Source organism: Neoarius graeffei, chromosome 11 (assembly GCF_027579695.1).
Source record: "Neoarius graeffei isolate fNeoGra1 chromosome 11, fNeoGra1.pri, whole genome shotgun sequence".
NCBI lineage: Eukaryota > Metazoa > Chordata > Actinopteri > Siluriformes > Ariidae > Neoarius > Neoarius graeffei.
In genome coordinates this window covers 34855391-34927479 of record NC_083579.1, presented here as the reverse complement: position 1 = coordinate 34927479, position 72089 = coordinate 34855391, and the positions used below count along the sequence as shown (strand labels likewise).

The following is a 72089-nucleotide window of genomic DNA, read 5'->3' as shown; positions in this document are numbered from 1 at the left end:
CACAGGTAGGACCATGACAGGAGTATGACTTATGATACATTAACTCACATCTACTGATGATGGGAATTCCAGAAATATGATTTAAGCTGTCTAAGTGTATCTGTCACTAAGTTAAAGTGCTGATGACACGTTTTTGACATCTTTGGCGATGTTTTATAACATAAAAAGTAATTCCCGATGATCCATATATTAATTCACGAAGGTGCCTATTTTACAAGTTATGATGATAAACGCGGCTATTTGGGCAAGTTTGACGGGACTGCAGCACCCAGGAGACGAAGGAGGAGGAGGAGCTATATGACGTCAGCGAAAGAACCTTCCTCCTAACTTACCAGTTTGTTGTTGATGCGACAGGTGTTCAGTTCATCATTATTAGTATTTTTATTAGACATTATTATACATTATTATATATATAGTTAGTATTATGCCTTCGCGTTGTGTTGCTGGCTTTTGCTCCAAAACCCACAAGGATGGGGTAAGTTTATTCAAGTTTCCCAGAGATCCCGAGCTGCATGCGAAGTGGGTGAAGCAAGTCAGGCGCACTCGTGACAAGTGGGAGCCCTCACCAACATCCGTCCCGTGCTCTGAACACTTCAATTTGGATTGTTTTGACACCCTTCCCAGCTTAAAAGAATCTCTTGGGTGTTCAGTTCAGCACAAACATGTTACTACCATCAGCAGTGCCTACACAGTGTTGCCAGATTGGGAGGTTTCCCGCCCAGTTGGGCGGTTTCAAGTGCATTTTGGTGGGTTTTGAACATATTTTGGGCTGGAAAACGTCAGCAGTATCTGTTGCCAGATACTGCTGAAGTTTTCCAGCCCAAAATATGTTCAAAACCCACCAAAATGCACTTGAAACCACCCAACTGGGTGGGAAACCTCCCAATCTGGCAACACTGCCAGTATTCCAGAGGGGTTCTACTAGTAGCTATGCCAGATCCAAAGACAGTCCTCCTGTCAGAACATGTGTTGTGAAATGACATAAGATAAAGGTACGTAGAGCTATAGATTCTCCATGATAATCATAAATGTAATCATAAAGTCAGCGTGATATCAGTCATGTATTTGCTTGTGAAAGCTTGCGGCTTTCATGTAACTGCCGCCTAGCAATGAGAGGCAAAGGGTAAAGAGGGTAGACTATCATAGATTCTATTCGGAAGAGATCAACACAATTCTAGACTCCCAGAAGAGGAAGAGCTAGCACTAGAGAGTTCACCGGCGTTTTCATGCGCCATTTCCATTGAGTAGAACAGCCAGTGAACCGCAGCGTGTTCTTCCGCTGACGTCACAACATGGCCGCGAGCCACGGACCCAGTTTTCTTGCGCTGTGCAATTAAAAGTTGGATATTTGCGTAACAACAGCTTCTTTTCACGTAATTATAACAGAAATCTAACATGTGTGCCATGTTGTATAGTTTATTTAAGAAATTGCATAGAGTCATGTTCGTGTCATCAGCACTTTAAACCCCAATAATCACTGACTCTGAGCTGGGCTTGTGAGTCTGCAATTAATGCCCGTCACAGTTGAATCAAGATAATTTGCACACAGAAAGGTGTAGCATGACTTATGATACATTAAATCACATCTCCTCATCATGAGCTTTTCAAAAATATATGATATATGCTACCAAATTGTATCTCTCCCTAAGTTACACCCAAATAATCACTGACTTTGATGTGTTTGTGAGTCTGCAATGGCGCCCGATACAAGTGAATCAAGAAAATTTGCACACAAAGGTGTAGCATGACTTATGATACATTATATCACATCTCCTCATTTTACGCTTTCCAAAAATATATGATTTAGGTCACCTTAGTGCATCCATCCCAAAAGTACAGCCTAATAAACACTGACTCTGAGCTGTGCTTGACAATTTCCAACAAACACCCAACATAGGTGAATGGAGGTATTTGCCAGATAGAATGCTGGAGTATAATTGATGATACATTAACTCACATCTCATCATGAGTATTCCAGAAATATATGGTTTATGCTACCTAGATGAATGTATCCCTTAGTTACAATAAATATCCGCCACAGTTGAATCAAGATAATTCGCACACAGAAAGGTGTAGCATGACTCATGATGCATTAACTCACATCTACTGATGATGAGCATTCCAGAAATATATGATTTATGCTACCTAAGTGTATCTATCACTAAGTTAAATCCCAATAATCAGTCTGAGCTGGACTCCTGACACAATTGGGTCAAAATAATTTGCACACAGAAAGGTAGAATTTGACTTACAATACATGAAATTACATCTACTCATGTGTTTTCCAAAATAATGATTTAGGCACACTAATTGCAGTCACAATACACATAACACAGTACTAACAAATGCATTAAAGTCAAATTTGTATTGCTCATGTCAACTTTTAATGTGTTTAACTTTACAAACATGAACAATTGAAGTTGAGGTAACATCAATCTTCTGAATGTTTAACTACCCGAGTTTAAAAAAGGAAAGTCACTTATGAAAAATGTAAAAACAATATTCAGTGTGTCTTTACTGACACTAGTGTAAACAAATACATAACTCTGTTCACTCAGTTAACATGTAAACAAAAAGGGCATTCCCTTTATGAAATACAAAGACATCCTTCAATGTGGATTTTGCAGAGGCATATGAAAGTGAACAAAAACTGCCATACCATAAAGTTGGTAATCTTTACACTATTTGCATTGCATTTTCCTTTTGTAGGATGTAATGCGGTTGTAAATGTAGAATTTCCCGTGTTGCCACTCTCGGTTCTTAAAGGAACAGTCCACCGTACTTCCATAACGAAATATGTTCTTTTCTGAATTGAGACAAGCTGATCCGTACCTCTCCGAGCTTTGCGCGACCTCCCAGTCAGTCAGACGCGCTGTTACTCCTGTTTACTCCTGTTAGCAATGTAGCTAGGCTCAGTATGGCCAACGGTATTTTTGGGGGCTGTAGTTAGATGCGACCAAACTCTTCCACGTTTTTCCTGTTTACATAGGTTTATATGACCAGTGACATGAAACAAAGTTCAGTTACACAAATTGAAACGTAGCGATTTTCTATGCTATGGAAAGTCCGCACTATAATGACAGGCGTACTAACACCTTCTGCGCGCTTCGACAGCGCATTGATACCACGAGTGACGGTATCAATGCGCTGTCGAAGCGCGCAGAAGGTGTTAGTACGCCTGTCATTATAGTGCGGACTTTCCATAGCATAGAAAATCGCCACGTTTCAATTTGTGTAACTGAACTTTGTTTCATGTCACTGGTCATATAAACCTATGTAAACAGGAAAAACGTGGAAGAGTTTGGTCGCATCTAACTACAGCCCCAAAAAATACCGTTGGCCACACTGAGCCTAGCTACATTGCTAACAGGAGTAACAGCACGTCTGACTGACTGGGAGGTCGCGCAAAGCTCGGAGAGGTACGGATCAGCTCGTCTCAATTCAGAAAAGAACATATTTCATTATGGAAGTACGGTGGACTGTTCCTTTAAGAGCTTCTGGCTCAGCATTCAAACACTTCATACAGTCGCTCTTTGCTGGTACAATGCAAGATGTGATGAAGCGCTTCATATGCCCTTCCACCGCCTGTACCTCTTTCTGCTGCCAGGGCATTTTCTTCTGGGTAGCTCTGCCTTGATATGCTAAAGAATTGAACAGAAAAGAAAGAGTGAGTGCTGGAAATACTATCTGAAGTTCTCTATCAACAGGTGAACATTGTAAGCTTAAATAGATTTTTTTTTTACTCTGAATAGAACTAAAACTAGAACTAAAATATTGTCAGTCTAACAATAATTTCTACCTTCTTCTGCTCATCCTTAGGGAAAAAGATTAGTATACTACAAGTCATACATCCTCCGGGTGCTCCGGTTTCCCCCACAGTCCAAAGACATGCAGGTTAGGTTAACTGGTGACTCTAAATTGAGCGTAGGTGTGAATGTGAGTGTGAATGGTTGTCTGTGTCTATGTGTCAGCCCTGTGATGACCTGGCGACTTGTCCAGGGTGTACCCCACCTTTCGCCCGTAGTCAGCTGGGATAGGCTCCAGCTTGCCTGCGACCCTGTAGGACAGGATAAAGCGGCTACAGATAATGAGATGAGATGAGACAAGTCATACAAATTGTGTTTTAATTGTTACATTTGATCATAGTGCAGTCCTGTTCATGTCAATATTTTAGATTAATTCATCTTATCATATCATGTAGTATGGTAATATCCTTATATGTAGTGCAGTGGTTTTCAAAGAATAATGATAGTGATTGTGATGTCTAATATGATGGTGATGGCTTTAGCCAGTTTTAGCCTGAGTTTGAGTAACAGCTTCAGAAAGTAAGAACACACATTTATGTAACTGGTGACAAGCATACAAATATGCAATATGGTTAGTAAAAGCATGTAAAGTTTCTTTTTATGAGTCCATCTATTTGCTATTATTATTATTATTATTATATAACATTAAGATATCAATTGTAATCACTGCTAATATACAAAAGAATATATACATTCTTTACCCTTGGATGAAGGCCTCACAGTGCTGGCACTTGAAGTTATCTCATGATCTGACACTGGTTTGCGTCTCTTTGGTGATGTTGACTCATTCCTCTCAATAGGAGGTGAAGCCTCACCTGCTAATGGTTCTATGGGAAAGCAAATTAAAAATTCAACATATTCAGAAATACAGGGTGGCCCAAAAGTTACTATACTGTACTTTCTTTTTTCTATTCCATTTCAAATATCATTTTGGACAGATGTGAGGCCATCAGCATTTAAAAGCTTAGGTTTTGCCATTTTTGTAGACATGCATTCACTGATGTGGTGTCCATGGATGCTGTAAATTGTACTACATATAGGAGCAGTGTGACGGGCCATAAAACATTTTTTTGCAATACTGCTCCAATGTCAATTGGTGAGCCATGGGCAAGGGAATGATCACCTCACTGAGATCACGTTATTATCTCCCTAAAATAAGCAACAGGCTTCTATCACATGACCACTCAGGCCCATCCAGGTTTAAGGACATATTAGGTGAATTGAAGATCACACAGCACTGTGCAGCACTTTTAAAGAATACGCTTCAGCATTATGACATAGGTGCTCTATCCAGGTATTCTAGAGATTAGTGACTCTGCGCAGAGCTGCGCAGTGCTGTGTGATCTTGAATTCGCCACATAGAAACACCTGTGATCATGTGACTCTCCACACCAGTGAACAAGCACAGCAGAGGCAGCACAAAAACTGCAGAGCCTAAGCTTTAAAATGTTGATGGCCTCACATCTGTCTGATTTGATACTTGAAACGAAATAGAAAAACAAAGTTTATAGTGACTTTTGGGATACCCAGTATGCTTATCTTGTTTGCCATATAAACATTATTTGTTGCTGTACTGATTTTAATCTATAATTTGCACGTAGAAGCACATTTAATTAATTTACTTAAGCTGGGTACATCATTAACCGACCACTTTAGTTAAAGTACGGTAGAGATATAATCAAGTTTACCGTTTACATCATTGTGGATTCCATGTAGTTTTTATTGAATCTATAGATTCCTTGCTAAAGATTACAACCTAAATATATTATCATCATTAGTATTAGAAGTAATAATAATAATTATTATTATTCTATGGAAGCAAATGATCCCATTTCTCCACTGAGGTCTGTGGAAAAGGCATTAGTTTGCTATCTAGCAAACCAGAGTGCTTGTTTTTTATGAAATATTTGTAATATCTGGACAGTAACAGTGACGGTACATACCATCAATGGCAGATGAACAAGTTTCCTCGTTTATGCTCCTTTCTTCCTCATCCAGAATGCCCTCTGTGGAAATTAATTAAATCATTGAAAGAATAGAAATGGGTATTAAACATAGACAAATATTATTAAATATCATACCATCTGGATTTATCACAATTTCATCCAAGTTCTTGCCATGAAACTCAGACATTCTTCCCTGTTCGAGAGCCATTAAAACTTTGCTAATCTTGGCAAGTTGAAGGGTCTTCTCAGGGAGTCGATAGAATTCACGATGTATTCTAATGTCATGTCCAAGAAAGTTGGCTAATTGATCCATCTCAGAATCAGTCATGTTAAGCACTGTTGAAAGTGTTGCAGTGTGCTTTCGCAGTCTGGTAGATGTCAGTGACTTAGGACACTTTGCCCCACATGCATTTGCAAAGTCACTGAGGCAGTCTGAGCCTCGAAAATGTGTCAAAACTTCTGGTCTTGCAAAGAAATATTTGTTGTCTTTTAGAACCCCGCAGGCATCCCTCTGTTTGACAAGAAGTTCTAATGCACAAAGCATTTTTTGTGTCAAAAGAAGTGGAACCGGGCGACCACGTTTTCCCCTGATGACAATCCTTGAAAAGTGTCTGCAGAGTTTTTTCTCCACTTCGGAGAGTGCCCAGTCCACATCCTCATGTGGATCTGAAGTGTCTCTTGATAAGAATGCAGATAAGGGCATGTTTGCCACCTCTCCTTCCCTGTGCCTGTTAAAGAGAATGATCTGGGCCAGACAGACCTTTGCCAGTTGTCTCCAGGCTTTTGTAGAAGGACTTTCAGAAAGTGACTTGTGCCATTCATCTTGCATTTGATTGAGATGGTCATGGAGTTTCTGGACATCTTCAGTAAATGGCATGAGAGTGGGCACATTCCATATTGCTTCCCGGATGTTTCTCAATACTGTAGCTGAGACCATCTCATTCCATTTTTCACAATGGACATCTTGAAACTCACTGGCATTCTTCACAAGTTCTTTATTATTTGAGATTAAACCCTGAGCTTTTAAAAGTTTGCTGGTTTTAACTAGGGCATGCCCAAGTTTGTTTGCTAATGTTGGAATCAAGAACTTGTTTGCGGTACTGTCATAACCGCATGTGTACTTAACAGCTTTTACAGTCTCCATATAGTTTTGGGGATTTATGAGATCTTCCATTGTTTTTAAATGGGTGACTCTCTGGGCATTATAAATCAACCTTCCCATTTCGCACATCTTCTCACGCACGTTTTGTTGATTTTTGGCTGATGTTCCACCTTTGTTTAATAAGTGCTGCCCAACATCAGTAATGACTTGATCATTTTTAATTATTTGTGTGACTGGGTCAGGAGTCATGGCACTGATTACTTTCCAAAGTTGTTTACTCACATGTGAAGGCACCGGCCCTGTGTACGTACAAAGGGACTGAACACGATTCTTTCCTGGTTTGGGGGCAACTCCTGCAGGTGCCAATTTACATTTACTCACATGCCGCCAAAGGATCTTTTTTACAAAAAGATTTTGACCGTATACACAGAAGAATTTATCTCCCTTTGCTTCTTTAGGTGGTCGTCTAGATGGCACGAGTTTCCCCTTTCCTAATTTCATTACAGCAGCATTGTGAGCATAGTTTCCTCTGTTGCGGATGTAGTCTAATTGATTTTTTCTTTCCTTGGAACCCTTTGGAAAACTTAGAGCCTTTGCGACATCAGCTTTATCTATATGGGCATGTTCGAGATGCCTTGCCATTTTAGCGAAAGGCTTGAGGCAATATAGGCAATAATGCCTCTTGTCGTAGACTCGTTTTCCATCACTCTTGTGGAATGGGTCAACAATGACCCCTTCATTTATGGTCTGACAAGGTGGTTCTTCTTCTCTGGAAGGCTCTTCTTCAGATGTATGGGGAACATGGGAACAAACATCAGAACTCGTTGATGCATAATTATCCAGTGCATCATCAACTGCATGCCTTTTTCTTTTTCTGTTATGTTTGATGGTGACATCGCTTTCACTGTCACTACTTTCACAGGTAGTGTCTGGTACGTATTCATCTTCACTCCCAGATGGAGAAGTCATATAGATCATCAAAATCTACAGTTTGGATGTCTTTCATCTACAAAATGAAATATATATGTTATTAATTAGAAGCATGTTGAGCTTTAGAATAAATTGTAAATTGACAGAAGTAAAATCAAATAACTGTGAATTACTTTGCAAGCCAGAGAGTTTTGGGATCCTCAATTTTTAAAAGTTCTTTGGCATTTTATGAATTTAAATTATTTAGTGACATTTTATTTTTAAAGTATTTATTTAAATTATTTATCAATATGAATTTATGAATTTTAATTATTACAACATAATGCACTATACACAATTGTGAATGATGATTGTTAATTCCTATGCAAAACACTCTTTTCACAACTTAATAACTTACTATGATACATTTAGTACGTCTCAGTCTTGGTACATATTCAGGCTCTGTAAAAATCTGTAAACACAAGCAATTTTTATCGATATTAGAACATCTTTTTTTGTAATAATAGAGAAATAGGAAAAGAACAACTGTTTATATGAAATGTCTTACTTCTAGTAAGTAAGCAGGACAGCAGGGTATATTTAAGCGTTCACATACTCTTTTGTTAAAGGCCTTAATAAGTTTAAGTTTAGTCTAAACACTAAACAGCTAAGTTCTATATATACATGTACACACATTCTCAAACAGCCACTGCGGGGACATTTCACACACTATTCAAAAGTTCCATATGGGGACACACTATGCTGAATTTTTCACACAGTTTTTCTTTGAAAAGTGTGTGAAATTGTGCTAGATGTGAACATGTTCTATGGGGACGCTGTAATTGTCTAGAAAAATGTGATAATAACCAAAGAAAAAAGTGTGAATGGTGGCCAAAATGTAACCTACATGTTTTCCTAACACTAAGCTTCTATAAATGTCTTACATCAAACACTTTGTTGTGGTAATTCATACTTAGTGGCCATCAAAACACATCAATTATTTTCTCATTTTAGGTGTCTAAAATGGTTAATCAAATACCCAACACATGGATAGACTGTAGGATGGTGTTTGAAGTGATGAATTTGAAAATACCTGGTCAAGGCTACTCTCTGAACTAGTAGCATCATCCATCTGAACTTTGGATAGCAGTAAAGGATGAGAGCCCTCGACCATCACTGAATTTACTGCAACACTAGTTTTCTGTGAACACATATTACATAACCATATTTCAGAATATAACAACAGGAAAAAAATCACAAAAAATAAACTCTAAATTCAAGACTACATGGATACATAATGACTGCAACTTCAGACAAAACTCTGATGTGAAATGCATGCCTACATAGACCTGACTTGACAGATAAATAACAAATTTGTATTAAAGTAGTACTTTCCTAACAGCCAAGTTCTATATATACATATACACACATTCTCAAACAGCCACTGCGGGGACATTTCACACACTATTGGACAGTTCACTATGGGGACGCACTATGCTAAATTTTTCACACAGGTTTTCTTTGAAAAGTGTGTGAAAGTGTGCTAGATGTGAACGTGTTCTATGGGGACGCCATAATTGTCTAGAATAATGTGATAAACAAAGAAAAAAGTGAGTGGTGGCTAAAATGTAACCTATATGTTTTCCTAACACTAAGCTTCTATAAATGTATTACGTTAACCAACGTGTTGTGATAATTCATACTTGGTGACCGTCACAACAGCCTTACTTTCTCATTTAGGTGTCTAAAATAGCTAAACAATAAATACCCAACACATGGACAGACTGTAGGATGGTGTTTGAAGTGATGAATTTGAAAATACCTGTTCAAGGCTACTCTCTGAACTAGTAGCATCATCCATCTGACCTTTAGACAGCAGTAAAGGATGAGAGCCCTCGACCATCACTGAATTTACTGCAACACTAGTTTTCTGTGAACACATATTACATAACCATATTTCAGAATATAACAACAGGAAAAAAAATCACAAAAAATAAACTCTAAATTCAAGACTACATGGATACATAATGACTGCAACTTCAGACAAAACTCTGATGTGAAATGCATGCCGACATAGACCTGACTTGAGAGATAAATAACAAATTTGTATTAAAGTAGTACTTTCCTAACAGCCAAGTTCTATACATACATATACACAGATTCTCAAACAGCCACTGTGGGGACATTTCACACACTATTGGACAGTTCACTATGGGGACGCACTATGCTAAATTTTTCACACAGGTTTTCTTTGAAAAGTGTGTGAAAGTGTGCTAGATGTGATCGTGTTCTATGGGGACACCGTAATTGTCTAGAATAATGTGATAATAACCAAAGAAAAACGTGTGAATGGTAGCCAAAATGTAACCTACATGTTTTCCTAACACTAAGCTTCTATAAATGTATTACATTAAACTGTGTTGTGATAATTCATACTTAGTGACCATCACAACAGCCTTACTTTCTCATTTTAGGTGTCTAAAATAGCTAAACAACAAATACCCAACACATGGACAGACTGTAGGATGGTATTTGAAGTGATGAATTTGAAAATACCTGTTCAAGGCTACTCTGTGAACTAGTAGCATCATCTGTCTGACCTTTGGACAGTAGTAATGGATGGGAGTCCTTGACCGTCATTGAATTTACTGCAACACTAGTTATCTGTGAACGCATATTACACAATGTCATTATTTCAGAATATAACAACAGGAGACATCTTTAATAACCATCACAATAGCCTCATTTTCTCATTTTAGTTGTCTAAAATAGCTAAACAGTAAATAACCAACACATGGACAGACTGTAGGATGGTATGTGAAGTGATGAATTTGAAAATACCTGTTCAAGGCTACTCTGTGAACCAGTAGCATCATCCATCTGACCTTTAGACAGTAGCAAAGGATGGGAGTCCTCGACCATCATTGAGTTTACTGCAACACTAGTTATCTGTGAACGCATATTACATAATGACAATATTTCAGAATATAACTTCAGGAGAAATTCACAATAAATAAACTGCATATGTAACACTAGATGGATATATAATGACTGCAACTTCAGACAAAAATCACGTCATCAATTGCATGGAGACGTAGACAATAGATAATAAACAAAGAAAAAAGTGTTAGTGTTTGCTAAAATGTAACCTATATGCTTTCCTAACACTAAGCTTCTATAAATGTATTACATTAAACACTGTTGTGATAATTCATACTTAACCATGAAAATAGCCATATTTTCTCATTCTGAAATAGCTAAACAACACAGAAATAACACATGGAAGTGTTTTAGGATTGTATCTGTGTTGAATTTGTAAGAAGTGATGAATTTGAAAATACCTGTTCAAGGCTACTCTCTGGACCATTAGCATCATCCATCTGACAGCTGGACACCAGTAAAGGAGAGTCCTCCACCATCATTGTATTTACTTCAACACTGGTTATCTGTGAACACATATTTCATAATGACAGTATTTCAGAATATAACAACAGGAGACAGATGTCTAAAATGTAGCCTAAGTATTCTGCTAACACTAAGCTTCTTCTGTTCATTATATTAAAAAACTTTGCATTTTCATAATTGATTCATAATTGATAAATATCAAAATAGGCTTGTTTCCTCATTTTAATTGTCGAAAAGAGCTAAACATTGTGTTGTTCAGGGAAATCTCTATGATGAGATGTATGATGAACATGTATTAGCCATCAAAAAAATTAGCTATTTCTAATTCGTGATGCCATTACTTTTACAGACCATAATACAAACTAAAATAAAAAGACAGAGATACTGTATAAGTATTTAAATGATGAACCTAAAATTACCTGTTGACAGTTGTTCTGTTGGCCAGTTGCATCATCCAATGGATTCTTTGACAAGACAGAAGGGTGAGAGTTCTTCACTGTCGTGGTCCTTTTTGCAGTTCTGGTGGTCTATAAACACAAGTTATTACAAATTTGAAATATCAAGTGTCTACTTTAGTATTTGCAATTTGAAGTCAATCATGTGATGGTAACCATTTGATTTCTCTGGGTGCCTGATACAAAATATACCTTTTTTTAATTTTTGATGTTGTGTTTGCCCAGTGAAGCCTTTAAATCCACATTTGTATCATTGGCATCCTGCAAACATTATTCATGAATTAGTACTGATTGACTTTTTTGTGTGTTACTTCATTAGTAGCAATATACTGCTATCCAGTCTTGCCTCTAATATTCATCCTGTACAGTATATTCTCAGAAAATGAATGAGTTGAATGAATCAGTGAAAATAAATTACACAACATTGATCATTTGTGGACTTCATGTTTCTGTATAAGTTTATAATTTCACTTGGTTGTAGAAAATGGCATTAAAATTATTGTTAAACTAATAACACTTGGTAATACTAGTAATACTTGATAGTGGGTTTATTTAAGCATGTATTTCATTCTTATACTACATTTTACTTTTATAGTAAAATAGATAAATCAATATTAGTGTAATGTATTTAACCTGCGTAATAGGTGATGTTTACTATGCAACATACCTGTGCTCTCCATGGGCAGTCATCACCCCCATAGTTGTACAGAATTTCTTCCCCTTCATCAATGTCTTTTATGGCAAACAAACACAGATGTGGTTTGCCATCCACATCGATTCTTTTCATCCGACAATTTGGGCTTTGGTGATCGTCATTGACCAGCCAGCCAAATGACTCGTCCTCTGTAGAGGCATCAATACTTAAAAAGACAGGAAAGGGTGATTATTGTACATACACAGCATCACCCCAAAACCACAGCCTCACAAAGACTAGTGTAGAACAGTGGGACATGGAAGAGGAAGAGTATTAGCTGCAACTTCAAATCTTACCACCATGTTTTTCCTCTCCAGTTGAAAGCAAACATAAATGCAGCACACACTGGATTGTAAAGTTTTCTTCTTCTTTGAGCTTCTGCATCGCTTATAATATCTCCCCTATACTTGACAACAAAGTCTCCTTTGCAGATTGGGCCTTTTGCAAATATACCACGTCCTGTAAAACACAATTTCAGCAACTGTATGTTCATTTAGTCTCTTTGCTCTTTTGATCTTTTATCCAGTTTTTCTGGAGATATCATCACTACCACTACGACAGTTAAGATTGGTGCAGATGGCTTAAACTAACCTGTATTTAATCTGACATAGAACATAGGCTAATCTTAGAAAAAAACTTGCCTTAATTTGTAGAAAATAATCTAAGGCCTAAATATTGTATATGGAATCTATTTGTATATGCAGCTAATTTGGCAACTGAAACATAGCCCACTCAGTATAGCTGGCAGACTGCCATAGTACACAAATGTCAGGCAAGCAACTTGTATTGCCAGCAGCTTCAAAGGCATCTTATAATAATTTGTTGATTTGGCTATTGCTATGTTATCAGTGTGGAGCATGCAGGGACAGAGAATAGAGACTATTAACAGATTAACCATATACCACATTACCTTTAGTTGCATTAATGTATTTCACATCTAATTTAGACGCTTTGTCAGTATGTGACACAACATGATGAATGGCATCATTGATGGGGCTGATTCGGCGTGACATTTTCAAACTGCAACAGAATGTAGAATGCATGAATCAAACTGATGACACTAAATCCAGTAACTTTTGGGAGTTTAAATCAGCTATAATAATTTATACTAACTCTTGTTTTCTGTACGTTAAAAAATAATTGTGTACTTTCAATCTAATCTTACAAACACAGCTGCACCACTTACTCTCTCAAAGCAATGAGTTAGGCTAAAGGGCTAGCAGTGTCTTTTTAATGTATGTAGACCCCTTTATACTCAATAACACGTGACTTAGCTAGATGTCAAAAAGTGGCTAATGTCTGCTTGTGAAGTGTTAAATGGGATAGCTTGCTATAACAAACAGAAGACTAAGAAGCTAATAGTTAATAGTGCTAGCAGGCTAGCTAGTTGGATAGTCATAACAGGGTAACTGAACTTAAATTCAAGTTTTTGCATTTTGTTCCTTTTTACGTTGTGTACTCAGTTTGACACCCCACGTGGTGTGATTTACTAAGAATGTTTTCAGCAGCTCGTACCCAGCTAGCTAACCCTCGTTGTAGCACCTACAAGTTTAACTGTCAAAATACATACATAATCACACCCATAATTACAAATTACATGTTTGCCATCAAGTTGCACTTATCATGGATCGGCATGTTTAACACTAAAAACATCCGCTTGCTGTTGTAAATGTTCCTTATGGGGACGGGAAATGGGCGGCACCAGACCATATTTGGAATGTGTGTGTGTGAAAGCAGTGAGTGCATTACCAGCTAGAAACTATAAGGGGGCGCGGCTGTACACACACCTCACACATAAAATGACTGAAAAATGTGCCTTATGGGCCAATGTGAAAAACTTCACAGGTACCCTCAGTATGGCTCCAGCACTCAGGTCAGAGTTTCCACTATGGGGACCTGGACTTTTGTCCCCATGGTGGAACTGGTCCCCTTAATGTGACTGTGTAAACAGATTTTCTTCCCCATAATGTAAGGAATACCAGAACACACACACAATAATAGTGACCTGCGATCATTGTGCATTTTGTTGCAGACATATGAAAACTCTGCATGTACACACACACACACACACACACACACACACTGCAGACACAGGAAATGTACATTTTCACACCTTTGAACATTTGATGAATATATGACATGTGACTGTTTTGTTGGGTGGTGGAATGTCCTAGGTTGCGGAACCACACGTGCGAAGGCCCGTCAAGGCCGCTAGTATTACATTGCATTTAATTTGTATTTTCACACTAAGAGATGTTATTCAGTCCTGTATTGCCTTTTATTTTGCATCAGCCTGAGGCTGAAGACATTTAAACACCCATTATATTTTATTGTTTAGTCTTTTCATTGTATAAGAGATGCCTTTGGAGTTTTGTAGCCAATTGTAACTTGTGTGTTTACATTCATTATGTTATTGTATTTATTTATATAAAAATATGACCAATGGAGAGTGTATGTTCACTGTTTACATTCTGTGACTGAATACACTACAGGCTGTACCAGCAACCTTAGGGGAGACTATATGACACTAATTTGCACTATAAAGTAAAAGAAACATAGCCTGATGCGTTTGGGATTTTTGTTGATTTATCCCATTGTTCCAAACTCGTACCGAACCATGATATCCGAACAGTGGTGTGACCTGACCCATGACTTCTGTGTACCATTCCACCCCAACCAGGATAAAGATACGAGATATGACAGATGAATGTATGCACACAGTAAATGAGTCATGCAGTGCTGTGAAAGTAACCGACCATGTCCACTGCACTCCTGTATTAAAGACGTGATCATTTTTACAAGGTTCATATCTGGCTGCTTGCTTCCACCTGCATAAGAGTAAAAACTGCCTGCCCTCATGACTTATTGTTGGGTCCCACAGAAGCCCAGTCCTGATGCACACTTCTAATACACACCTCTATCTTATATTTTGGAGAGATTTTGTCAAAGGAATGTGATCAAGATGAAATTTTCCTGAACTCACTTTTGAGCTCACTTTGTGTGAACAATGTCTAAGTAGGAGGCAAAGGGTTACTGAATATTTGTTTTACAAAATTGTATTTATTATAAATTATTACTTTCTTGTTGTTGGGGTATTTTTTAAAACTTTTTTCTTATTCTATCACACCAGTTGGCCGTGAATCCAGTAGCCTCCTGACTGAAGAGCAGTTACAGTGTTCTATCTGTCTGGAAGTGTTCACTGATCCCGTCACCACTCCATGTGGACACAGCTTCTGCAAGAGCTGCATTACGCAAAGCTGGGATAAGAGTCAACATTATTATTGTCCATTCTGCAAAGAGAAATTCACCAAGAGACCTGAACTCAAGATTAATATAACACTGAGAGAGGTTGCAGATCACTTCAAGAAGAAACATGCTCTTGACCAACCCGAGGTTCTTTGTGATGCCTGCACTGGTGTGAAACAAAAAGCCATAAAATCCTGTCTGGATTGTGGTGTGACTTTCTGTTCGTTTCATTTAGAGCCTCACATTAATGTTCCGAAATATAAGAAACACAAACTAATCAAAGCAGTGAAGAACCTGGAGAAATACATTTGCCAGAAGCATGAGAAACCTCTGGATCTGTTCTGTAGAGATGATCAGAAGTGTGTGTGTCAGTTCTGCACTGAGGGAGACCACAAGAATCACAATGTTATTCCATTAGAGGAGGAGAGTGGGGAGAGGAAGGTCAGAGACACAAACATCAGTGTTAAATATTCTTATGAAGAATGCAAATGAATTCAAATTTAGAAAATAAACTGTTGTGTATTTTTCATTTCTGTGCACAGAGTCAGCTGGGAAAAACACAGACAGAGCTGCAGCAGATGATCCAGGAGCGACTGAAGAAGATCCAGGAGATTAATCACTCAGTAGAGCTCAGCAAAGTCGGTTCAACATGATGTAGTTCATATCTACTGCAATTCATGTTTCATATTTTGTTTGTAGAAGGTAACAAAGTGGCACTGTTAGCTGATCTTCACTTTTATTTGATTAAAATTAATGTTTTTCCTTCTTTAGAGAAGCACAGAGAAAGACAAATCAGACTGTCTTGATGTCTTCACTGCTCTGATTCGCTCCATTGAGAGGACTCAGGATGAGCTGCTGAAGGTGATGGGGGAGAAGCAGAAAGCAGTGGAGAAGCAGGCTGAAGGACTTATTAAAGAGCTGGAACAGGAAATCAATAAGCTAAAGAGGAAAAACACTGAGCTGGAGCAGCTGTCACACACTGACGATCATCTCCACTTCCTACAGGTCAGTGTTCCTCTCTATCACTCAACCACAATGCAGAACATCACAGAACATCAGCTGAGGGATTTCTCCTCTCTCCTGTTCTACTGTAGATTTACCCGTCACTGTGCATCGCTCCACACACCAAGAACTGGACTGAGATCAGGATTAACACTGAACTGAGTTTGGATGCTCTGAGGACAGCTCTGTCTCAGCTTCAGAAGTCTCTGAATGATAAACTCAATGGAACACTGAATGAGAAACTGAAGGAAACTGGTGAGAAACTGAGAAACAGATGGACTAATTTGTAAGAAACTGTGTGAAAAGTTTTTTTTATTAGTTTCTTGGTTTATCAATCAATGAATAAAGGTAGATTTGTGGTAATGATTTTTGTAAGGTTTTTGTAGCTTTCTAATTCAAAGTTAAGATTAAAATCATTTATTTTAATAAATGTCTGATTGTATTGTGATTAGTCTCCACAGAACTGAAGAGGATTCAGCAGTATGCAGGTACAGTGTAGTTTCTGTTTCCTATATTATTCATGTTCTAATAAGGGTCATTTTTAATTTTTAAAAATTATTTTGAAGTGATTTCCATTATTTCATTCGCATCTTCAGTCCACCTTCCTGTAGTACATTACACCTGTAGTACATTACCTACAGGCACTAATGTACGACACATCATAATCTACATCATGTGGGCACCATAAACAGTGCAGGACTTCCAGACTACACTTCCCATCAGCCACTGCACCCAGTCATATGTCCATGATCACACACACCTGCACTGTGTTCAGCACCATTTGTCATGTTATTGAAGTTCTGCATTTTGTTTGTATTAATGTCAAGCTTCTGCTCTTATGCCATATTTTGTCTTTCCTCAAAGTCATACTTCTTGGTCTCTAAGTGATAGCTTTGTATTTACCTGTTTTATAAAATAACTTCTGTGTTTGCATCCACCTCAACTTGGCTAACATGATATCAGTTTCTATTTTAGGAAGGTTTTTGCTGCATTTTTTAGCAGATATATCTGTCACATACTTATGAAATGTAAAAGCCTTTACACAAACACACATTTCCAAATCTCCCTTAACATTAGGTGTATACAGTACATGCTTCACTTCTTCATTCACTGAATTATTTATGCCTGATACATGTATTTTAATATTCCACAAATCTGCTTCCAAAATTCTAATTATTGTGATATACTGGATTATTCATTTTTATTTTTATTTATCTGCATGCTCATCACATACTGTATGTTTCTCTCAGTGGATGTGACTCTGGATCCTGATACAGCTTATCCTTATCTCATCCTGTCTGCTGATGGAAAACAAGTAACAAATGGAGACACAAAGCAGAATCTCCCAGACACACCAAAAAGATTCACTTATTATGCAATAGTCCTGGGAAATCAGGGTTTCTCCTCAGGGAGATTTTACTATGAGGTGCAGGTCAGCGGGAAGACCAAGTGGGATTTGGGAGTGGTCAGAGAGTTTATTAACAGGAAGGGGAAAATTGAGGGACTGAAACCTCAGAGGATTCTGGACTGTGATTCTGAGGAATGGAAACAGCTATAGAGCTTGTGAAGATTCCAGTATCTACCTCTCGCTGAGAGAGAAACCCCAGAAGGTGGGAGTGTTTGTGGATTATGAGGAGGGTCTGGTCTCATTTTATGATGTTGAAGCCAGGTCTCATATCTACTCTTTCACTGGTCAGTCTTTCACTGAGAAACTCTATCCATACTTCAGTCCTGCTAATAATGATGGAGGTAAAAACTCAGTGTTAGGACTAGGACTGTTTTGGCCTCTAGAGGCCGCTGTTATTTCCTTTTCATGTCGTGTTTATTTTGGCCTCTAGAGGCCGCCACTGTTCCTGTGTTTTGTGTTTGTGTTAATTGCCTAATTATCTTCACCTGTGTCCTTAATTAGTTTGTCTATTTATACCCCTGAGTTCAGTCCTCTTGTCACGGAGTCTTTGTGCTGTTATGTTTATCTCCAGTTTCCTTTGTACTGTGTATTTTGATCTTCCTAGCTTTTGTATTTTTGCACTTTGCTTTTCTTTTGGATTATACTCTTTGGTTTTTTTGTTGTCTTTTGTTTTGCCCTGTATATAGTGTATATAGTTTAAATAAACCTTTTGATTCTTTTTCTACTTCCGCCTCACGCCTCTGCATTTGAGTCATCCCCCTGGTGGCCTAGTGGGGGTTTGCTGGATTATCACACCAATGAACCAGGTTCGAATCCCAGCAAAACCCTAACAGAAAGACTCCGTCATGACCGACTCAGCAGAGGCTGCTTCAACTGTCTACCCGGCCAACCTTCAGGGAATTATGGCAGCTTTGACACGCTTCGGAGCGACCATGGACGCTCATGGACGTACGCTCACCAGCCAACGTGAGGCCCTCGCTCACCACGAGGAACTGCTTCAGCAAATTGGGAAAACCCTGGCACAGCTGACATCTCTGCCTGCATCTCCTGCTCCTGATCCAGTTCCTGCTCCTGATCCAGCTCCCACTCCTGCTCCAGTGCCTCCTGCAATGCTGCCTTCTTCACCTCGCGAACCCAGCCTTCCTGCACCACAGAGGTATGACGGCAAGCACAGTGAGTGCCGAGAGTTCCTTACCCAGTGTCAACTCACCTTTGAGCTTCAGCCTACCACCTACACTACGGATCGCCGCAAGATTGCCTTTGTGATCACCTTATTAGCTGGTAAGGCGCGAGCCTGGGCTACTGCTATCTGGCAAAGACAGGGACCTGAGTGCTTTGATTTCCAGCTGTTTTCTGAAGAGATGCTTCGGGTCTTCGATCAGGCAGACATCAGTACCGACGCAGCCCGAAAGCTCATGTCCATCCGGCAAGGAGGAAGCGTCGCAGATTACGCCATCTCGTTCCGAACACTCGCAGCAGTAAGTGGATGGAACGAGACTGCCCTGGTGTCAGCCTTCCACCATGGTCTGTCTGACCCCATCAAGGACGGTCTGGCCTCTATTGGATGCCCAAGTGACCTCGAAACCCTCATCTCACATGCTATTCGTCTGGACAACAGGATGAGAGAACGCCACCAAGCCTTGAGCCCCCCCAGCCTCCCTACCTCTACCTGGAGACCGTCTACCTCCTTCAGTGACTGTCCAGAACCCATGCAAGTGGGTCGTACTCGCCTCTCCGCATCTGAGAGGGAGCGCAGAAGGAGGGACAAGTGCTGCATCTACTGTGGCAAGCCTGGTCACTTCCGAGCATCATGTCCCGAACTCTTGGGAAAAGGACCGCCCCGTCCAGCCGAGGGAGGGTTGTGACGGGGCCTACCCTCTCTCCCGGACTCCCTGGCCAAGGAATCTACATCCCGGTCTCCATCTCCTGGGGTGAGTCTGTCCACTCTTGTCAAGCTTTGATAGACTCAGGGGCGGCTGGGAACTTTATGGATATTCACTTCGCCCAAAGCATCAATATTCCGACTGCACCTCTTGAAGTCCCACTGTCTGTGTCTGCCCTCGATGGCCAAGCGTTAGGTGATGGAAGAGTCACCCAAGTTACTTCTCCTGTTTTCCTCCAGTCTCAAGGTCACAAGGAAGAAATATCCCTGCACCTGATTCCTTCACCTGAGTTCCCAGTTATTCTAGGCCTTCCTTGGCTTACTCGCCACAACCCTCGCATAGACTGGGTAACAAGCCAGGTTGTGGAATGGGGCCCTGCATGCCATGCCTCTTGTCTGCTCTCTAGCTCTCCTGTGTCTCCTGCCGAGCCCCCTGATCTCACCGAGTTATCTCAAGTTCCCACAGAGTACTGGGATCTCAAGGAGGTATTCAGCAAGAGCAGGGCCGCCGTTCTTCCTCCGCACCGGGCCTACGACTGTGCCATCGACTTGCTCCCTGGGACTACCCCTCCTCGTGGCAGACTGTTTTCACTCTCTCAGCCAGAACGCAAGGCCATGGAGGAATACCTCAAAGATGCCCTGGTCTCTGGGTTTATTCGACCCTCCACTTCACCTGCTGGAGCCGGCTTCTTCTTTGTCGGCAAGAAGGATGGGGGGCTCCGACCATGTATTGATTACAGGGGCCTGAATAAGATCACTGTGCGCAACCGATATCCCCTTCCGCTGATGTCCACAGCTTTCGACCTGCTCCAAGGCGCCACCGTCTTCACCAAGTTGGACCTACGGAACGCATACCACCTCATCCGTATCCGACAGGGAGACGAGTGGAAGACTGCCTTTAACACCCCGTCTGGGCACTACGAATACCAGGTGATGCCCTTCGGACTCACCAACGCACCAGCTGTTTTTCAGGCCCTAATCAACGACGTCTTAAGGGACATGATTAACCTATACGTTTTTGTCTACCTCGACGACATCCTTATCTTTTCCAAGACCGTGCAGGAGCACCGCCACCATGTCCGCCAGGTTCTCCAGAGGCTGCTACAGAACAATCTGTTCGCCAAGGCCCAGAAATGCGAATTTCATGTTCCCGAGGTCTCCTTTCTGGGATTTATTGTACGGACAGGCCAACTCCAAATGGACCCTGCCAAGACCCTGGCCGTCCGGGATTGGCCTACTCCCAAGTCCGTTAAGGAGGTTCAGCGGTTCTTAGGATTCGCTAACTTCTACCGCAAGTTCATCAGGAACTTCAGTTCTGTGGCAGCACCCATGTCTGACCTCACCAAAGGGACAGGTGGATCTTATGGCTGGTCTCCTCAGGCAGAAAAGGCGTTCAAAGACCTCAAGGACCGCTTCTGCACGGCACCCATTCTGGTTCTCCCGGACACCTCCCAACCATTCATCGTGGAGGTGGACGCCTCGGACAGTGGTGTCGGCGCGGTGCTCTCTCAACGTTCGGAAGGAAAGCTGCACCCCTGCGCTTACTTCTCCCACCGCCTGAGTCCTGCTGAGTCCCGGTACGATGTGGGGGATCGAGAACTGCTAGCGGTCAAACTGGCCCTTGAGGAGTGGAGGCACTGGCTGGAGGGAGCACAACATCCATTCCTGGTTTGGACTGACCACAAGAACCTGGAGTACCTCCAGCAAGCCAAGAGACTGAACCCTCGACAGGCTAGGTGGGCCCTGTTTTTCAGTCGGTTTGACTTCACCCTCTCATACCGCCCCGGCTCCAAGAACACCAAACCTGACGCACTGTCCAGACTGTTCTCTGCCACTAACAGGGAGAATGAAGTCGGGCCTATTATCCCTGTGTCCCGGATTGTGGCCCCTGTCCGCTGGGGTATTGAGGAGGCTGTCCGACGAGCCCAACGCCAGGACCCCGGTCCTGGGACGGGGCCACCAGGCCTCTTGTACGTCCCACATCAAGCCCGGGCCAAGGTTCTCCAGTGGGGTCACTCTTCCCCTCTCACCGCCCACCCGGGAGCTCGGAGGACCCTGGACTTCCTGAAAAGACGCTTCTGGTGGCCTAACATGGAGAAGGAAGTAAGGTCATTTGTCCTGTCCTGTGAGGTTTGCACCAGAACCAAGAACCCATGACAGCGTCCCCAGGGTCTCCTGCATCCTCTGACCATTCCCCGGCGTCCCTGGTCCCACGTGGCAGTCGACTTTATCACGGGTCTCCCTGAGTCACAAGGTAACACGGTCATTTTGGTCTTAGTTGACAGATTCTCCAAGGCCTGCCGCTTCATACCACTGTGCAAACTCCCCTCTGCTCTTGAAACTGCGAAACTTTTGTTTAATCATGTCTTCCGAGTCTTTGGTCTTCCACAGGACATCGTCTCAGACCGAGGGCCCCAGTTCTCCTCCCGAGTGTGGCACGGGTTCTGCAAGGTCATCGGAGCCACTGCCAGCCTCTCCTCTGGGTTTCACCCACAGTCCAATGGTCAGACGGAGAGGCTCAACCAGGACCTGGAAACCACCCTGCGAGGCCTGGCTATGGATAACCCGACATCGTGGAGCACCTGGCTGCCATGGGCGGAGTACGCCCACAACACCCTGCAGTCATCGGCCACCAAGCTGTCGCCATTCCAGTGCCAATTCGGGTTCCAGCCACCTCTGTTCCCGGACCAGGAGGAGGACGCGGGGGTGCCCTCGGTCAACCAATATGTGAGACGGTGTCGCAAGACCTGGAGCAAGGTCAGGAAGACCCTCATACAGACCTCCAGAACCAACCAGACTCAGGCCAACCGCCATAGAAGACCTGCACACGCTTTCCGCCCTGGGCAGCGTGTTTGGCTGTCCACTAAGGACCTTCCACTGCGGGTGGAGAACCGCAAGCTTGCTCCTCGCTACATTGGCCCCTTCAAGGTGGTGCGCAGGGTGAACCCTGTCTCCTACCGGCTCCAGTTGCCCCGGACTCTGAGGATCAACCCCACTTTCCATGTTTCCCTGTTACGGCCCGTACTGACATCTACGTATGCCCCTGCCCCTAGGAACCCCCCACCCCCCCGCATCTTCCAGGGGCAGACTGTGTTCACTGTGAATCGCCTGCTTGACTCCCGCCGGGTCCGCGGCGGGTTGCAATATCTGGTGGACTGGGAGGGCTATGGTCCTGAGGAGCGCTGCTGGGTTCCTGCTCGGGATGTCCTTGATAAAGAACTATGTCGGGACTTCCATTCGGCCCATCCGGATCGCCCTGGGAACGTCAGGAGACGCTCCTAGAGGGGGGGGTCCTGTTAGGACTAGGACTGTTTTGGCCTCTAGAGGCCGCTGTTATTTCCTTTTCATGTCGTGTTTATTTTGGCCTCTAGAGGCCGCCACTGTTCCTGTGTTTTGTGTTTGTGTTAATTGCCTAATTATCTTCACCTGTGTCCTTAATTAGTTTGTCTATTTATACCCCTGAGTTCAGTCCTCTTGTCACGGAGTCTTTGTGCTGTTATGTTTATCTCCAGTTTCCTTTGTACTGTGTATTTTGATCTTCCTAGCTTTTGTATTTTTGCACTTTGCTTTTCTTTTGGATTATACTCTTTGGTTTTTTTGTTGTCTTTTGTTTTGCCCTGTATATAGTGTATATAGTTTAAATAAACCTTTTGATTCTTTTTCTACTTCCGCCTCACGCCTCTGCATTTGAGTCATCCCCCTGGTGGCCTAGTGGGGGTTTGCTGGATTATCACACCAATGAACCAGGTTCGAATCCCAGCAAAACCCTAACACTCAGCACCACTGATCATTTCTCCTGTCATAAAAACTGAATAAATTCTCACTTCATCAATTCAGTCATGTATGAACTGGCCAGAATGAAAGACAGTGAGTCTCCTTTGTCACTTTTTAATTAAGGTTATGCAAATGTTTTTCTTAAGCCAAACTGAACTAAACATTTCTGTTTTATTAATGCTGACCTTCACACTCACATGCTGATGAAGGCCAATCACCAACAAAGTGCAAACTGCAGACAAAGTCCAGAAAGGGGAAAGCTCATAGAGAGCTAAAAGAATAAAATGAGCTGAAGTACAGATAATTCTTTGCAAGTAATTCAATGTTTGGTTTAAAATCTGATTAGCAAGACTAAGCTCAGTGATCAGATTAGTTTCTACCCCAATTTGGATAAAAGCTGCCTGCTAAATAAATAAATGTACAACATTTTCATGTTCGGGGTGTGTGAGAGAGAGAGAGAGAGAGAGAGAGATTTGTACCAAAATTCAGTGCCTTCCTTTTCAACTGGTGCTTTGTTGTAAGTGGCCTCACCTGCAATAAACAGTATCTGAACCTTAAAAGGCTGAAACTATCATATTTTGGGATTTTTTCCTTCAATGCCAAAACACATTTTAACTGTATTCATATGACATGGGTGTCCAATCATATCCATACATGGCCAGTGTAGCTGCAGGTTTTCATCCAACCAAGCAGGAGCTACATCTGATGTTCGATTGATTCAGTTGGAATGAGATGTGGTTTTTCCTCAATTGAACTGAAAATCTGCAGCGATGCAGATCCTTTACAGATAAGACTGGACTGTTCTGTAGAGTTGCTTTTTTAAAATTGTTGCTTTTTTCTTTAAAGTGGATCTTCCAAAGGTTTCCAGAAAAACAAGTGATGTCAATCATCTTCATACTTTCCTGCCAATCAGGTCACAAGTTGGGGAGCAAGTAAGAAAATCAGTGTTCAAATTGCTGGTGAAATAATGAGTCTTGCTACTGCGTGAATATGAGGAGATTTATGACATGCTGAACTGAAAATAATTCCAACATTGCTGTAACGAAAATTACAAACGTGTAGTTTTGGGGCATTCACTGGTACCGGGTGTAACGTTCTACTTTATCTGTTGCATCTGCATTTCAACTGCATTACTGATAATAAGAACTCTAATCTGGACCCAAACTCTAGGCTATTTCATTGGCCAATATTCGCTCAGACTGAAGGGAAAGAAAGCCAAGTGTGAAAGCAGACTTAATGTCATTTTACCAAACAATAGATTCTGTGTTTTTTATAATCCCAACCCTGACCAAAACCACTTGAACACACACCACATCGTAATCACCACATCTAAACTCATACAAATAAACTTCCAAGGAGGATTTGAAGGCAGCATAACTATGGCAACATCCATTCAGACTTCACCTCAGAATTTGTTTTTACAAATATTAAGAGGGGATTAATTGTTTTGTGAAGTCCTTTATAAAGTCAAATATTACCCCTTTTCCACCAAATCAGTTCCAGGGTTGGTTCGGGGCCAGTGCTAGTGCTGGTTCACAACTCGTTCAACTTGCGAACCAGCTGAGAACCAGTTTGCTTTTCCATAGCTCGGGGTGCTAAGGGGAGCCACATCATTACGTCACTGTATACGTCAGTTACGTCGCTGCGTTTGCGTAAACCTTGGCGTGAACATTGAAGCAACAACAACACGGAGAAGAAGCAACAACAATAATGGATGACTGCTGATTTAGGGGTCATCCATAATTTTCATCATTATCATGAGTCTACAAAGAGTAGACTTTTTGAGCAACCCCCCCCAAAGTGTACATTAGCGGACAAAAAATGATGATGGATCTACGAGGAATTCAAAATAAAACCATGTCTTGTATTACTTTTTATTAAAATCGGATGACAGGACAATACAAAGATTCACAAGAGAAGAAAAGAAGACACAAGACGGGTCCAGAAGTTTTCATAGAAAGCAGGTGATTCATTTTTTAAAATTAGGGGCTGTCTTTTTAAGGGGAGCTGTTGCCTTTTGGCTCCTCATGAACAATAGGAAATCCATTGTTCATGAGGAGCCCAAAGGAAACAGCTCCCCTTAAAAGAGAGTCACGGTTTTTGCCTCCAGATTAAATGTTGAAAATAAAGAATAAAACATATTTTGGAGCTGGGGCTGGTCGTGCAGGACTTTCATTCTGAAATGGAAGAAAAGAAGACTGACTGTATAAAATTCAACTGACTGCTGACGCAAGTACAAAATACCCATATGATATCCTACGTACCATTTTACGAGAGAAATAATCCCGAATTGTAAAAGTCGACTTGATTTTTTCCATCCGGACGATCGCTTGCCAGCACAGCTCAGCTTGCTTTGAAACATTCGTTTTTGATTCTTTCCAAGCAGCCTGCCCTGCCCTAACTGCCTCCTGCCGCTTCTCAGATGAATGCAGGAAACAATAAACATTTAAAAACTGCTCGTACTCGTTTGAAGGAGTCTTGTGAATAGCGGTATTTCTGCTATTCACAAATTTGTAAATGCGGTCAAAATCTGGGTCAGCCATTGTTGTTGTATTGAAGAAAGAAAGCGTGTAGAGCTAGCTGACAACACCGACGTGGCGCGAAATTTTTAACATGGCGGCCGCCGATTCGCACATTGACGGATCATCATTTTTTCATTTTTAAAAAGTGTACGCCTGGTCATTAACACCCCCCCGCATACGGTTTGTACGCTCGTGATAATGATGAAAATTATGGATGACCCCTTACTGCATCCATGATATCTCGTTGCTTATTTAAAAATGGCGCCCTCTAGCGGTCTTGCTATTGTTGTTGGTCTTAACAACTCCGCCCCCCCGCTGACATAAGCAGTTCTTTCCTCTAGCCCAGCAAAGAGCTGGTGCTACCCTGGAACCGGTTTTTCTGGCCCAGAGCCAGTTCTTTATCAGTGGAAACAGAAAACCTGGTTCCAAACTAAGCACTGGCCCCGAACCAGCCCTGGAACTGATTTAGTGGAAAAGGGGTATTAGTTTAGTTTATAATCAACTCGGATATTTTGTCATTTTGTCAAATAATTTTGTTGACTGCAAGTTAAAATCATTTACTTTAAAGTGCAAATCCAACACTTATTTCCTATTTACTGGACCAGTTTCCATTTTTATGAGAAACTTTCATATCTAAAGTAAAATAATTATAATCATAAATCAATATCACAACCCATTTTGCCAAGCCAAAATTTTCTCGAAAGATATAAATCCTTGAGCTGTGACATGATGCTGGTGTTTTCAAAAAGTGAAGTTGTGTCAGTAGTTGATATACAGTCTCTCCACAAACATTGGCACCCCTTGTAAAGATTTGTAAAAAGGGTGAGAAAAAAATCCACCTTTTGGTGAAGTTGGTTCATCATTGAGAAAAGAAGAAAAACCCAACCTTTAATTGAAATGAATTTATTCAGAGGAAAAACAAATCCCTCATCAAGCAATAATTATGTTCAAGAAAAACACGTGCCACTATTATTGGCACCTCCAAACACAATGTAACTGAAGCATGTTTCCCTTTAAATTGTAAATTTTTGAGTTGATTGGAGTGTGTAGGAACTTTCAGGCTGTAATCCATGGCTTCCTGATTAACTGGGGTACAAATATGAGGTGACACAGAGGCCAAATTCCCTTAGCCATCCATCAACATGGGTAAAATAAGAGAACACACAAACCAAATGAGGGAGAAGTGTGCTGACCTTCATACGTCAGGGAATGATTATTAAAAAAAAAAAGCTACTCACCTGAAAATGTTCATTTCTACTGTTAGGGCAATAATTAAAAAAAAAAAGGAGTCATCTATATCCCCACCCTATATACCAGCTATATACCAAGTTTCGAGATATTGTCACATTTTTCAAGTTCTGCTGCAGGAAACCAACCCTACCCCTTTACACTGACCTCAGCAGCCCATGGCATAAACCCACCGGACCTTTGGCCCAAGTGAGATAAAAATTACAATTTCTCAAAAGACACATATACGTTACTTCATCAACACATATACCAACTTTCAAGACCATACCACTCATAGATTTCAAGTTCTGCTCTGGAAGCAAAACCTACCCCTAAGACTAACCTGAGAGACTAAGTCTGAAATTGTTTCCATGAAAACAAGAAAATTTTAAATTTCTCAAATTTTTCAGTATCAAAAGGCATATCTACATCATCACCTTGTTAACATGGACACCAAGTTTCAAATCCGTATCATGAAAACTTTTGGATATATGCTCCATAAACAAACATTGCTCTTTGAAACTAAGTCAAAATCTATTTTTTTATGTAAAAATTTGAAAAATACTTTTTTTCAAAGATCCAAAATAGCAAAAGGCACCAGGACACATGTTGCTTGATATGTATACAAATTTTCATGAAGATATCTTCAGTAGTTTTAAAGAGATGGCCCAGAAACAAAAATGTGACCAGACGAACAGCCGGACGGATGACCAGACAGATGGACAGACGGTCAGATGGAACCCGTTTCTATATCTCCCGCCAAACTTCGTTTGGGTGGGGGATAAAAAGTGTACACCAACAGGAACTGTTACAAATTTGCCTGGAAGATGAACCAACTTTATTTTGCCCCCATGTACAGTGAGGAGGATGGGGAGAGAGGCAAAAATCCCCAAGGATCACTGCTGGTGAATTACAAGAAAAAGTAAAATCTTGGGGTTTCCACATGTCCAAAACCACCATCAGATGCCACCTTCGTGCCAACAGACTAAGGTATGCCAGAAAAAAAGCCTTTTCTGTCAGTTACCCACAAAGAATTAACTGACAAAGAATCTCCTAGACACCCCAAAAAGATTCAGTAAATATCTGATAATCCTTGGAAGTCAGGGTTTCTCCTCAGGGAGACTTTACGATGAGGTGCAGGTCAGCAGGAAGACCATGTGGGATTTAGGAGTGGTCAGAGAGTCTGTTAACGGGAAGGAAAAGATTGAGACATGTAACCCTCAGAATGGATTCTGGATCATGGCTCAGAGGGATGGGAATGAGTGTACTGCTTGTAATGATCCCTGTATCTCCCTCTCCCTGAGAGAAAAAACTATGAAGGTGGGGTGTTTGTGGATTATGAGGGGGTCTGGTCTCCTTTCACTGGTCAGTCTTTTACTGAGAATTTCTTTCCATACTTCAGTCCTACTGTTAATGATAGAGGTAAAAACTCAGCACCACGGATCATCTTTTGTGTGTTAAATTAACAGCTGGGGCGGCACAGTGGTGTAGTGGTTAGCACTGTCGCCTCACAGCAAGAAGGTCCGGGTTTGAGCCCCGTGGCCGGCGAGGGCCTTTCTGTGTGGAGTTTGCATGTTCTCCCCATGTCCGCGTGGGTTTCCTCTGGGTGCTCCGGTTTCCCCCACAGTCCAAAGACATGCAGGTTAGGTTAACTGGTGACTCTAAATTGACCGTAGGTGTGAATGTGAGTGTGAATGGTTGTCTGTGTCTATGTGTCAGCCCTGTGATGACCTGGCGACTTGTCCAGGGTGTACCCCGCCTTTCGCCCGTAGTCAGCTGGGATAGGCTCCAGCTTGCCTGCGACCCTGTAGAAGGATAAAGCAGCTAGAGATAATGAGATGAGATGAGAAATTAACAGCTCACAAAATCAGTTCCAGAGTTGTTCAAGATATATTTTTCACTAAAAAAAAAAAAATCACAGAGGAATGATCATAGGCGCCAACTTCATGTCAACATTGGGGGGTCAGAATTATGTTCTTGCACCGTGACGTCATGACGTCGGCAGTGTATGTAGTTGAATATCAAAGACTCAGTTGTAAGTCATTTTCATTCATTACTATTCACCGTTGCAAGTGGGAAGCGCCCATTTTAACGATAACTTATGATGCATTAAAAAAATCTCACGACTTTAAACATTGTATGAATCACAATTTATTCAATAAACAAATTTAGTTTAATGCAATTTTCTTTGAGATGAATTCAGCAGACAACTGACAAGAATAGTGCAAAAAAAAAAGTGCACCATACTCCATAAAAAGGCTTAAGCGCGTTAAACTCATATATCCGCATGTAAGGGCACCTCGTGGCCAACCATTCTTGGGTAGAAAAACTGATAAGTACATGAATGTAGTTTCTGTTAAGAGTTAATGGATATGACAAAGTTAATTTTAATCTTACTTACAAACTTTAACAACACATCTCTTTCATGATCACCTTCATTGCTGGTGGCTGCCGGCCTATTGGTTCAGATAATCCACTTGTCCATTTTGCTTCATTTCTATGTTCACTGTTCAGTGAAAACGGTTGCGGGAGGCCACACAGAACTTTTCGCCTCAGTAGTGCTGCCTTGGTTGCTACGCAACGAACCATTTTATTTATGTTTTTTTTTTTTTTTTGCCTGGGCCGCGTAGGCCTAGTGCTATGCAGTGTAAATTTTGCAGAGTGCAACCTGTCAATCACTCACTGCCAACCATTGGAATATTGCAAGCGGAAAAGGGGGCGGGTCATGTCCGATCATAACATTTTAGGTGACGTTTCTATAGATTACTTATTTTGCATTCAAAGCTAGGCTATTATTTGTTTAGTTGGTTTCAATTGTCAATTAACATGAATTCATCTGTACTGTTTACTACTTTTTCACGTTTCATTATTGGGGTGTTTTTGCCCTCCCAACTTTATCTTTGGGGGGTCAAAAAGGTCCGTGCCCCCCCCCCCCGCAGATGGCGCCAGTGAATGTTCTCTTACTTCTGTCATCCATTTTACATTTTTCAGTATAATGCAGCGTTTGTCTGGTTTAACTGTGTAATTGTGGTGTGTTTTATTTACACATTCATATTACATTCTCATTCATTTAAAAGTTTTTCAAAAAATGTGCATGTGACTTTCAAATGGTTTTATATTGTATAAATTTAAGGTATTTTCTGATTTCCTGTTGATTCTTGTCATCATTTAAATCTTGAATAAAAATCTTTTACAAAGTTTATAAAGCCCCTGCTGCTGTATATTGCATAATTTAATTGTACTCACATGATTTTGCTAGTGGGCACTTCTCAGAGTATTTAGGAAGATTTTAAAAGAAATACAGATAGATAAACAAGAGAATTAGAGAGAAGCAGCAGGGGCGTGGTCGAGCTTCAGCAGTGGACGAAGAGGAGGCAGGTAGAACAAGCAGGTAACATGTGATGAGTCTCACCTGTCAGATTACCAGCAATTTATTCGTGTGTCTCTTCTGATTTTTCAGGAGAAACCGGTAACCAGAGATATGCATGCCTAGGGTGCATAGAGAAAAAGAGTAAAACGAAAATGGAGAATAAAACACACCTTGAGTTGTTGCAAGCCTGTCTCTCATTTCCTCAAGCTGCTAAAGTGTTACAAATGGCAGTGTAGCAGTAATAATAATATGTCAACAAATTTCCAGATCTGTCTAAATGATTTACTTGTAAAGTGAAACCAAATACACAAACAGGTTAATGTGATCTCTGTAGTGCAGGTTCTCAAACCTCTTGAAGTGTGAATTTCCCTCTGGAATTAATAAAGTGATCTATCTGTCGAGCCAAGAACCCTTTTAACTGTAAAATAAATTTCATAGACACCATCAAACCATAATCCTACCACTCAAATATTAGGCTTTTTTTTAAAGATTTGGATTAATGTCAACCAGACTAAAGATGATAAGAACTTCATGATGCATACGTATGTCTTTGACAGTTGTGGATTGTGATGACCAGAACAGTAAACTCCTGTAGTCTTAGGAAAACTGTACACACACATTTTCCTGAGTATGATATGAGAGTTTTGTGTGTTGAAATGAGTAACCGCCTCATGGTGCTTCAGTGAAAATGAAACCAAACCAGTATGAAAGCTCACAGGAGCAGGAAAACGTCTTTGGAAAACAAATGCTGAATTTAATGCCCACATAGAGAATAGAAATAAAGAGTAATGAATGAATGAATGAATGAATGAATGAATGAGTTTTGAGAAAGAGAAGAGTAAAGGTATGTGCTGTGTTTAATAGTTTTTTGTAGTTCAGTCGTTGTCCCAGGATTTTGTTTTGTTGATTTATTAAACTGAACTGAGTAAAGAGTTCCAGATAAAATTGTATTTCTGCACCCAGTGAAATATGAGCATATATTATTCAGTTCATGTATAACAGTGGTGATAAATATTAAAAATGAGAGAGCACATGCACAGTAAACAAATTTGATAGCTAAGATAAAGGAAATGTTTCATTGTGCTGTTATGTGTGTTTTAATAATGTTACTGGGCAAAGTGCAAACATTCATACTAACAGCAGGAAGTAAGAAACTATAAAGTACAGTCACTGACTGAGATCTGTGAGAATGCTCAGTGAAAGTCTGTGCTTTTTACTGTACAGGGTGAAAAAGGAGAAGGGAAAAGGACATCACTGATTCTTTATCATCACAACTAAGGCCAGGCAGAAGGAACAGCATGGATAAATCTCATGAATGTAAGTTACACAGTTTATACTTGAACAGATGAGTATTTCAGGATATATCAGTTTCTAAATCAGTGATAACTTCAGAACCCTAATGTGAATCCCACATTAAAGACTGACATTAATTTCAAAATTAATGTAAAATAGATTCCAGATTATTAAATTAAATGTTTTTCAGAAATATGTTTAAGAAGAAACCACTGTGCTCTGATGTGATGGTGTTTTTTTTTTTTAACTCGAGTTTTTTTTTTTTTTAATTATCTCAATCATGCCTGATCCTGTAGGAATTCTCTGACAGAAAGTTTGGCCAAACCTAATCTCTCTTGCACTTATTTTTCTTTGTACATGCCCGTGATATTCCCTCCTGAACTTTGCTGGTTCTATTAATAAGTAATTTAACCCATAGGGACTCTGACCAGGATAAAAACATTAGATAATAAAGATGAAAGTATGCACACAGTAAATGAGTCACACAGTGCTGTGCAAGCTACCGACCATGTCCACTGCACTCCTATATTAAAGACATGATCATTTTTATGAGGTTCTTATCTGGACTGCCTGTTTCCACCTGCATAAGTGTAAAAATTACCTATTGTTGTGCCCCACAGAAGCCCAGTCCTGATGCATACTTCTAATACACACCTCTGTCTTATATTTTGGAGAGATTTTGTCAAAGGAATGTGATCAAGATGAAATTTTTCTTAACCCACTTTTGCGCTCCACACTTTGGGTGAACAATGTCTAAAGTAGGAGGCAAAGGGTTACTGAATATTTGTTTTACAAAATGGTAAAAACTATTACTTTGTTTTTGTTGGGGTATTTTTTTAAAAACATTTTTTAATTCTTACTTTATCCACCAGTTGGTTGTGAATCCAGTAGCCTCCTGACTGACGAGCAGTTACAGTGTTCTATCTGTCTGGAAGTGTTCACTGATCCCGTCACCACTCCATGTGGACACAGCTTCTGCAACAGCTGCATTACACAAAGCTGGAATAAGAGTCAACATTATTATTGTCCATTTTGCAAAGAGAAATTCACCAAGAGACCTGAACTCAAGATTAATATAACACTGAGAGAGGTTGCAGATCACTTCAAGAAGAAACATGCTCTTGACCATTCCGAGGTTCTTTGTGATGCCTGCACTGGTGTGAAACAAAAAGCCATAAAATCCTGTCTGGATTGTGGTGTGACTTTCTGTTCATCTCATTTAGAGCATCATATTAATATTCCAAAATATAAGAAACACAAACTAATCAAAGCAGTGAAGAACCTGGAGAAATACATTTGCCAGAAGCATGAGAAACCTCTGGAGCTGTTCTGTAGAGATGATCAGAAGTGTGTGTGCCAGTTCTGCACTGAGACAGACCACAAGAATCACAATGTTATTCCATTAGAGGAGAGTGAACAGAGGAAGGTCAGAGACACAAACATCAGTGTTAAATGTTAAATTATAAAGAATACAACTGAATTCAAATTTAGAAAATAAACTGTTGTGTATTTTTTTTTTCTGTACACAGAGTCAGCTGGGAAAAACACAGACAGAGCTGCAGCAGATGATCCAGGAGCGACTGAAGAAGATCCAGGAGATTAATCACTCAGTAGAGCTCAGCAAAGTGGGTTCAACATGATGTAGTTTATATCTACTGCACTTCATGTTTCATATTTTGCTTGTAGAATGTAACAAAGCAGCACTGTTAGCTGATCTTCACTGTTATTTGATGAAAATGAGATGTTTTTTCTTCTTTAGAGAAGCACAGAGAAAGACAAATCAGACTGTGTTGATGTCTTCACTGCTCTGATTCGCTCCATTGAGAGGACTCAGGATGAACTGCTGAAGGTGATGGGGGAGAAGCAGAAAGCAGTGGAGAAGCAGGCTGAAGGACTCATTAAAGAGCTGGAACAGGAAATCAATAAGCTAAAGAGGAGGAACACTGAGCTGGAGCAGCTCTCTCACACTGACGATCATCTCCAATTCCTACAGGTCAGTGTTTCTATCACTCAACCACAATGCAGAACATCACAGAACATCAGCTGAGGGATTTCTCCTCTCTCCTGTTCTACTGTAGATTTACCCGTCACTGTGCATCGCTCCTCACACCAAGAACTGGACTGAGATCAGGATTAACACTGAACTGAGTTTGGATGCCCTGAGGACAGCCCTGTCTCAGCTTCAGCAGTCTCTGAATGATAAACTCATTGGAACACTGAATGAGAAACTGAAGGAAACTGGTGAGAAACTGAGAAACAGATGAACTAATTTCAGAATTTCTAAATTCAGAAACTGTGTGAAAAGTTTTTTATTAGTTTCTTGGTTTATCAATCAATGAATAAAGGCAGGTGGCACGGTGGTGTAGTGGTTAGCACTGTCACCTCACTGCAAGAACGTCCGAGTTTGAGCCCCGTGGCCGGCGAGGGCCTTTCTGTGCGGAGTTTGCATGTTCTCCCCGTGTCCGCGTGGGTTTCCTCCGGGTGCTCCGGTTTCCCCCACAGTCCAAAGACATGCAGGTTAGGTTAACTGGTGACTCTAAATTGACCGTAGGTGTGAATGTGAGTGTGAATGGTTGTCTGTGTCTATGTGTCAGCCCTGTGATGACCTGGCGACTTGTCCAGGGTGTACCCCGCCTTTCGCCCGTAGTCAGCTGGGATAGGCTCCAGCTTGCCTGCGACCCTGCAGAACAGGATAAAGTGGCTAGAGATGATGAGATGAGATGAATAAAGGCAGATTTGTGGTAATGATTTTTGTAAGGTTTTTTTTTTGCTTTCTAATTCAACGTTAAGATTAAAATCATATTTATTTTAATAAATGTTCTATTCTATTGTGATTAGTCTCCACAGAACTGAAGAGGATTCAGCATTATGCAGGTACAGTGTAGTTTCTGTTTCCTATATTATTCATGTTCTAATAAGGGTCATTTTTAATTTTTAAACATGATTTTGAAGTAAGGCGGCACGGTGGTGTAGTAGTTAGCGCTGTCGCCTCACAGCAAGAAGGTCCGTGTTCAAGGGCCTTTCTGTGCGGAGTTTGCATGTTCTCCCCGTGTCCGCGTGGGTTTCCTCCGGGTGCTCCAGTTTCCCCCACAGTCCAAAGACATGCAGGTTAGGTTAACTGGTGACTCTAAATTGACCGTAGGTGTGAATGGTTGTCTGTGTCTATGTGTCAGCCCTGTGATGACCTGGCGACTTGTCCAGGGTGTACCCCGCCTTTTGCCCGTAGTCAGCTGGAATAGGCTCCAGCTTGCCTGCGACCCTGTAGAACAGGATAACGCGGCTACAGATAATGAGATGAGATTTTGAAGTGATTTCCATTATTTCAGTCGCATCTTCAGTCCACCTTCCTGTAGTACATTACACCTGTAGTACATTACCTACAGGCACTAATGTACTACCCATCATAATCTACATCATGTGAGCAACATTAACAGTGCAGGACTTCCAGACTACACTTCCCATCAGCCACTGCACCAAGTCATATGTCCATGATCACACACACCTGCACTGTGTTCAGCACCATTAGTCATGTTATTGAAGTTCTGCATTTTGTTTGTATTAATGTCAAGCTTATAGGTGTATAGAGTACATGCTTCACTTCATTCACTGAATTATTTATACCTGACACATATATTTTAATATTCCACAAATCTGCTTCCAAAATTATAATTATTGTGATATACTGGATTATTCATTTTTATTTTTCTGCATGCTCATCACATACTGTATGTTTCTCTCAGTGGATGTGACTCTGGATCCTGATACAGCTTCTCCTTATCTCATCCTGTCTGCTGATGGAAAACAAGTAACAAATGGAGACACAAAGCAGAATCTCCCAGACACACCAAAAAGATTCACTTATTATGCAATGGTCCTGGGAAATCAGGGTTTCTCCTCAGGGAGATTTTACTATGAGGTGCAGGTCAGCGGGAAGACCAAGTGGGATTTGGGAGTGGTCAGAGAGTTTGTTAACAGGAAGGGGAAAATTGAGGGACTTAAACCCCAGGAAGGATTCTGGACCATGGTTCTGAGGAATGGAAACAGCTATAGAGCTTGTGAAGATTCCAGTATCTACCTCTCGCTGAGAGAGAAACCCCAGAAGGTGGGAGTGTTTGTGGATTATGAGGAGGGTCTGGTCTCATTTTATGATGTTGAAGCCAGGTCTCTTATCTACTCTTTCACTGGTCAGTCTTTCACTGAGAAACTCTATCCATACTTCTGTCCTTGTCTTAATGATGGCGGTAAAAACTCAGCACCACTGATCATTTCTCCTGTCATAAAAACTGAATAAATTCTCACTTCATCAATTCAGTCATGTATGAACTGGCCAGAATGAAAGACAGTGAGTCTCCTTTGTCACTTTTTAATTAAGGTTATGTAAATATTTTTCTTAAGTCAAACTAATCTAAACATTTCTGTTTTATTAATGCTGACCTTCTTCACACTCACATGTTGATGAAGGCCAATCACCTGCAAAGTGCAAACTGCAGACAAAGTCCATAAATGAGAAAGCTCATAGAGAGCTAAAAAAAATAAAATGAGCTGAAGTACAGATAATTCTTTGCTAGTAATTTGGTTTAAAATCTGATTAGCAAGACAAAGTCCAATGCTCAGAATAGTTTCTATCCCATTTTGGTTAAAAACTGCCTGCTAAATAAATAAATGTAGAATATTTTCATGTTCGCTGTATGTGTGTGTGTGTGTGTGTGTGTGTGTGTGTGTGTGTGATTTGTACCAAAATTGAGTGCCTTCCTTTTCAACTGGTGCTTTGCTGTAAGTGGCCTCATCCACCCTGAACAGTATCTGAACTCTAAAAGGCTGCAGCTATCACATTTTGTGATTTTTTTTCCTTAAATGCCAAAACACATTTTACCTGTATTCATATGACATGGGTGTCCAATCATATCCATACATGGCCAGTGTAGCTGCAGGTTTTCATCCAACAAAGCATGAGCCACATCTGATGTTCGATTGATTCAGTTGGAATGAGATGTGGTTTTTCCTCAATTGAACTGAAAATCTGCAGCGATGCAGATCCTTGACAGTTAAGACTGGACACCTCTGTTCTATAGAGTTGCTTTTTTAAAATTGCTGCTTTTTTTCATTGAAGTGAATCTTCCAAAGGTTTCCAGAAAAGCAAGTGATGTCAAGCATCTTTATACTTTCCTGCCAATCAGGTCACAAGTTGGGGGGCAAATAAGAAAATCAAACATGGTGTTCAAATTGCCAGTGAAAAAAATGATTCTTGCTTTTGAGTGAATGAGATTTACGACATGCTGAACTGAAAATAATTCCAACATTGCTGTAACAAAAATTACCATGTGTAGTTTTGGGGCATTCACTGGTACCAAGTGTAACGTTCCACTTTATCTGTTGCATCTGCATTTCAACTGCATTACTGATAATAAGAAATCTAATCTGGACACCAAACTCTAGGCTAATTCATTGGCCAATACTTGTTCGGACTGAGGGGAAAGAAAGCCAAGTGTGAAAGCAGACTTGATGTCATTTTACCAAGCACTAGATTCTGTGTTGTTTATAATCCGAACCCTGACCAAAACCACTTGAACACACACCACATCATAATCACCACATCTCTTAATTACTTCTTATGGTCCCCGTCAATATTTTGACAATGTGGGGCCGTCGCAGCCCTTTCTCCTGCACCTTCTTTCCTCTACCCTGCTGTTCAGTTTCTCCTCGCAGAGATGTTTCCCATCTTGAACTTTAACACACCAGTTTGAGCGGTTCAGCGCAGCTTGGTACCATGATTTGATGTCGATACCAAAGATTTTCAGGTCTTCTTTAACACAATCCTTCCACCATTTATGGGGTCTGCCCCTAGAGCACTTACTATACGTAAGCTCTCCAAACAGTAGCTGTTTGGGGATTCTGGTGTCATCCATCCTAGTGATATGACCAAGCCAGCGGAGTCTGTTGTTGTGGAGAATGGTTTCTATGGAAGTTGATTTTGCCCACTCTAGGACCACTTGATTTGTCACATGTTGCCACCATTTGACATACAAGATCTGTCTAAGAGATCTCAGGTGGAAAACTTCAAGGCAGCGAATGTGGTGAGCTAGAGTTGGCCATGTTTCTGACCTATAGAGGAGAGAAGGTAAAACTGTCTACTCCTCCAGAGATCCTTTCCCCCAATCACCACATCTAAACTCATACAAATAAACTTCCAAGGAGGATTTGAAGGCAGCATAACTATGGCAACATTCCTTCAGACTTCATCTCAGAATTTGTTTTTTTTTTTTTACAAATATTGAGACAGGATTAATTGTTTTGTGAAGTCCTTTATACAGTCAAATATGTTTAGTTTATAATCAATTCAGCTATTTTACTGTCATTTTGCCAAATAATTTTGTTGACTGCAAGTTAAAATCTCATCTCATTATCTCTAGCCGCTTTATCTTGTTCGACAGGGTTGCAGGCAAGCTGGAGCCTATCCCAGCTGACTACAGGCAAAAGGCAGGGTACACCCTGGACAAGTCGCCAGGTCATCACAGGGCTGACACATAGACACAGACAACCATTCACACTCACATTTACAGTCAATTTAGAGTCACCAGTTAACCTAACCTGCATGTCCTATTGAAGCTGCAAAGCTAAATAAAAGAGTTTTTGTGAACTCAGTTCTGGCCTGCCGTCCTTCTGTGCTTCACCTACACGAACTGTCACAGTGGTGCCGAAACCTGGGGATGAGCACAGAAGAGAACACCCCCATGGAGTCCTCCCCCTTCGCAGACCTGATCCACGCCCTCACCACGGCCCAACAGAGCCAGCACCAGGCGCTGCTCACCCTCCGAAAGGAGCAAGAACAACGGTTTGAGGCCCTAGTGCTGGTGCAACAGGAAGATCGTCGGGCGTTCCGGCACCTCCTCACGTCGGCGGGGTCCACCATCTCCACCGCCGCGGGCCCTTCCCCCCTCACCCTCATGAAGATGGGCCTGCAGGATGACCCCGAGGCCTTCCTCACGCTCTTTGAGCAGGTAGCAGAGACCCTGGGGTGGCCGGTGGAACAGCGCACGGTGCGCCTCCTCCCCCTGCTAACGGGAGAGGCGCAGCTGGCCGCGCTACAGTTCCCCGCCGACCACCGGCTGGCCTATGCGGACCTTCACCGGGCCGTCCTCCAGTGGGTGGGGTGCACCCCTGAGCAACAACGTCAGCGCTTCCGCGCTTTGCGCTTGGAGGAAATCGGCTGGCCATTCGCGTTTGGCCAGCAACTCCGGGACGCCTGCTGGCAGTGGTTGAGGGCCGACAACCGCGACGCAGAGGGACTCATCGACCAGATGGTACTGGAGCAGTTAATTGCATGTTTACCAGCAGGAACCGCAGAGTGGGTCCAGTGCCACCGGCCAGCGTCGCTGGATCAGGCAATCGAGCTGGCGGAGGACCATTTGGCGGCTGTCCCGACGGCAGGACAGCAGACAACCTCTTCTCTTCTCTCCTCTCTCTCTCTCCCCCCTCCTCCTGTGTCTCCTCCTCACCCCATCCCCCCACCGCGGAGGCGGGGGCCAGCGCCACCCCAGCTGGCCCGCCACACCCGCGGTGCCCTCCCGTTTCTCCCTTCTGTGTCTGTCTCTCCCCCCCAGGTGAGTGAGCCCCAGAGCACTAGTGCAGAGAGGAAGCCCGGGCCGGTTTGCTGGCGCTGCGGGGAGCCGGGCCACCTCCAACAGCAGTGCTCGGTCAGGGAGGTGGGCATGGTGGTTCGGATCCCCAACGCGCCAGGAGCTGCCCTCGATCGGGCCGGAGCATATCGCATACCGGTGAGTATCTAAGGGGATACATATCAGGCATTGGTGGATTCTGGCTGTAATCAGACCTCAATCCACCAAAGCCTGGTGCAAGACAAGGCATTGGGGGGAGCACAATTGGTGAAGGTGTTGTGTGTGCACGGGGATGTTCACAACTACCCTCTAGTGTCGGTCCACATTCTTTTTCGAGGGGAAAAATTTATAGTGAAGGCGGCGGTTAATCCTCGCCTTACCCACTCGATAATTTTGGGGACTGATTGGCCGGGATTTCGGGATTTAATGACACACTTAGAGAAGAGTGGGTCCTGCCATAGTTTAACAGGGGGAGGTCCCGGTGTCGCATTGGCGGGAGCAGCTGTCACAGAGCCGTCTACGTCAGCTCCGCATCAGAGTGAGGAGTCGCCGGCTCCGCCTCTCTCTCTCGGGGAATCCCTTGTGGATTTCCCGTTAGAGCAGTCGCGAGACGAGACTCTGCGGCATGCGTTTGACTAAGTGAGAGTAATCGATGGTCAAACGCTCCAGCCCAACGCCACCCCGTCCTACCCCTACTTCGCAATTATGAAGGATAGATTATACCAAGTGACGCAGGACACTCAAACTAAAGAGCGAGTCATGCAGCTTTTGATTCCGAAGAGCCGCCGGGAATTGGTATCGGTGGCTCACTTTAATCCCAAGGCTGGACACTTAAGGCAGGATAAAACACTAGCCCGACTAATGGCCCGGTTCTATTGGCCAGGGATTCGCGGCAATGTCCGTAGGTGGTGTACAGCATGCCGCGAATGCCAGTTAGTAAATCCAGCAGCCATTCCAAAAGCGCCTTTGCGCCCTCCACTGTTAATCAAGACCCCGTTCGAAAGAATTGGGATTGATCTTGTCAGGCCATTAGATCGGTCAACACGAGGGTACCGCTTTATATTAGTTCTGGTGGACCATGCAACGCGATACCCGGAAGCAGTGCCTCTTCGCAATATCTCAGCATGCAGTATTGCGGAGGCACTCTTCCGCGTTATCTCCCGAGTTGGAATCCCGAAAGAGATTCTGACTGACCAAAGTACCTTGTTTATGTCACGTACACTGAACGAACTGTATGGGTTGTTGGGTATTAAGCCGATCCGCACCAGCGTGTATCACCCACAAACGGACGGTTTAGTTGAACGGTTCAATCGCACCCTCAAGAATATAATTAAAAAATTCATAAGTGAGGACGCATGTAATTGGGATAAATGGCTCAAGCCCTTGCTATTTGCAGTGCGAGAGGTCCCCCAAGCCTCCATGGGGTTCTCCCCGTTTGAATAGTTATAAGGGCGTAAGCCGCGTGGCATTCTAGATGTGCTGTGGGAAAATTGGGAGGAGGGACCTTCACCAAGTAAAAACGAAATCCAATACGTTATTGACCTGCGCGCAAAACTCCACACACTCATGCACCTAACTCAGGAGAATTTGCGGCAGGCCCAAGAACGACAAACCTGCCTGTACGACAAGGGTAGGCGCCTAAGGGAGTTCGCACCAGGAGATAAAGTACTCGTACTGTTGCCCACATCAAGCTCCAAATTGGTCGCCAAGTGGCAAGGACCCTTTGAGGTCACACGACGAGTTGGGGACGTTGACTATGAGGTGAGGCGAACGGATAGGGGTGGGGCGTTACAGATTTACCACCTCAACTTGCTCAAACTCTGGAACTAGGAGGTCCCCGTGGCGTTGGTGTTGGTGGTTCTGGAGAAAGCGGAGCTGGGGCCAGAGGTTCAAAAGGGAACATTGGCATCACGTACCTCTCCGGTCCCCTGTGGAGACCACCACAACTCACGGAGGTTGCCCAGTTGCAGACCGAGTTTTTGGACGTGTTCTCGCCCCTGCCTAGCCGCACCAACCTCATAGAGCACCACATTGAGACGCCCCTGGGGGTGGTAGTGCGTAGCCGCCCTTACAGGTTACCCGAGCACAAGAAAAAAGTGGTTCGGGAAGAACTCGAGGCCATGCTCGAAATGGGCATCGTCGAGGAGTCCCACAGTGACTGGAGCAGCCCGGTGGTCTTGGTACCCAAGGCCAACGGGTCGGTCCGGTTCTATGTAGACTATAGATAGTTTTCACTGAAGTCACGGCATTCAGGGAACGCCCCCCCAGCCGCCATCTTGGTGGGCAAACAAAACGGACCATCGCCACTACTGGCTACGTTATCTCGGATGAATTTATGAAGTTATATAGTCAGTTTTCTAAAATAAAAATCAATGTCGGCAAAATCAAGCAAACAGAAGTATATACAGTGGTGCTTGAAAGTTTGTGAACCCTTTAGAATTTTCTATATTTCTGCATGAATATGACCTAAAACATCATCAGATTTTCACACAAGTCCTAAAAGTAGATAAAGAAAACCCAGTTAAACAAATGAGACAAAAATATTATACTTGGTCATTTATTTATTGAGGACAATGATCCAATATTACATATCTGTGAGTGGCAAAAGTATGTGAACCTCGAGGATTAGCAGTTAATTTGAAGGTGAAATTAGAGTCAGGTGTTTTCAATCAATGGGATGACAATCAGGTGTGAGTGGGCACCCTGTTTTATTTAAAGAACAGAGATCTATCAAAGTCTGATCTTCACAACACATGTTTGTGGAAGTGTATCATGGCACAAAGAAAGGAGATTTCTGAGGACCTCAGAAAAAGCGTTGTTGATGGTCATCAGGCTGGAAAAGGTTACAAAACCAACTCTAAAGAGTTTGGACTCCACCAATCCACAGTCAGACAGATTGTGCACAAATGGAAGAAATTCAAGACCATTGTTACACTTCCCAGGAGTGGTTGACCAACAAAGATCACTCCAAGAGTAAGGCGTGTAATAGTCGGCGAGGTCACAAAGGACCCCAGGGTAACTTCTAAGCAACTGAAGGCCTCTCTCACATTGGCTAATGTTAATGTTCATGAGTCCACCATCAGGAGAACACTGAACAACAATGGTGTGCATGGCAGGGTTGCAAGGAGAAAGCCACTGCTCTCCAAAAAGAACATTGCTGCTCATCTGCAGTTTGCTAAAGATCACATGGACAAGCCAGAAGGCTATTGGAAAAATGTTTTGTGGACAGATGAGACCAAAATAAAACTTTTTGGTTTAAATGAGAAGCGTTATGTTTGGAGAAAGGAAAACACTGCATTCCAACATAAGAACCTTATCCCACCTGTGAAACATGGTCGTGGTAGTATCTTGGTTTGGGCCTGTTTTGCTGCATCTGGGCCAGGACGGCTTGCCATCATCGATGGAACAATGAATTGTGAATTATACCAGTGAATTCTAAAGGAAAATGTCAGGACATCTGTCCATGAACTGAATCTCAAGAGAAGGTGAGTCATGCAGCAAGACAACGACCCTAAGCACACAAGTGGTTCTACCAAAGAATGGTTAAAGAAGAATAAAGTTAATGTTTTGGAATGGCCAAGTCAAAGTCCTGACCTTAATCCAATGGAAATGTTGTGGAAGGACCTGAAGCGAGCAGTTCATGTGAGGAAACCCACCAACATCCCAGAGCTGAAGCTGTTCTGTACGGAGGAATGGGCTAAAATTCCTCCAAGCCGGTATGCAGGACTGATCAACAGTTACCGCAAACATTTAGTTGCAGTTATTGCTGCACAAAGGGGGTCACACCAGATACTGGAAGTAAAGGTTCACATACTTTTGCCACTCACAGATATGTAATATTGGATCATTTTCCTCAATAAATAAATGACCAAGTATAATATTTTTTCTCATTTGTTTAACTGGGTTCTCTTTATCTACTTTTAGGACTTGTGTGAAAATCTGATGATGTTTTAGGTCATATTTATGCAGAAATATAGAAAATTCTAAAGGGTTCACAAACTTTCAAGCACCACTGTAGATACACATCTCACGACAACGGTATGCAGCCAAACTGGCCTTGATTGGGGGAATTGACCCCTATGAAGTGGACAAAGATGCATTTTCAAGTGACTATGCAGGCCTGCCAAAGCCTGAAACTGCCAAAGCCTGCTCCAAAGCCTGAAACTGACTTCATCAAACTTTAAAGGCTGTCTGATATATACAACTTTATATATTCACAGCGCGCCTTTTGGCGGATGCCGCCTGAATCGCGCAGATCCGATTTTTTTTTTAGGGGGGGTGTTGGAGTGTCTGATTATAATTTCAAAGTAAATTCTGTATTAAAATTATTAAATAAGCAAATCTGTTACAGTCCATGAAACAGGAAGTATAAGGATGAGAAAAAAACAGTTTAAATCGCAAAGCTGCGCACATTTGCGCAGTCCTGCACACCGCTCGGGCTGTGCAAATGTGCGCAGCTTTCCGATTTAAACTGTGTTTTTCTCATCCTTATACTTCCTGTTTCATGGACTGTAACGGATTTGCTTATTTAGTAATTTTAATACAGAATTTACTTTGAAATTATAATCAGACACTCCAACGCCCCCCCCCAAAAAAAAAAATCGGATCTGCGCGATTCAGGCGGCATCCGCCAAAAGGCGCACTGTTTGCATCCCAAACACAAATCAAATCATACAGAATAGACCTAAAATGTTTTTCAAAAATGACCCTTGCGTAAGTGAAGTAACAAGTTTCAAATAGAAATGTGACAAACGAGCGATATGAAGTGTACATTACAATGTAAACGTACACTCAGCGGTTCCAGTTAGGCATTCTCCAGAGATTGTTCACATGATGTTTTGGTTTCCAAAAACAAACTTAAACACAATTGATTGTTTATTTAAACAACTTACCACTTATAAAATGATCGGAGCAGACTTTGCTGTGTTTGGAAGGCTGATAATCCTTGTGGTTGATTCTCGCAAGCCATAGATTTATCCTTTGTATGCTGAGTTTCTTTGTTTGCTCACCTTCGTGCTCCCGTACAGTGGGAATTCCATAAAAGCTCCGCTTGACTTCATCATCTGACCTATTACGACAGCCGTGAATACAAGTGTGCACCATTGCTAGCTTTAAATAGTAGTAATGTAACTATAAATGTAAATAATATATAAATGAATGTAACTTGCACGCTACAATGTGTGCTCAGTGACCCGTACGGTAAGCTTGGCCCCAAAGATGGCCGCCACCAGGGAATCCCCAACTCTGTGACGTCATGTGAAAACTATCTATAGAAAAGTCAACGCAGTGTCTAAATTTGACGCGTACCCAATGCCTCGTATTGATGAGTTGCTCAATCGGCTAGGCACGGCTCGTTTTTACTCGACACTGGATTTAACAAAGGGTTATTGGCAGATCCCCTTGACTCCATTATCCCGAGAAAAAACAGCTTTTTCCACACTGTTCAGCTTACACCAATTTGTCACACTTCCTTTTGGGCTGTTTGGGGCGCCCGCTACGTTTCAGCGGCTGATGGATAGGGTCCTCCGCCCCCACGCCACCTATGCGGCCGCCTACCTCAACGACATTATTATCTATAGTAATGACTGGCCGAGGCACCTTGAACATCTAAGGGCTGTCCTTAGGTCACTGAGGCGAGCAGGTCTCACAGCCAACCCGAAGAAGTGTGTGATTGGGCGGGTGGAAGTACAGTATCTGGGCTTCCACTTGGGCAACAGGCAGGTGCGTCCCCAAATTAACAAGACAGCAGCAATTGCGGACTGCCCGAGGCCCAAGACCAAAAAGGGGGTGAGACAGTTCCTGGGGCTGGCTGGCTATTATCGTAGGTTTATACCTAATTATTCGGACGTCACCAGCCTGCTGACTGATCTGACTAAAAAGGGGGCACCAGATCTGGTCCAGTGGACGGAGCAATGCCAGCGGGCTTTTTCTAAGGTAAAGGCTGCACTGTGTGGGGGGCCACTTTTACACTCCCCTGACTTTTCTCTCCCCTTTATGTTACAGACGGATGCGTCAGACAGAGGGCTGGGGGCTGTTTTGTCCCAGGAGGTGGATGGGGAGGATCGCCCAGTACTGTATATCAGTCGCAAGCTGTCGGTGCGTGAGGGGCGCTACAGCACCATAGAGAAAGAGTGCCTGGCGATCAAGTAGGCGGTCCACGCCCTCCATTACTACCTGCTGGGATGCCCTTTCACCCTCTGTTCGGACCACGTGCCCCTCCAGTGGCTCCACCGTATGAAGGATGCCAACGCGCGGATCACCCGTTGGTATCTGGCACTCCAACCCTTTAACTTCAAGGTGATCCACAGGCCGGGGGCGCAGATGGTCGTGGCAGACTTCCTCTCTTCTGTATGTGGCAGCGGGGGCGTGGTCAAGCATCAGTCTGTAACCGGAGGGCAGAGTCAGGGAAGGTAAGTGGCAGAATCACTGCATCCCTTCTAATTTTTCTAATTTTTTATCCATCCCTTCTAATTTTTCCTCCCTTTCAGTCTCATATTCCTGTCTCACTTTTTCCAATGCAATCTGTTTCCTTGTCACACTAATTGCAACAAAAACAATCCCTTGTACTGCTCAAAGGTAAGCCCTGCAGTTAGATTAGATTAGATTAAATTATATTAGATTAGATTAGATTAGATTAGATAAAACTTTATTGATCCCTTTGGGAGGGTTCCCTCAGGGAAATTAAGATTCCAGCAGCATCATTACAGATAAACAGAAAAAAAGAAATAGAGAAAAAACTTATAGATAAATTAAAATAAATTAAGTATTTACATATACAAATATAAAAAGAATAAGATATGGGGAAGAGAGGAAGGGGGGAGAGAGATGAGGAAAAAAGGGAAGGGGCAGCAGGAGAGATATTGCACTTTATATTGCACATTGTCTGGTATTGCTTATTGTTAGGCATGGCTACTGCTCCTTCCCGTCCTCTGTCCTCCTGTTACCCCTCCTCCCCCCCAGAGAGGAGTTGTACAGTCTGATGGCATGAGGGACAAAGGAGTTTTTGAGTCTGTTCGTCCTGCACTTGGGAAGGAGCATTCTGTCACTGAACAGGCTCCTTTGGTTGCTGATGATGGTGTGCAGAGGGTGACTGGCATTGTCCATGATGTTCAATAGTTTGTCCATAGACCTCTTCTCTGCCACCGTCACCAGAGAGTCCAGCTTCATGCTGACCACAGAGCCGGCCCACCTGATCAGTTTGTCCAGCCTGGATGTGTCCTTCTTGGATGTGCTGCCCCCCCAGCACACCACGGTGTAAAACAGGACACTGGCAACCACAGACTGATAAAACATCCATAGGAGTTTCCTGCAGATGTTAAAGGACTGCAGCCTCCTAAGAAAGTATAAGCCTGCTTTGTCCCTTCCTGCGCAAGTGAAAGTAAGGTTGAAATGGTTACAGGAGCCCCGACTGGACCAGTCTTCAAACCAGAACCAGGTTGGACTAAATTAGGATGAACTGGAGGGCGGCACGGTGGTGTAGTGGTTAGCGCTGTCGCCTCACAGCAAGAAGGTCCTGGGTTCGAGCCCCGGGGCCGGCGAGGGCCTTTCTGTGCAGAGTTTGCATGTTCTCCCCGTGTCCGCGTGGGTTTCCTCCGGGTGCTCCGGTTTCCCCCACAGTCCAAAGACATGCAGGTTAGGTTAACTGGTGACTCGAAATTGACCGTAGGTGTGAATGTGAGTGTGAATGGTTGTCTGTGTCTATGTGTCAGCCCTGTGATGACCTGGCGACTTGTCCAGGGTGTACCCCGCCTTTCGCCCGTAGTCAGCTGGGATAGGCTCCAGCTTGCCTGCGACCCTGTAGAAGGATAAAGCGGCTAGAGATGATGAGATGAGATGAGATGAGATGAGGATGAACTGGAGTTGGCTGACCAGAATTAGGCTCCTTAGCCAGTACTATTTTGAGCACCAACCCTGTTCCTAAAATAGCTTTAATATCAACTTTCTGAGAGCAGCAACCAACATCCATGGCAGAGTACTGTAGTGTTTTCAGTAGCTGCTCTTTAGTGGATTTATCTAACAACTCCCATGAGGGAGCATCAACAAAACCTGAAATTGAAGCTATAACTGAAACTATCAGTACAAAACCTACAAAAACACCAAGCCTATTATACACATCCACATAAAAATAACACATCAAAGATAGGAAGTACAGCACAAACCACCCCAAACACACACACTTGGCCAAACCAGCTCCAAAGGGTCTTCCCACTAGCTACCCAAAGCAACAACTCATCCCTATTATTCACACAGCTGGTTCTTAAGTACTGTAAGGCAGTAGGTTTGAGAAGCGACCTGCACACAGACAACTTCAAATTCCCACTGACATGTACCTGAGACAACTAACACTAACCACATTACCACAATACACACCACTAAAGCCTAACAGGGAAAACACAACACTGAGAAATTGGGGTGAGAACACTTCCCTTCTCTTCAAGCCATAACTCGATCAGCAAGAGAACAAACTGTGACTCAATTTCAGCTGCAAAACCTAGCACATCTCTGACAAACCAAAATACTTCTCACAAAACAATCCAGCCAGACCAAATAAATTAATCAGCATGTAGCTAAACACACCAAGCAAACAATTAACCCAGATGAGATGAGCCCCCATTTTGTCACAACCTGGCTCATAAAATAATAACAAAGACAGGAGACACACCATTTTACAGCATTAAATAAAAGTAACTTATTAAACAACTAAAATTTAACCAAAGAAACAGCATAATAAAATGGATATCCCAAAGGCCACAGTCTCCTGGACAAAAAAAAAGACCATCAGGGAAGAGCCAGCACACAAGCAATGCAAGGAGACCTATCTCTAAGACATGCAGGTTTTTATAGCCAGCCAAACAGGGGAAACCAATTCCCAGACTGAAAGGGAGGGTCTAAGTCTAGAATAGACCAAAGGAAAAACACTCCCAAAAAGAAACAGAGAGAGAGAGGGACAACGATGATTAGGAAATAACCAAGGCATAAGATCCACTACCAAAAACAGGAAAACAAGACAGGCTGGCAGAAAGGGGGAGGGGTTGTCACAGTTAAAAATAAGTACAGTAATAGTCTTCTTGTGCATAAGTGAAAGTGTAACCAGACCAGTCTGAAAGCTCACATGAGCAGGAAAGCAGGAAAAGAGTAAAAATAAATAAATAAATAAATAAATAAAAAGACTTTTGACAAAGAGAAGGGTAAAGGTATGTACTTATTCAAATATTTTTTGTAATTCAGAAGTTGTGTCAGGATTTTGTTTTGTTGATTTATTAAATTGAAGTGAGTAGAGTGTCAGATAAAATTGTGTTTCTGTACCCAATGAAATATGAGCATATATTATTCAATTAATGTATGGTATAACAGTGGTGATAAATATAAAAAATGAGAGAGAGCGAAACATGCACAAGAAACAAATCTGACAGAGAAGACGAAGGAAATATTTAATTATGCTCTTATGTGTGTTTCAAAATGTTACTGGGTGAAGTGCAAACCTTCCTATTAACACCAAGGTCAAGGTCTTTTGTCATTTCAACCATGTAAAGTTGGTACAGTACACAGTTAAAACGAAACTACGTTTCTCCAGGCCCATAGTGCTACATTAAACATCACAGGACTACAAGTCAACATATAACAACATAAAGTGCAATTGTCCAATTAATGGACCTATGACAGACTATATTCCAACTAAAAGGCTTAAAGGTAGACATTCATCACCATGGATAACTAGTGATATTCTTCACGCCATCAAGAAAAAGGAAACAATTCGTCGTAAGATGAACTTTTCTCCAACTGAAGTCCTCATGGAAAAGTTCAAGAAACTACGTGCAGTGGTCAAGAAAATGGTAAGGGAGAGCCGAGAAGCGTACTTCAACTCTCTGGTCACAGACCTCAAGGCTAATACAAAAAGGTTTTGGTCTGTCTTCAAGATCAACAGTAAAGCGGCTAGTGTACCGAAGCGTGTCGTTAGGGGATGCAACCAAGAAACAGCTAGAGATTCTTCCAGTGTTCAAACTGCCTCTACACCATCTGAAGTAGTGGAACTGTTCAAATGAAATGCTTCCATTTTTAGTCATCAAACGCTGGAAGATCTTTCTTCCACCCAAGCTTCATCTCAAGGTTTAGATCTGACAGATGTATGTCTGTCCGTGAGTGAAGTATCTGATATTCTTAAGTCACTGGATGTTAACAAAGCCGGTGGCCCTGATGGAATCACCTCTCGCCTGCTAAAAGGGGTAGCTGAAGAGATCGCTCCGTCACTCACCCAACTATTTAACCTGTTGCTTAGCTCTGGCACCCTCCCTGATGACTGGAAGCTGGCTAACATCATACCCATCCATAAAAAGGGCAACAAAATCCAGATTGAAAACTATCGACCGATTTCCCTCTTACCGATAGTTTCAAAGATTCTAGAGCGAAGTACTGTCATCAATATACATGATCACTTACTGGAGTTAATCAATGATGCAAAACATGGCTTCCTACCAGGGAAGTCTTGTACTACACAACTCATCGAAGTGCTCGAGCACATTGGAGTTCTCCTGGATGCTGGGAAGCAGATTGATGCTGTTTATTTGGACATGACCAAGCTTTTGATAAAGCGAACCAAGCTGCTCTGATTAGGAAGATATGCAGTTTTAACATATCGGGAAACCTCCTTAAATGGCTGGAGTCGTATCTCGCCAACCAAAGACAAAGGGTAACTGTCCTTGGGGTAACATCTTCTGAGAAAACTGTTACATCTGGAGTTCCTCAGGGCTCGATTCTCGGACCTATCCTCTTTTTGCTGTACGTAAATGACTTGCCTGACATCGTAAGCAATTCCAAGTCCACCGCATTTGCTGATGACACCATGATCTTCAGATGTATAGACTCCATCTCAGACAATGCTGCCCTTCAAAAAGATCTAAATAGCTGCGAAATTTGATCTATAACTTCTGGCCTTCTCTTTAACCCAGACAAGTGTAAAAGTCAATGGATAACGAGAAAAATCAATCCTGTAGAAACAGCTTATCAACTGAACGGTAAGACCTTAGAAGATACATCAGTTGAAAAATATCTTGGTGTCTGGATTAGCTGCAATTTGACATGGACCAAACATGTGATAGACCATTGTGCTAAAGCCAATAAACTACTCGGCTTTGCACGATGCTGCGCAAGTCAATTACAGAGCTATAGTATACGCCGGACCATCTACTTAACTATAGTACGACCTGCTATTGGCTGGTGTGGTGTCCTCAGTTAATCGACCTGATACAGAGAATTGAACGCATTCTACCCACAGTTAATGTATCTACGAGAGTAACAAGATCAAGGAACTCTGGATTAAGAAACTATCAATCTCGTAAATGCTGAAATCTGACTTTTCAACGATCCTTCTTCATAAGAACAATCAGAACATGGAATGTCCTTCCTGTTAATCTGAAACAGCCTAATTTAATCTTAAATCAGTTTAAGAGCCTGCTGTATGAATATTACAATTCTGCCCTACTGATTAACTATGATGTGGACAATCCTTGTACTTGGAAAACTATTTGTTTAAAGTGCAATACCAGCCATAGTTTGGCAACTGCAGTCAGCTGCTGCAATTAATTGTGTGGAATGTTTAATATACTTTTGTATTTTTTTCAGGTCCATAGTAATCGGTGAAGCTGTTGTGGGCACCGGCTTATATTTTAATAGGCGAAGATAATAAATAAAAAAATAAAAATAAATAAAAATAAGTGCAACAAGTGTAACACTGCAGACAGTAAATAACACAATAGACAAATAATAAATGGACAATAAATGACACAAACAACATAAGGTGCAGAGTTGAGTGTGCATATTGAGGTAGTATAAGAAAGGGAATAAATAAATGTCAACCTTGTGTGTGTAAGTAAGAAACTATACTAGGAAGGAAGAAACTATAAAGTACAGTCACTGACTGAGATCTGTGAGAATGCTCAGTGAAAGTCTGTGCTTTTTACTGTACAGGGTAAAAAGGAGAAAGGAAAAGGACATCACTGATTCTTTATTATCACAACTAAGGCAAGGCAGAAGGGACAGCATGGATAAATCTCATGAACGTAAGTTACACACTTTATACTTGAACAGATGAGTACAGTATTTCACTCAGTGGCGGCTGGTAGTCGTTCAAACAGGGGAGGCTGGTCGGTTACGATATTTCCAGATTTTAAAAGAAAAAACACATCAATTTTGCCCATACTCTTGCCTCTGATCTGGCTGATTGTTGGCAGGGTCACAAACTGTGAAATAACAGGTTCGTTTGGCCCATTAGCCTACTGTCCAATATACATGATGGTGGTGTTGGGGGGGTATATTTTAACATTTTATATTTTAAAATTGTGGCATGTTGTTTAAAAATTGATCATTATTGAAAGCAGCTCTTTGTCAGGAACCTCAGCAGTAACAGCAGAGTGTTCTGGAATAGGCACAAGCACTGACCTTGGGGAGCCAAACATAGAGCTGGGTGCCACACATTTCATTCAATGACACTTTCCCTATATTTTACTTATTTTGACTGAGAAATGTTTTATTGACAATTTTGATAACCCTTCACTTTTAATCCAGGTCTGTAGTGTGAAATGTTCTCGGCTGTGTTTTTGTTTAAAAATGTTTTCCAAATTGTAGCTGTGTTTAATTCATATCCAGAAAAATATATATTCCAATATAATATACTCAGCATAAACATTTTAAATAGATTCTATATTTTTGGTCCATCCATGACATATTACTAAAGTAGCCTATTTACTGTTGTTGATGTGGGTCACTTGCTGTTAGCCAATTCACTTTCTCGTACCAGGAGAGCTGAAAGGAACGAGTATTATTCCCTACCTTTTTCACCAATTCAATTTGAGGCGTTAGTCTACCCTGCTCTTTAATTTTAATTTTTTCCTCGAAAGGAAGACTGGCAAATGGCTTCGCCAAAATTAAATCAACAATGCTTGGCCTCCGTGCGCAGCTTTCTTGCTAGCTGACTAGCCCCCTCAAGTTCAAGTTCAGTCACTCAAATAAACAAAATTTCTGGAACTAAGATAGCAAACTTGACAACACTATATTTACACTTTATTTACAATGAAAATATATACAAACTAAAAAAGCTGGTAGAAACTGTATGTAATGAATGAAATCGAAATGTAAGCTGATCTCTTACAATACACCACAGCACTTGCGAATCCGCAAGGGACTGAACTGAAATTCACCGCTCCCTGTCTATATTTGAAACGAGCTGTCAATCAAAGAAAATATCCGGCCGCTTTCACCAATCACCAGTCTCCTCACGGAAAGCTTTGTCATGTCCCTCCCACTGTGAGGCTGGGAGTCCGTGGGGCGGGCGTTTTCGCAGTATTTGTCCAATAACCGTCTTGCATTTTGATATTGAAAAGCGCAGAGCTCCCAAATGCCATTGAAGTGCACTGAGGCTGGGAGTCCGTGAGACTCCGTGGGCGGGCGTTTTCGCAGTATTTGTCCAATAACCATCTTGCATTTTGATATTGAAAGTGCATAGCTCCCAAATGCCATTGAAGTCCACTGAGGCTGGGCTGCATCACGCTGTCACGAGGGGGAAAAACTCACGCACACATTAGGCGAACTGGGGAAAGTTATAACGGAATGATTTCGCACTGTAGTTGGGTTGAGCACATATATTTCTATGATTCTGGATCTGAAATAGCAATGTTATAAGGTCGGCTATAACATAATGTTCGTCATTTTTAGAGGAGGCTGAGCCTCCCTCGTTGTCTTAGAGCAATCGCCCGTGATTTCACTATACAGTATATCAGTTTCGAAATGAGTGATGACTTCAGACCCCTACCGGTAATGTGAATTTCACTTTAAAGCATTCATTTTATGCTTGTTAATGCAGATTTCCAATTATTAAATTAAATGATTCTCCGAAACATGTTTAAGAAGAAAACACTGTGCTCTGATGTGATGGTCTCTTGTACTAGAGGTTGTGGGGGTTTGCTTGTATAACAAAATAGTCTAAATTATTCCTTTCTTGTTATTGTTTTTTAAGTTTCCCTTTTCTATCCATTATCAATCCACCAGTTGGTCATGAATCCAGTAGCCTCCTGACTGAAGAGCAGTTACAGTGTTCTATCTGTCTGGAAGTGCTTACTGATCCCGTCACCACTCCATGTGGACACAGCTTCTGCAACAACTGCATTACACAAAGCTGGAATAAGAGTCAACATTATTGTTGTCCATTGTGCAAAGAGAAATGTACCAAGAGACCTGAACTCAAGATTAATATAACACTGAGAGAGGTTGCAGATCACTTCAAGAAGAAACATGCTCTTGACCAATCTGAGGTTCTTTGTGACATCTGCACTGGTGTGAAACAAAAAGCCATAAAATCCTGTCTGGATTGTGGCGTGAATTTCTGTTCATCTCATTTAGAGCCTCATAATTATGTTCCAAAATATAAGAAACACAAACTAATCAAAGCAGTGAAGAACCTGGAGAAATACATTTGCGAGAAGCATGAGAAACCTCTGGAGCTGTTCTGTAGAGATGATCAGAAGTGCGTGTGTCAGTTCTGCACTGAGACAGACCACAAGAATCACAATGTTATTCCATTAGAGGAGGAGAGTGGGGAGAGGAAGGTCAGAGACACAAACATCAGTATTAAATATTCTTATGAAGATTGCAAAGGAATTCAAATTTAGAAAATAAACTGTTGTGTATTTTTCATTTCTGTGCACAGAGTCAGCTGGGAAAAAAACAGACAGAGCTGCAGCAGATGATCCAGAAGCGACTGAAGAAGATCCAGGAGATTAATCACTCAGTAGAGCTCAGCAAAGTGGGTTCAACATGATGTAGTTCATATCTACTGCAATTCAGGTTTCATATTTTGTTTGTAAAATGTAAGAAAGTGGCGCTGTTTGCTGATCTTCACTGTTATTTGATGAAAATGAGATGTTTTTCATTCTTTAGAGAAGCACAGAGAAAGACAAATCAGACTGTGTTGACGTCTTCACTGCTCTGATTCGCTCCATTGAGAGGACTCAGGATGAGCTGCTGAAGGTGATGGGGGAGAAGCAGAAAGCAGTGGAGAAGCAGGCTGAAGGACTCATTAAAGAGCTGGAACAGGAAATTGATGAGCTTAAGAGGAGAAACACTGAGCTGGAGCAGCTCTCACACACTGACAATCATCACCTCCTACAGGTCAGTGTTTCTCTCTCAATCACTCAACCACAATGCAGAACATCACAGAACATCAGCTGAGGGATTTCTCCTCTCTCCTGTTCTACTGTAGATTTACCCGTCACTGTGCATCGCTCCTCACACCAAGAACTGGACTGAGATCAGGATTAACACTGAACTGAGTTTGGATGCCCTGAGGACAGCTCTGTCTCAGCTTCAGAAGTCTCTGAATGATAAACTCAATGGAACACTGAATGATAAACTGAAGGAAACTGGTGAGAAACTGAGAAACAGATGAACTAATTTGTCAGAAACTGTGTGAAAAGTTTTTTATTAGTTTCTTGGTTTATCAATCAATGAATAAAGGTAGATTTGTGGTAATGATTTTTGTAAGGTTTTTGTAGCTTTCTGATTCAAAGTTAAGATTAAAATCATATTTATTTTAATAAATGTCTGATTGTATTGTGATAAGTCTCCACAGAACTGAAGAGGATTCAGCAGTATGCAGGTACAGTGCAGTTTCTGTTTCCTATATTATTTATGTATGAATAAGGGTTATTTTTAATTTTTAAAAGTTATTTTGAAGTGATTTCCATTATTTCATTCGCATCTTCAGTCCACCTTCCTGTAGTACATTACACCTGTAGTACATTACCTACAGGCACTAATGTACGACACATCATAATCTACATCATGTGGGCACCATAAACAGCACAGGACTTCCGGACTACACTTCCCATCAGCCACTGCACCCAGTCATATGTCCATGATCACACACACCTGTACTATGTTAAGCATATTAGTCATGTTATTTAAGTTCTGCATTTTGTTTGTATTAATGTCAAGCTTCTGCTGTTTTGCCATATTTTGTCTTTCCTCAAAGTCATGCTTCTTGGTCTCTAAGTAATAGTTTTGTGTTTATCTGTTGAATAAAATAACTTCTGCATTTGCATCCACCTCAACTTAGCTAACACAATATCAGTTTCTATTTTAGGAAGGCTTTGCTGCATTTTTTTTAGCAGATATATCTGTCACATACTTTTGAAATGTAAAAGCCTTTACACAAACACGCATTTCCAAATCTCCCTTAACATTAGGTGTATACAGTACATGCTTCACTTCTTCATTCACTGAATTATTTATACCTGATACATATATTTTAATATTCCACAAATCTGCTTATGATATTATAATTATTGTGATATACTGCATTATTTGTTTTTATTTATCTGCATGCTCATCACATACTGTATGTTTCTCTCAGTGGATGTGACTCTGGATCCTGATACAGCTTCTCCTTATCTCATCCAGTCTGCTGATGGAAAACAAGTAACAAATGGAGACACAAAGCAGAATCTCCCAGACACACCAAAAAGATTCACTTATCATGGAATAATCTTGGGAAATCAGGGTTTCTCCTCAGGGAGATTTTACTATGAGGTGCAGGTCAGTGGGAAGACTGAGTGGGATTTAGGAGTGGTCAGAGAGTCTGTTAACAGGAAGGGAAAGATTGAGGTTGTTAACCCTCAGGAAGGATTCTGGGCCATGGTTCTGAGGAAGGGGAATAAGTATATGGCTCGTGATGATCCCTGTATCTCCCTCTCACTGAGAGAGAAACCCCAGAAGGTGGGAGTGTTTGTGGATTATGAGGAGGGTCTGGTCTCCTTTTATGCTGTTGAAACCAGGTCTCATATCTACTCTTTCACTGGTCAGTCTTTCACTGAGAAACTCTATCCATACTTCAGTCCTTGTCTTAATGATGGAGGTAAAAACTCAGCACCACTGATCATTTCTCCTGTCATAAAAACTGAATAAATTCTCACTTCATCAATTCAGTAATGTATGAACTGGCCAGAATGAAAGACAGTGAGTCTCCTTTGTCACTTTTTAATCCAGGCTGTGTAAATGTTTTTCTTAAGCCAAACTCAACTAAACATTTCTGTTTGGTTAATGCTGACCTTCTTCACACTCACATTTTGATGAATACCAATCACCTGCAAAGTGCAAATTGCAGACAAAGTCCATAAAGGGGAAAGCTCATAAATGTGAGTTTATTCTAAAAGAATAAAATGAGCTGAAGTACAGATAATTCTTTGCGAGTAATTCAATGTTTGGTTTAAAATCTGATTAACAAGACCAAGCTCAGTGCTCAGATTAGTTTCTATCACAATTTGGATAATAATTGCCTGCTAAATAAATAAAATGTGCAATATTTTCATGTTTGCATTGTGTGTGTGTGTGTGTGTGTGTGTGTGTGTGTGTGTGAGAGAGAGAGAGAGAGAGAGATTTGTACCAAAATTCAGTGCCTTCTTTTTCAACTGGTGCTTTGTTGTAAGTGGCCTCACCTGCCCTAAACAGTACCAATGTGTGTAGTTTTGGGGCATTCACTGGTACCAGGTGTAACGTTCCACTTTATCTGTTTCATCTGCATTTCAACTGCATTACTGATAATAAGAAATCTAATTTGGACACCAAACTCTAGGCTAATTCATTGGCCAATACTCGCTCAGACTGAGAGGAAAGAAAGCCAAGTGTGAAAGCAGACTTAATGTCATTTTACCAAACACTAGATTCTGTGTTGTTTATAATCCCAACCCTGACCAAAACCACTTGAACACACCATATCGTAATCACCACATCTAAACTCATACAAATAAACTTCCAAGGAGGATTTGAAGGCAGCATAACTATGGCAACATTCCTTCATACTTCACACATCACATCACATTATCTCTAGCCGCTTTATCCTTCTACAGGGTCGCAGGCAAGCTGGAGCCTATCCCAGCTGACTACGGGCGAAAGGCGGGGTACACCCTGGACAAGTCGCCAGGTCATCACAGGGCTGACACATACAACCATTCACGTTCACACCTACGGTCAATTTAGAGTCACCAGTTAACCTAACCTGCATGTCTTTGGACTGTGGGGGAAACCGGAGCACCCGGAGGAAACCCACGCGGACACGGGGAGAACATGCAAACTCCACACAGAAAGGCCCTCGCCGGCCCCGGGGCTCGAACCCAGGACCTTCTTGCTGTGAGGCGACAGCGCTAACCACTACACCACCGTGCCGCCCTCCTTCATACTTCATCTCAGAATTTTTTTAAATTTATTTTAAGACAGGATTAATTGTTTTGTGAAGTCCTTTATACAGTCAAATATGTTTAGTTTATAATCAACTCAGCTACTTTATTGTCTCATCTCATCTCATTATCTCTAGCCGCTTTATCCTTCTACAGGGTCGCAGGCAAGCTGGAGCCTATCCCAGCTGACTACGGGCGAAAGGCGGGGTACACCCTGGACAAGTCGCCAGGTCATCACAGGGCTGACACATACAACCATTCACGTTCACACCTACGGTCAATTTAGAGTCACCAGTTAACCTAACCTGCATGTCTTTGGACTGTGGGGGAAACCGGAGCACCCGGAGGAAACCCACGCGGACACGGGGAGAACATGCAAACTCCACACAGAAAGGCCCTCGCCGGCCCCAGGGCTCGAACCCAGGACCTTCTTGCTGTGAGGCGACAGTGCTAACCACTACACCACCGTGCCGCCCACGGCATAATAACTATATATATAATAATGTATAATAATGTCTAATAAAAATACTAATAATGATAAACTGAACACCTGTCACATCAACAAGAAACTGGTAAGTTAGGAGGAAGGTTCTTTCGCTGACGTCATATAGCTCCTCCTCCTCCTTCATCTCCTGGGTGCTGCAGCCCTGTCAAATTTGCCCAAATAGCCGTGTTTTTTATCATAACTTGTAAAATAGGCGCCTTCGTGAATTAATATATGGATCATCAGGAATTACTTTTTATGTTATAAAACATCGCCAAAGATGTCAAAAATGTGTCATCAGCACTTTAAAATCATGTAGTTTAAAGTGTGAATCCAGCATGTGTTTGCTATTTATTGGACCAGCTTCCATTTTTATGAGAACATTTCATATCTAAAGTAAAATATTTGTAATCATAATCAATATCACAACCCACTCTGCCAAGTCAAAATTTTTCCGAGATATAAATTCTTGAGCTGTGACATGATGCTGGGATTTTCAGAAACTGAAGGTTGTGTCAGCAGTTGATATACAGTGCCTACACAAATATTGGCACCCCTTGTAAAGATTATTTAAAAAGGTTAGAAAAAAATCTACCTGATCTCCAGGGCTAAACTCACCTTTCTGCTCTACGATCATAACTTTTTTTTTTTTTCATTTTGGCCCTAGCGGTTGCTAACTTGTTTTGTGCCCACTCACCTGCTGTGTAAAGCATTGCCTAAAACCACTTAGATAGTCTAAACGGTTTACAAGTGATTCAGCCTCCTTCCAATCCGTTTGCAAAACTGCCAGTGGACTTCTCACAGTGTGGCCAAAATAGATCAGTTGGGTTAAACCCCATGCTCTCTTGTAGTACCTCTCTGGCAGACAGCGTAAGCTACAGCAAACCTTCTTCCTAGTCCTGGTCCAACTCTGTACAATAAGCACACAAAGATTTTAGAGTCTGATGAAATCTCTCCAAGACACCCTGAATTTGTGCATGGTATGCAGACGCACGATTATGTCTAATCTGTACCTCTTTTAAAACCTGTGAAAACATGCAACACATGAAGTTAGGAGCCTTAGGAACCATGACTGACGGGAGGCCAAAAATGGGGGGAGGGGTGTCAGCGCTCTCACCCCTGATTTGGTACTTACAGTACAGAGTGGATAAGCTGCAGGATACCTTGTGCTTTGAGTCATAACAGTTAATAAATGCTGGCAGACATAGGCCCTGTCCACACGGCAACGGATTCAGGTGAATCCGATACAATTGTTTATCGTTTAGGCTTGGCGTCCACACGGCACTGGCATTTTGGGTGCCCCAAAACGCAATCTTTTGAGAACAGGTTCCAGAGTGGAAAGATCTGGCAACGTTGCCGTTGCGAAGCCGTCTGGATTTTTAAATAACATCTCGTTGCCGTTGTCGTATGGATGTAGCTACATCCACACGACAACGGCAACGAGATGTTTTTTAAAAAAATATCGCGTCCAAATGGGCAACGATCAGTAAAATATGTGGTCCATATGGCAACGCAACGATTGCTGAAAACGATGCAATACACATGCCACACCTCTAGGGGCGCTGTAAGACGGTCCCTTCGGAGACACCAGAACAATAGAAGAAGTAAGGACGCATGCGCATAAACTATTATGCGCGAGACTTCATATTAGCCACAAAGTCAGGAAAATCTGTTCGTAAAATTACGTTATAATGACCAAATACAATGAAAAGTATTTTTCCAGTCTCACCTGTGAAAGGTAATCCCATGTGATCTCGTTTGGACGGTAAACCTGTTGGTACAGTTAAACGCAGCACATGAATGAGGCATCTTTATTCTCCGCTTTGACCTATCCAATATGGCGGCGAGGATGACGTATGATTCTACGCGTAAGGCAGCGTCTTTAATGGTCTGGAATAAATTGAATGCTACACGTTGATGGATTAATTTGTTCTTCTACGCCCTTTTTGAGGAATGTATTGTAGGACTTAAACCAACATCTGAAGAGGTGAGATCGCTCCTTTTTTTCCCTATTTTTGCTGGCGGGATTGACTCTGCCCTAAGGGCTATTTTCTCTCTCTCTCTCACTCTGCACCATTACACAATAAATATTCACAGTGAAAATATTTTGTAAGCGCCTTTCATGAACCAAGTTATAGGACTTGTTGACAACTCGCATCGAGTTCGTTACACTTCTACCCAGCGTGAAGCACTGACAGTCATGTGGTTGTGACGTCATCATAAACAAATCCGTTCTACTCATCCAGACGACTTCGCAACGGCAACATTGCCAGATCTTTCCACTCTGGAACCCGTTCTCAAAAAGATTGCGTTTTGGGCACCCAAAACGCCGGTGCCGTGTGGACGCCAGGCCTAAACGATAAGCAATTGTATCGGAGTCACCTGAATCCGTTGCCATGTGGACAGGGCCTTAGAGTGAGGTAAAATGCCCAGACAATCTATTATCAAAAGGTCAAAAGGTTTACTGACGGCTGGGAGTGGCACCAGAGGAGCAGGCTTAATGGACTCTTTTGGCTTTCCTGCAAGTTGACCAGTATAACATGTTCTAATATAGGAAGCAGTAGTGAACTATTAGAGCTGGGACTTCAGCTCAGCCAAAACTTAGCCAAACACACCAAAAAAGCAACAGGGCAAAGGATTTTGCAAGGGATTAGCGGCAGGCTGCCAGGTCGCTCCATTGTGTGTAGTTGTTGATGTTGATTTTAAAAGTAACTCAGTAAATAACATTGAGAAATGCATACTTAAGTCAGAGTGAAAAATACTGGGGCGAGTGTGTGTAACCGACTATAACCAGTCAGTTACTCTAATAATAATTAAAAGTCTCTGTGTGGCTAATAGATGATGCAGAGGAGGCAAAGAGTTAATCTGTCAGCATTTATTCTGGAAAACACTGAATGACAGGGCTATCAACACATGGAGACGGGAAAGAATTCTGGCATCCCCCTTTCTAGACATAAAAAAATTATTATTTTTTTAATTACATACTATAGGCTGGCTATATTACATTGTGTGAGATAAAACAGGTGATAATAGTCGCACACTTAATACTGATTGTAGGTGACAATGTACAGTAAATGAAATAAACCATACAGTAATGAATAAGATATTTGACAGATCTTAAGAGTTTACTTAACATAGTCAGGCAAACATACCTGGAAAACAATGAATGACAGGCCTATCAACACACGGACATAGGGGAAAGCATTCTGGCATCCCAACAACATAATACACCAGTTAGCGCCCAGCTAAATAGCTACTCCGATAAACACTTTACTTTTCACATGGAATTTTACGATGCTAATTTACATATATGATCCGATACAAACAACAGATGTGTTAAAATATTCTTACATCAAAATATAAAAATAATATCTTGAGAAAAATATTTTAAAAATACTATATTAATGAATATTGTCTATGCAGGACTCACAAAGCCATCTTCCCCCTTTCCAGACATCCCAAGTACAATAATGTCCACAGGTGTGTTACATTAATTAACACCCCATCAGAAACAATAGTGGAACCATTAACAGAAAACAACAAATTAACATATTTACAGTGGAGGGATTTGGGAAAGTTCACAAAAAGCCTTTATTCATATGAAATTATGACATTGCTACATGTGCATGGAAGAAGAGTCTGGAGACAAAAATCTGTTTCTCAGTTTCACAGGCCATTAGCCTGTGGTACCTGCTGTCGATAGCACCGACTCACAGTTAAGCTAGCACTGGCCATCCAGAAGGCAGAGGGCAATACATTTTGGCCCCGCCTACTATAAATCAAAATCTGATTGGTTAATTCATCTGTCACTTCCTACATAAATATATACTGCCATGGCCTTCTGTCCTGGCAATGAAGTCCTAACCAATGAGTGAGTCAGCTCTAAACTCTTCTCAGCCTAGAAACAAACAAACAAAAATCTCATCTCATTATCTCTAGCCGCTTTATCCTTCTACAGGGTCGCAGGCAAGCTGGAGCCTATCCCAGCTGACTACGGGCAAAAGGCAGGGTACACCCTGGACAAGTTGCCAGGTCATCACAGGGCTGACACGTAGACACAGACAACCATTCACACTCACGGTCAATTTAGAGCCACCAGTTAACCTAACCTGCATGTCTTTGGACTGTGGGGGAAACCGGAGCACCCGGAGGAAACCCATGCGGACACGGGGAGAACATGCAAACTCCACACAGAAAGGCCCTCGCCGGCCCCGGGGCTCGAACCCAGGACCTTCTTGCTGTGAGGCGACAGCGCTAACCACTACACCACCGTGCCACCCTCAAACAAAAATCTCATTCAAGTTTAATGTTTTCAGGACAGTAACCCTTTCATTTCTGAAGCAAATTTGATAGAAAATGAGGCCAAATTAAAATTAGAAGGGAATAATTATAATAAAATTATGAAAACAATTAAAGAATGAAAGAAATGAAATATAACATTTGAAATGCTGATATGTTTGGGCCTTCTCTGAACACCTACAGTAGAAGGCCCTGATGGTTCTGCTCTGATAGGCAGCAACATCATGAGGCTTAAGACAAGGCTTAAGAGGCTGGTTTGGCTTTTTGGCTGAGGCCAGAAGAAATTCTGCAATATGCATTCATACATTTCCCACACTCCAAGATGACCAGCTCTATCATGAGACAACTTCAAGACCATCACAGAACTTAGCTGGAACTACCACCTGAATAATTGTGTCAAACACAGAACTGCCACCATAGGACATCCATCTCCTCAACAGATCCCCCTGAAGAAAATAACCCTGACCAGCACTTTTCACATCATCTTCTGGACAGACAAGATTAAACAGCTCCAACAAAGATGGGTCAGCATATTGCTCCTCCACCAACTCACAGTGGGAGACAGATAAATGGAAACCTGACAAAGGAACCATAACCTTCATGTCTGGTCCTTGAGTCTGCTCTGGCACCACTGAAAGCAACTTTGCCTCAGCACAACCCTGGGCATGCATCACATACACTGGAGACACATACACTGGAGATTGAGCTGCACACTCATCCAACCTCGACAAGAGTGGTGGGACAGTGGCTACAGAAGATGTCAACATCTCGGGCCATACTTTACTATCAGCAAGGTCATTACCTAGGATTAAAGAAATACCTACAACAGGCAATGGGGGAAGTGCACCTATGGCTACCTGACTGTGACAGTTCGTAAGGGTGGGTGGAGCACAGAAGGACGGCAGGCCAGAACTGAGTTCACAAAGCTCTTTTTTATTGTAACACTTTTCAGCGTACACTCTCCCAGACACTCAGACACACACACACACACACATTAGTCGTCTGGTTGGGGAGAGAGCTCCCTCTGCTCTCTCTCTCTCTCCTTAAATAGGGCGCGGTCACTGGGGAAGACACACAAACACATTAATTAACATCAGGTGCAGTGATTCTACCACTTACCTTCCCTGACTCCGCCCTCCGGTCACAGACCGATGCTTGACCACGCCCCCGCTGCCACATACCCCCACCGCCCAACTCAGGCCAGGCGGCCGTCCGGCCTGCAGCCGACTCCCCCCCCCCTTGACGGGAGAGGAAGTCCACCACAACCATATGCGCCCCCGGCCTGTGGATCACCTTGAAGTTAAAGGGTTGAAGTGCCAGATACCAACGGGTGATCTGCGCGTTGGCATCCTTCATGCGGTGGAGCCACTGGAGGGGCATGTGGTCCGAACAGAGGGTGAAAGGGCGTCCCAGCAGGTAGTAACGGAGGGTGAGGACCGCCCACTTGATCGCCAGGCACTCTTTCTCAATGGTGGTGTAGTGCCCCTCACGCACCGACAGCTTCCTACTGATATACAGTACTGGGTGATCCTCCCTCTCCACCTCCTGGGACAAAACGGCCCCCAGCCCTCTGTCTGACGCATCCGTCTGTAACAAAAAGGGGAGAGAAAAGTCAGGGGAGTGCAAGAGTGGCCCCCCACACAGTGCAGCCTTTACCTCAGAAAAAGCCCGCTGGCATTGCTCCGTCCACTGGACCAGATCTGGTGCCCCCTTTTTAGTCAGATCAGTCAGCGGTATGGTGACGTCTGAATAATTAGGTATAAACCTACAATAATAGCCAGCCAGCCCCAGGAACTGTCTCACCCCCTTTTTGGTCTTGGGCCTCAGGCAGGCCGCAATGGCTGCTGTCTTGTTAATTTGGGGACACACCTGCCCATTGCCCAAGTGGAAGCCCAGATACCGTACTTCCACCCGCCCAATCGCACACTTCTTTGGGTTGGCTGTGAGACCCGCTCGCCTCAGCGACCTAAGGACGGTCCTCAGACGTTGGAGGTGCCTCAGCCAGTCATTACTATAGATAATGATGTCGTCGACGTAGGCGGCCGCATAGGTGGCGTGGGGGCGGAGGACCCTGAAACATAGCGGGCACCCCAAAGAGCCCAAAAGGAAGTGTGACAAATTGGTGTAAGCCGAACGGTGTGGAAAAGGCCGTTTTTTCTCGGGATAATGGAGTCAAGGGGATCTGCCAATAACCCTTTGTTAAATCCAGTGTCGAGTAAAAATGAGCCGTGCCTAGCCGATTGAGCAACTCATCAATACAAGGCATTGGGTACGCGTCGAATTTAGACACCACGTTGACTTTTCTATAGTCTACACAGAACCAGAGCGACCCGTCGGCCTTTAGTACCAAGACCACCGGGCTGCTCCAGTCACTGTGAGACTCCTCGACGATGCCCATTTTGAGCATGGCCTCGAGTTCTTCCCGAACCACTTTTTTCTTGTGCTCGGGTAACCTGTAAGGGCGGCTATGCACTACGACCCCCGGGGGCGTCTCAATGTGGTGCTCTATGAGGTTGGTGCAGCCGGGCAGGGGCGAGAACACGTCCGAAAACTTGGTCTGCAACTGGGCAACCTCCGCGAGTTGGGTCGGGGAGAGGTGGTCTCCACATGGGACCGGAGAGGTACGTGATGCCAATGTTCCCTTTTGAACCTCTGGCCCCAGCTCCGCCTTCTCCGGAACCACCAACACCAACGCCACGGGGACCTCCTAGTTCCAGAGTTTGAGCAGATTGAGGTGGTAAATCTGTAGCGCCCCACCCCTATCCATTCGCCTCACCTCATTGTCAGCGTCCCTGACTTGCCGTGTGACCTCAAAGGGTCCTTGCCACTTGGCGACCAATTTGGAGCTCGATGTGGGCAACAGTATGAGTACTTTATCTCCCGGTGCGAACTCCCTAAGGCGCGTACCCTTGTCGTACAGGCGGGTTTGTCGTTCTTGGGCCTGCCGCAAATTCTCCTGAGTTAGGTGCGTGAGTGTGTGGAGTTTTGCGTGCAGGTCAATAACGTATTGCATTTCATTTTTACTTGGTGAAGGTCCCTCCTCCCAATTTCCCCGCAGCACATCTTGAATGCCGCGTGACTTACGCCCATATAACAATTCAAACGGGGAGAACCCCGTGGAGGCTTGGGGGACCTCTCGCACTGCAAATAGCAAGGGTTTGAGCCATTTATCCCAATTACGTGCGTCCTCACTTATGAATTTTTTAATTATATTCTTGAGGGTGCGATTGAACCATTCAACTAAACCATCCGTTTGTGGGTGATATACGCTGGTGCAGATCGGCTTAATACCCAACAACCCATACAGTTCGTTCAGTGTACATGACATAAATGAGGTGCCTTGGTCAGTCAGAATCTCTTTCGGGATTCCAACTCGGGAGATAATGCGGAAGAGTGCTTCTGCAATACTGCGTGCTGAGATATTGCAAAGAGGCACTGCTTCCGGGTACCGTGTTGCATAGTCCACCAGAACTAATATAAAGCGGTACCCTCGTGTTGACCGATCTAATGGCCCGACGAGATCCATCCCAATTCTTTCGAACGGGGTCTCGATTAATGGTAGAGGGCGCAAAGGCGCTTTTGGAATGGCCGCTGGATTTACTAACTGGCATTCGCGGCATGCCGTACACCACTTACGGACATTGCCGCGAATCCATGGCCAATAGAACCGGGCCATTATTTGGGCTAGTGTTTTATCCTGCCCTAAGTGTCCAGCCATGGGATTAAAGTGAGCCACCTGGAATACCAATTCCTGGCGGCTCTTCGGAATCAAAAGCTGCGTGACTCGCTCTTTAGTTTGAGTGTCCTACGTCACTCGGTATAATCTATCCTTCATAATCGCAAAGTAGGGGAAGGACGGGGTGGCGTTTGGCTGGAGCATTTGACCATCGATTACTCTCACTTGGTCAAATGCATGCCGCAGAGTCTCGTCTCGTGACTGCTCTAATGGAAAATCCGCGAGGGATTCCCCAATAGAGAGAGGAGGAGCCGGTGGCTCCTCACTCTGACGCGGAGATAACGTAGACGGCTCTGTGACAGCTGCTCCCGCCAAAGCGACACCGGGACCTCCCCCTGTTAAACTATGGCAGGACCCACTCTTCACTAGATGACTCATTAACTCCCCAAATCCCGGCCAATCAGTCCCCAAAATTATCGAGTGGGTAAGGCGAGGATTAACCGCCGCCTTCACTATAAATTTTTCCCCTCGAAAAAGAATGTGGACCGACACTAGAGGGTAGTTGTGAACATCCCCGTGCACACACAACACCTTCACCAATTGTGCTCCCCCCAATGCCTCGTCTTGCACCAGGCTTTGGTGGATTGAGGTCTGATTACAACCAGAATCCACCAACGCCTGATATGTATCCCCTTGTACACTCACCGGTATGTGATATGCTCTGGCCCGATCGAGGGCAGCTCCTGGCGCGTTGGGGATCCGAACCACCGTGGCCACCTCCATCACCGAGCACTGCTGTTGGAGGTGGCCCGGTTCCCCGCAGCGCCAGCAAACCGGCCCGGGCTTCCTCTCTGCACTAGTGCTCTGGGGCTCACTCACCTGAGGAGGGGGGGGGGGGAGACAGACACAGAAGGGAGAAAAGGGAGGGCACTGCGGGTGCGGCAGGCCAGCTGGGGTGGCGCCGTCCCCCGCCTCCGCGGTGGAGGAATGGGGCGAGGAGGAGACAAAGGAGGAGGGGGAGAGAGAGAGAGAGAGGAGAGAAGAGGTTGTCTGTTGTCCTGCCGTCGGGACAGCCGCCAAATAGTCCTCTGCCAGCTCGATTGCCTGATCCAGCGACGCCGGGTGGTGGCACTGGACCCACTCTGCGGTTCCTGCTGGTAAACGTCGATGAACTGCTCCAGTACCACCTGGTCGATGAGTCCCTCGGCATCGCGGTTGTCAGCCCTCAACCACTGCCAGCAGGCGTCCCGGAGTTGCTGGCCAAATGCGAACGGTCGGCCGACTTCCTCCAAGTACAAAGCGTGGAAGTGCTGACGTTGTTGCTCGGGGATGCGCCCCACACGCTGAAGGACGGCCCGGCGAAGGTCCGCGTAGGCCAGCCGGCAGTCGGCGGGGAGCTGTAGCGTGGCCAGCTGCGCCTCTCCCGTTAGCGGGGGAGGAGACGCGCCGCGCGCTGTTCCACCGGCCACCCCAGGGTCTCTGCTACCTGCTCAAAGAGCGTGAGGAAGGCCTCGGGGTCGTCCTGCGGGCCCATCTTCATGCGGGTGAGGGGGGAAGGGCCCGCGGCGGTGGAGATGGTGGACCCTGCCGACGCGAGGAGGTGCCGGAACGCCCGATGATCTTCCTGTTGCGCCAGCACCAGGACCTCAAACCGTTGTTCTTGCTCCTTTCGGAGGGTGAGCAGCGCCTGGTGCTGGCTCTGTTGGGCCGTGGTGAGGGCATGGATCAGGTCTGCGAAGGGGGAGGACTCCATGGGGCTGTTCTCTTCTGTGCTCGTCCTGGGTTTCGGCACCACTGTGACAGTTCGTAAGGGTGGGTGGAGCACAGAAGGACGGCAGGCCAGAACTGAGTTCACAAAACTCTTTTTTATTGTAACACTTTTCAGCGTACACTCTCCCAGACCCTCAGACACACGCACACACATTAGTCATCTGGTTGGGGAGAGAGCTCCTTCTGCTCTCTCTCTCTCTCTCTCTCTCTCCTTAAATAGGGCGTGGTCACTGGGGAAGACACACAAACACATTAATTAACATCAGGTGCAGTGATTCTGCCACTTACCTTCCCTGACTCCGCCCTCCGGTCACAGACTGACGCTTGACCATGCCCCTGCTGCCACACTCACCATGCACCAACTCTGAACCAAGCCATAATTTATGGACTGGCACAGGCAACAAATACATCCCCATCCCTCTTATAGATGGTGGACCCTCCAATTTGATGGCCACTGATCAGAAAGACCTCCTGTGGCATTCTGTGGTGCTCCTCAGTGGCCTCAGTCTCCCACTGATGTGAATCCACTGTGTCATGCAGGGGGTGGGAGGGATTGTCCATAATACTGAGAAGTTTCCTCAGCATCTTCCTCTGTGACACCTCCACCAATGACTCAAGTTCCGCTCCCAAGACAGTCCCAGCTTTCCTGATGAGCTTGTTGAGTCTGTCGGCATCAGCTGACTTCATCCTGCTGCCCCAGCACACCACAGCATAGAAAATGATGATGGCCACCACAGAGTGATAAAATATCTGCAGCATGGTTCTGCAGACATTAAAAGACTTGAGTCTCCTGAGGAAATACAGGTGGCTTTGACCTTTCTTGTAGAGGGCATCTGTATTTTTTTTGTCCAGTCCACTGTCTATATGGATACTCAGGTAGCTGTATTCCTCCACACTGTCCACCTCCATTCCCTTGATGTTGACTGAGCTCAGACTGGTCCTTTGCTTTCTAAAGTCCACCACTAATTCCTTAGTCTTTGAAACATTGAGTTGCAGGTGGTTTAGTCTGCACCACTCCACAAACCTGCCCACCACACACTCCTATACTCAGCCTCCTGTCCCCTGCTGATACAGTCCACAATGGCAGAGTCATCTGAAAACTTCTGCAGGTGGCAGAACTGTGAGCAGTATTTGAAGTCAAAAGTATTGAAGGTGAACAGGAAGGGAGGCAGTACCATCCCCTGAGGCACCCCCATACTGCTCATTATAATATCTGACATGTTTTCCAGCCTCACATACTGTGGCCTTCCTGTGAGGTAGTTGGTGATCCAAGCCACTAGAGGAGCATCCACCTGCATCTTCAGTAGCTTATCACCAAGCAGGGCAGGTCTTATTGTGTTAAGAGCACTGGAAAAGTAAAAAAAAACATGACTCACACAATGTTGCCTGTGTCCTCTAGAGGAGTACAAGCCCTGTGCACCAGAAAGATGATAGCGTCTTCCACTCCAATATGGGGCTGGTAGGCAAACTACAGAGGATCCAGTGATGGTTCTACTACTGAAAGGAGGTGCTTCAAGACCAGCCTCTCCAGTGACTTCATGACATGAAGTCAGAGCCACTGGTCTGTGGTCATTGTATGTGCTTGGATGTTTCTTCTTGGGCACAGGAACAAGGCATGATGTTTTCCACAGAGCCGGAACAATCATCCTGCTCAGGCTCATGTTGAATATGTGCAGAAAACCCCCACATAGCTGAGTGGCACATCCTTTCAGCACTCTGGGGTAGGGTATTATCTAGAAATTGAGAGAAGGGTGTCAGCAGGGGTGCCTGCTAGGGGGTCTGGGTGCATGCTCCCCTGGAAAATTTTGAAATATTGAAGCACATTTGCGGCCCTATGATGCAATCTTGGCATGAAAAAGCAGTTGGGAGAAGCTCTTAAAATAAGGTGTTTTAAGGAGTGAATTTCTGAAAGAGGAATCAGTCAACTCAAATTATTTCAAGAATTTTTTTTATTTTATGTCATTTTATAGCACGTGTAGCCTTTGTGCCTAATTTTGCAATGCTCAGTCCTGATTAGCATGGTGTGGTAAATTGGTAATGGATGTCCCAACCACAGAAGCTAACCTTTACATGTACATCACCATCACGTCCTCAGCAACAACATGGCGGGCAGCCAGGGCCAGCAGCTGAGCCTGGCTGTATTATGAAACAAGGACTATGGCTGGTTGCCGTGCTGTACGCTGGCCAAAAGGAGTGCGCTATTGACTCTGAGCAGCAAATCACATCCCACTTCAGAAATAAGGGAGAGCAAACATTGGACTGGAGAAACACACACGCGGGATGCAGATTTATTGTGTTGTTTCAGGTCCCTACTCATCCACTGGAGTTTATTTTGATTTGCCAGTGCAACTAACATTGCTCGTTTTTGCTTCATCATAATTTTCTCGAATAGAGGCTTTGCATCATCACCTGACCCCATAGCAATGGTAACCACACTGCCATGACAGGGGCATGCTTGTTGTGCTTCATTCAGCTGACTTAGTTGTGATCAATTGGTATTGGAAGGTTTTGCTGCATTTTTCAATGTGCAAATGATTTTGAATGAAACAAAGACATTGGATTTAATTTAGCAAAAGTAATTGATCAGGGGGGAAAAACTAGAGGGATTTCTAAATGTAGAATGGAAAAATGGGAGAGAAAAAAAAACATTCAGCTGTCAGTAACACAATAGAGAGCACCACTTCCAGTCAGACTACAAACATGGCCGATCTGAACTACAATACCCAAGAACCACAGCGCCCTCTATCGCCTGTCTATTAATTACACCTGTCACTTATTTCCTGGTTAATCAGCCCACGCTATATAAACACCTCTACCACGCTCACTTGATGTAAAGTATCATTCAGTGTCTTATCTGTCATACCAAGCCTTGTTATTCTGCCTGCCTTATTGTGTTCTCGACCCTCGTTATTGTCTCATTCTTGTTACTCTTTAGTCTAGCCCTTATTACTTTGTCTGCTGATCAAGCGACCCCTGCCTGTCCCTTGACTTCGATTTTGTCTAGCATTTTGGATTTGTCGACAGTCTGCATTCCCTGCTCTCCCCTACACATACAGCTCTAAGTGCCTGCAACCTGACAGAATACTTCGCCATATATGGATGCAGCAGAGGAGGCATGGCAGACTGCTTTGATCGCTCAAGGGCGCCTCGTAGGAGAACATCAGCAGATGCTCGCAGATCTCAACACCAAGATGGCTCAGCTTGCTGCTATGATGCTGCAGGCCCTCCTAACGTGCCCTGAAGCTCCTCAGAGTCCTGCGCTCCCACTTCCACACCCCAAGAAGTATGCCAGGGATGCGCTCAGCTGCAAGGGGTTTCTGTTTCAATGCTCCATGTACAACCCTGATTCCAAAAAAGTTGGGACAAAGTACAAATTGTAAATAAAAACGGAATACAATGATGTGGAAGTCTCAAAATTCCATATTTTATTCAGAACAGAACATAGATGACATATCAAATGTTTAAACTGAGAAAATGTATCATTTAAAGAGAAAAATTAGGTGATTTTAAATTTCATAACAACACATCTCAAAAAAGTTGGGACAAGGCCATGTTTACCACTGTGAGACATCCCCTTTTCTCTTTACAACAGTCTGTAAACGTCTGGGGACTGAGGAGACAAGTTGCTCAAGTTTAGGGATAGGAATGTTAACCCATTCTTGTCTAATGTAGGATTCTAGTTGCTCAACTGTCTTAGGTCTTTTTTTTTTGTCGTATCTTCTGTTTTATGATGCGCCAAATGTCTTCTATGGGTGAAAGATCTGGACTGCAGGCTGGCCAGTTCAGTACCCGGACCCTTCTTCTATGCAGCCATGATGCTGTAATTGATGCAGTATGTGGTTTGGCATTGTCATGTTGGAAAATGCAAGGTCTTCCCTGAAAGAGACGTTGTCTGGATGGGAGCATATGTTGCTCTAGAACCTGGATATACCTTTCAGCATTGATGGTATCTTTCCAGATGTGTAAGCTGCCCATGCCACAT

General features: G+C 43.1%; 1 protein-coding gene and 1 pseudogene across 1 annotated transcript; both read left to right on the top strand.

Moving 5' to 3' along the window:
• Nucleotides 1-14116: 14116 nt before the first annotated feature.
• LOC132893643 (uncharacterized) lies at nucleotides 14117-36377 on the top strand (annotated as a pseudogene).
• A 15266-nt stretch (nucleotides 36378-51643) lies between these two features.
• LOC132893815 (zinc-binding protein A33-like) lies at nucleotides 51644-56610 on the top strand. Its single transcript, XM_060932956.1, has 7 exons — nucleotides 51644-51713; nucleotides 53698-54254; nucleotides 54356-54451; nucleotides 54586-54816; nucleotides 54908-55070; nucleotides 55277-55303; nucleotides 56060-56610. Exons 1-7 carry the CDS (start codon nucleotides 51695-51697, stop codon nucleotides 56608-56610), a joined length of 1644 nt encoding a protein of 547 aa, XP_060788939.1. The 5' UTR covers nucleotides 51644-51694.
• The last annotated feature ends 15479 nt before the right edge of the window (nucleotides 56611-72089 follow it).

What these genes read in the sequence shown, in the direction of transcription:
- LOC132893815 (XM_060932956.1), top strand. An exon ending in ACAATCATCACCTCCTACAG is followed by an intron (nt 54,817 to 54,907) that starts GTCAGTGTTTCT and finishes GTTCTACTGTAG; the next exon opens with ATTTACCCGTCACTGTGCAT. An exon ending in GAGGATTCAGCAGTATGCAG is followed by an intron (nt 55,304 to 56,059) that starts GTACAGTGCAGT and finishes TGTTTCTCTCAG; the next exon opens with TGGATGTGACTCTGGATCCT.